This window comes from Callospermophilus lateralis, chromosome 9, assembly GCF_048772815.1.
Source record: "Callospermophilus lateralis isolate mCalLat2 chromosome 9, mCalLat2.hap1, whole genome shotgun sequence".
Classification (NCBI taxonomy): Eukaryota; Metazoa; Chordata; class Mammalia; order Rodentia; family Sciuridae; genus Callospermophilus; species Callospermophilus lateralis.
In genome coordinates this window covers 1,043,739-1,094,278 of record NC_135313.1, presented here as the reverse complement: position 1 = coordinate 1,094,278, position 50,540 = coordinate 1,043,739, and the positions used below count along the sequence as shown (strand labels likewise).

The window sequence follows — 50,540 nt, the reverse complement described above, 5'->3', positions numbered from 1 at the left end:
GGGCCTGAGCTCTCAGGCAGCCAGACGCGGTGCTCCACAGGAGGCCATGATGACCGCCCTTTCTGCAGACGCGAGCCCCCATGTGACCCTGGCCCCACGCAAGGACTCCTCACCCCAGCTTCAGCCTGGACTGGTTTGGTCACATAACCTGACTCTAAGGCACACTGCATTCAGCTAGGGACTTGTTTTAGGAACATGTGCAGCCACCTTTAGAGACTGGCTAGACAGTGGGAGGCAGTCTTGGCACCCCATAAGAAGATGGAAGATCGAGGGCCTGCCTGATCGGATGATGAGCTCCTGGATCCAGCCCAGCCTGAGGCTGCTTTACCCTTGAACCTTTGTAACAAGAACTAAGAAAGACCCTTTTCAATTCCACTGGATCAGATTTGGGTTCCATTAGTGACAGAGTTGGGCCCATGAAGGACATTCAGTGAGCAGGGAGGCAGTCAGGGTGCAGTCACCGTTCTGCCAATGCTCACTTGATTTGTAGGATGTTGGAGCAGATTATCTGAGTCCACCTATTCCCCAACAAAAACCAAGTGCAAATCATTTAAAAGAAATTGTCAGGGGAACTCTCGGCTCTCGGGCCTCACACTTCCACACTGGAGAGACCGCTACGTCCTCCTCAGAACATGGGTCATCTCTCGGCCCCTCCTTGGTCCTCAGAATGGACCTGCTACACACGTGTCTCCAAAGACAGTCAATATGCTCAAGGGTGCTCTTGTCTCTCCTTCTCTGGTTTAGGAGCTGCTGCAGCTGGACGCATCTGTGCCCTGCACCCAATGGCCCAGGCTGACCCCCACCTAACACACGGGCCATGTTCTCCCATCCCTGGGGGAAACCGTGGACTGTGGACAAGGAACCAGGCCTGGCAGGTCTGAGGACGGCTGCGCCGGGGCTCGGCACCCACCAGGGCCCTGAGGGGGCTGGGGTCTCCCTGAGCTGGGGGCACACTCCAGGTAGACAGGCACTGGTCTCGGGAGCTCCATGCACAGTCCCGCTCTGTGGTCTTGGAGGACTTCTGGCCCTACACCTTGCCATTCTTCAGACTCTGTTGTGAGATGGCTGATCTTTTCCCCGTTGCTCTCCTCTGGACAAGTGTGTCCCTCCCATGGCTTGACCACCCTCCGTGTGACACCCATACTCTGAACCGCCCTTGTTGAAAAGTACAGGTGGCCACAGCTGTGTCTGCTGTGGTCCCATGCCAGACCACACTGCCAGGAGGAGTATAGTCACCAGACTGAAGCTGGCCAGCAGGGTCCCAGGACTTTGGAACTGGGCTGAGAGGGTCCTGTCTCACCTACTGTGTCTTTAGCTGGGGAGCCAGGGCGAACGTTAAGGGCTGGCCCAGGTGTCCCCAGCCTTGGGCCAGAAAGTCAGAGAAACCAGGCATCCAGAGGCAGACTCACACAAGGAACAGATGGGTGGAGCCGTGAATCAGTGATCCCCCATGAGGCCGCACCCGCCAGCACCTTCCCAGAGGGCTCCAGCACTCGGGACCACCCTGCACCCTTTCACAACCCACCCAACACACACACAGCCCTGCAGCGCCTCCTGGTGAGGTCTCAGCTGAACTGCACCATGGCTGGGCACCGCCAGGGCAGAATCCTCCACCTGGACATCTTCAAGACCCTCCATCCCACAGGGAGATGGTCTGAGCCCCCAGAACTCAGCACATGCCCCAGAATTGCTGCCCACTTAGCTACTGTTCCCAGCCAGGGGCACCAGGAGACACAAATGGTTCTGGGCTCCTGGTCTCAGCCCTGAGTCCTGGGCATGGCCTAGCTCAGAGTGCAAGACTGTGTCTCATTCTGTCTCTAAGAATGTGCTCCCCATCTGTTTCATCTCAAACACAGGTGATTTCACCAGTAAAAGCCTACAAGTTGCTGCAGTAATTCACAATTCTAAAACATCTGCCCAGAATAAGAATTTGTCTTCTTAAATCAGTTTCCCAGACTTCTTCCCACGCACCCCAGGAAACCATGTGGGGAGTGGAGGGACTTCCCTCTGGGCTTCCTCACCAGGAAGGTGTCCAAAGACTCCCACCACCTGGTTCCTGGGAGAGAGGCCCAGCCCCTGGCCCCTGTGGGAGGTGGTAGGAGCACAGCTTAGGCACTTACTTCACCCGTGGGCCAAGAGAATTCACCACATCCAAGCTTCATGTGGAGCCCCAACTCCCCTCGGTAGACACAGCCATCCTGCCACTCCTGCACTCCTTGGACAAGCTGGATGTAGGTCCCCTTCAGGCTCTGCTCCCTCAGGGGGCCCTCAGACTCCTCACCTTCGTCTCTGGGGGGCACTGTCCCATCCCTAGGAAGAGAGCAAAGGGAGGCAGTGACAACAGGCTGAAACACCTGCACAGCGCCTGCGGGGGCGGGCAACCTCAACAGCAGGTACTCCACCTCCAGATGCACCACTGAGGGCAGAGTGTCTGCACGGGGCTCTGAGGTGCACAGGGTGTGCACAAGGTGCATTTATTCTTTCCTGCTCTTGCTATCTAAAGGTACACATCCTAATTTAGACATGGACACCCAACACACACACTCTGCCACCCTCCCAACACCCTGGGGAATGCTGTCAGCTGGTATCTGGGCGACAGACCTGTCCCAATGTCTGGCTTATACCTCTGGCCTGGGAACCTTCAGGTCCTGACCCCTCCACCAACCAGCCCTGTAATGCCAATTGTGGCCCACAGAGGCCAAGAATATTATCTGCCGACAAGAGATTCTGCTGCTGAGAAGACGAGTTCTACGTTTGGTGTATTGTTAACTATAGAGGACAGACACCCAAGACGGGGTAGTGGCTGGGGCACGGATGGGGTTTGTTTTCTCTCTTGCTTACCTGCTATTTCAGGTTGAGTTGTGTCCACCCTCAAAATGTTAATGTTGGAGTCCTAAACCCAGCACCTCAGATGTGACCTTATTTGGAGATATGGTCTTCACAGAGTTAACCCTTTAAAGTGAGGTCATTAGGTGAGCCCTACTCCATGAGAGGGGAAGCCTGGACATGGTAAAGATGATGGGACTGGGTAGAGGGAGGAGAGGATCATCTACCAGCCAGTGATAGAGAAGGAGCAATCCTGCTGCTCCTTGACCTTGGCCTTCCCCCTCCAAAGCTGCTCTGTGTGGTGCTTGTTACAGCAGCCCTGGCAAACTAATACACCTGTTTTTTCTCATTCTTCTACACGGGATAGGTACTGCTTGTTTAATAAAAGTTAACAATAATGGGGAAAGATAAACTATGGTAGGAATAGGAGAAATAGAAATTTTACTCTATTTTTTCCTGAGAAAAATGGAAATGATTTTGAGTTCAATCAAGACAATTGTAACACAAGCAGTCAGCTGTAAACCCACCATAGGGTCATTGGAAATGGCCACCTGTGTCTGGCACCTCCCACTGGTTGGCCGATAGGGGCTCCTCACCCTTCCTGATTGTCTGTCTCCTCCTCTGTAGTCCTGCTGAGGTAGCTATAACAGACCACCACAGACTGGGGACAGATGAGGTAAGGTCTTAAACAATGACAGTGTTTCTCACAGGTTTAAAGCGTGGAAGTCTGAGGTCATGAAGCCAGTGGACTTGGTTCCTGGTGAGCGCTCTCCTCCTGGCTTACAGATGACACCTTCTCAAAGTGACTTCAGCGGCAGAGAGAGGGTGAGTAGCGGGTGCTCTGGCTGTTTTCCTCTTGTTATAAGGCACAGATCCCATCATAGCGCCCCACCCTCCTGAGCTCACCTCAACCCACTCATCTCCCAAGGTCCACCCCTGAATACCATCACACTGGGGTTGGAGCTTCAACTTAGGATGCTGGGGTCCAGAGGCCTTGGATCCACACAAAGACGGCAATGATAGGGTCAGTTGCAGGTGGATTTCATGAGATGCTACAGATAAGGCTCTGGGGCAGCCCTTGACCCAAAGTAGCCCTTACTGTTAACAACACAGCAGTAAGGGAGCTGTGTCAACCTGGGGAACAGTTCCTTCCATGTACTAGGAAGGGAAATGGACCGGCAGGCAGTGTTGCAGGCTAAAAGGAACCCAGCGAGTTGGGGCATAGGATTCCAGTCACCCATAACATATGACATTTCCCTCAGTGCTTGTTAATACAATTCTGAGGCTTTTCTCTCTCTACAGAGACCAGTTTTTGTAAATCAGTGATTTTTAAGTCTGGCCCCAACTGTGAAACCTGGTTGCTTCTGGCCCCTGGGTCGTGGTCTGACCTCCCTGCCCGAGGGTCCCTGCACCTTTCCGTGAAGAAGGCGTGACTGTCCAGTCCCTTGGCAGCAGGGGACTGGCCGCCCTGCTCCTCCAGCGCGCCTCTGGAGCTGTCAGCCTTTGAGGCTGCGTAGTCCAGGGGTCCTAGAAGCCACCACCTTCCGTGTCTGTTCTCCGAACCTGGAAGCAGACCCAGGGACCACAATCCGCCCTCAGGATGCTGCGGATACCGGAGGCGCCCACAGCGCCCACAGCCCCCGCCTGGGTGGAGCCATCACGCTCCTCCCGGAGCCGCGCCTCGCTGGCCGATCAGTGGTCCCTGCAGCTGGCCCTCAAAGGTCGGAGCTACGGGGAAGTCTGCCCGCGCCCCGGGACGCCACCGTCCCTTCCAACACCAGCCCCGCGCACCGCCCTGGCCCTTGGAGCCGCACCCGAGCTCGGAGAACCAGCCCCAGCGGGCACCCAGGCCACCAGCAGGACGCCCACGCAGTGGAGTCCGGGCTAGCGGAAAGCGTCGGGTTCCCCTGGAGACGGCCCCGCCCCGTGCCACGCCACTCTCCACCTCCACCAATCCCCGCAAGGTGCTGCGCTCCCTCCTCTCCAGGTCCGCCCTCCAGCCCCGCCCACCAATCCCCGCTGGGGGCGGCACCCTCGGTCCCGCCTCTACCAGCAGTGCGGTAGCTGCCCCAGCCTGCTGGCTTTCAAGTGTCCCCAGGAACACCGCGGTTCAGAGTGTGCGCCAGGTACTGCCAATACCTGCGAGGGGGAGAACGCGGAAGGGAGACCGGCGGAAGCCGAGAACCAAGGTACTCTAGGACTCGACCAAGGCTTGATCAAGCCCCGCCTGATTGCAAAGCGGGGCTTTGGGGAATAGGTGTGCAGCGGGCACAGCGGGAGCTGCGACCTGGTGCAGGGCAAGGCCTGGGGAAGATCTTAGGGACCCGGGACTCTGGAGCAGGGCTTCAGAGGGTGCGCAGGAGTGTACGTCCACAGGCGCGTTACAGGAGCTGGATTGGGTCGTGGAGAGGCGCCGGCGGTGGGAAGCCGTCCTGCAACCAGGAGCGGCCCTCTGAGGCAAGGGTCGGGTGGTTGCCAGAACCAGAGGGAAGGGCACGAGAAGCCCACGCCCCCAGGCCTCCCCAAAGGCAAGCTTTCTGGGCTCCAAAGCAGCGGAGCCAGGACTCTGTCGTCTTAGGGTCCCCTCCTACACGCTCTAGTCTCCCAGTTCCTGTCTATTCCCTGGACCTCTTTAGCCCTTAGATACCCACCTTGGTTCCTGGGTCCTCTACTTTTGACCCTTCAACCCCTGGCATCTCCCGGTGCCCCCCTCCCTCCAGCTGCATCGTGGGAGCTGAGCAGAGGCAAACTGGGTTGTTTAAGATCCATTTGTTATTAAGAGACATAAAACAGTCAAGGGCCGAGGATAGCTCAGTGATAGTGTGCTTGCCAAGCTTGCTCAAGGCTCTGGGTCCAAATTCCAGCACAGAAAGGAAGGAAGGAAAACAGTCAACTAAAACTTCAAATCACCCTACAAATCTGTGAAGCCAAACCATCTGTTGTGGATTGAATAGATAAGGTGAAATCCTACCCCCTCCATTCCTGGGAATGCAGCCTTTTCTTGGAGGTAGTTTTTGGAGACGTGATCAAATAAGGATGAGGCTATTTAGGTGGGTCTTAAACCAATGTCCAGTGTCCCTTTGAGATGCAGAGACACAGACACAATGGGAGGACATTTCTGTTGTGAGACAACCTTCTGGTGTGGCCACAGCAGCTCTAGGAACTGAATACACTACTCAATAGGAGGAAAAAAGTGTGGAGGAAAAAAAACTTTGTGGCAAACTTTCTAGCCTGACAATTTGGTCAGATTAGAAAGAATTTGACAATTTGGTCAGATTAGAAAGGATTCTGAAAACTACAATGTGGCAAAAAAAGAAAAGGTGTTCTGGAAACTTCTACACAATGGGGATAATTCAAGATGAAATGCTGAGATTTTGCTTATATTCATAAAGTATATGCACCAATGCCTTTTAAAACTAGGCATATCAAGATTGAAGAGCTCTATTTCCACAAATTGATACAAATATCACTACAAATATGTTCAAAAGGAATGTTTTCATAATATTAATATACTGAAAATATTTAGGAATATTAAAGTTTGTGGTAAATTGGCAAGCCTGGCAAATTTAGCAGACTACTAACTTAGGAAATGAATCCTGTGAATCACCGTGACTTGCTAAGTAGGAACAAATCTCCAGGAATGTCACCACAGAAGGCATGTTCCAGCTATACCTCAGCAGCTGGGAGGGGGCTCCAGAGCCAGATCTCCGAGTGACTTAGACTACAGCATGGCAATGGAGGTGGTGGCACTTGGGACAATTTGGGAACCAGTCTGTTAGTTCAATGGGGTATAGGAATGAAGTCTGACGTAGGAGACTTTAGAACAGAAGACCCACCTCAAACACCCTCCAGTAAGGAGCTGAGGGGCTTTCAAGTTTGGTTGGATGCTGTGATCCAATTTTCCCCATTTCCTTTGCTTTCACCTAAAGCTGGCTTCCCCTTTGGGCCTTAAGGAGGTGCCTTCCCAATTCCTCCCTCCTATTGGCCATATCAGAGACCAGACCTAATCCTGCAGCAGTGAAGAGAGTATGGCCTTCATTGATTTGCAGGAGCAATTAGAACCTCTCCTGGAGCTGCTAGACAGGGAATCTCCGTCTCATTGGATGAATCCCATGAACTCTAGGGGGATACCATTCCCTCCTCAACCCAGGAAAGCAGGTCCCTTCCTTGGGATGGAGAAGAGGGAAACGGATGCTGGTAAGGCCTCCAGGGAATGAGACTGCAGCCAGTGAAGATTGGCTTCAAGATATTTGAGTATTGAGCTCAAAAGGGACCCAGGTTGCCATAACGATCTGACAAGTTATCAACAATTGGTACCTGCAGGAGAGAATGCAGACCACCAGAAGACTGTACAGACACATTTTGTGTGATATATGTAAGACTAGGTTGGGGGAAGGATGAAGAATGACTTCTTGCAGAATTATTTCAAATCTTAAGCAAAGCACAGAGAGGAAGAGGAACTGTTTTTACTATTATTACAATAAAACTGAAACTACAATCAACTAAATGTCTGTGAGGCTATGAGTTGCTCTTCACTGTAACTGTTCCCTGAGAAATACTAAATATCAGAAAAATCGACTGAAGAGATCTTCTCTTTCTTGTTTTTTCCATACTGAGGATTAAACCCAGCAGGAGTGCTTAACCACTGAGCAACATCCACAGTTCTTTTTGAGACAGTGTTTCACTAAGTTGCTGAGGTTGGCTTTGAATTTGCAATGCTCCTGTCTGGCCTCCCGAATTTCTGGGATTACAATCATGTGCCACAGCGCTGGGATGAAGAAATCCTAAAAGACTCTAAATAAGTTTAAAAAGTCAGAGGACTAACGCCGAAAGTTATTAAGAAAAACAGAAATAATCCCATCCTATGAAGAAATGACAAAAAGCTAATAGTAGTTTTACTTTATATGAACCATGTTTTGAAATAAAAAGGGAAATAAACTCAAAGATGACAAAGGACAATTTATTAGGAAATAGATAAAGGTATAACACTGCAACAATAACAAAAACCCACAGGAGGACATCATTACCGTAGAAACATGTATGATTGCATGAAGGTGTAACCTTACTTCGTGTACAACCAGTGAAGTGAAAAAATGTGCTCCATTTGTATACAATGAATCAAAGAGCATTCTTCTGTCATGTATACCTGATTAGAATTTTTTAAAAAACCCACAGGAAACCAAGTGGCCTTCTGTCAATAGGACAACCACAAGGTCCTTATGAAAGCCAGAAGGACGCTGGTCAGTGTTGGATTAGCTACTCCTCGATCCAGTCCATGTCCACGTCTACCAACCACCCTTCCAGCACAGGGCCGCATGGCTCAAGCTGGTAGGGAACCCAGTGGGGTCCTGAGACGCCCGCTTTCCGCCAATCAGAAAGCAGGCGCAAGGCCCCACCCACACCACGGCCAATCGGAGTCAATGCCAGGCCACGCCCAAGCCACGGCCAATCAGAGAGCCAAAGCTAGGTCCCGCCCTAGCCACCCGCTGCTGACCCTAACCTTAACCCCGCCCGGCGGGCCCAGGCGCGGGCGGGACATCGGCCCTAAGTAGACCCTCCGGGCGGTCCCCGCGATGGGCCCGGAAAGAGCTGCCCACAGCAGGTCCCCCGAGGTCGCGCCGCCGACGTTCACGCTCGTCGCCCCCGCGCTCTTCCTCGGAAACGCGCGCGCCGCGGGCGCCACGGAACTTCTGCAGCGCTCGGGTATCACGTTATGTGTCAACGTCTCCCGCCTGCAGCCCGGCCCAAGCGCGCCCGGAGTGGCCGAGCTGCGGGTGCCCGTTTTCGACGACCCGCACGAGGACCTGCTGGTGCATCTGGAGCCCACTTGTGCCGCCATGGAGGCCGCGGTGCGCGCCGGTGGCGCCTGCCTGGTCTACTGCAAGAACGGTCGCAGCCGCTCAGCCGCTGTCTGCACCGCCTACCTCATGCGATACCGCGGCCTCTCCCTGGAGAGGGCCTTTCAGGTTGGGGCTTCCGGGGCGGGGCCCGCTTTCGAGGGTGCGTCTTCCGGTAGGGGGCGGGGCCGTCTCAGAGACGGCCCTCTGGCTTGACTGGGCGTGGCCTCTCCGGCCGGGGCGGGGTCTGCTCTCAGGGGCGGGCCTTCCGCGCGGCTGGTCTCGCCTGGCGTGGCCCGAGTTCTTCGAAACCTGCGCGGGCTGACGTTGGGTTCCTCTTTTGTTCACAGACTGTCAAGATCGCCCGCCCGGTAGCCGAACCCAATCCGGGTTTCTGGTGTCAGCTCGAGAAGTACGAGCAGATCATCCAGGCCCAGGCCCAGGCCCGGCAGGCCCGGCAGGCCCCCCAGGCCCACCAGGCACGCCAGGCCCCCCAGGCCCCCCAGGCACGCCAGGCCCCCCAGGCCCACCAGGCCCCCCAGGCACGCCAGGCCCCCCAGGCCCCCCAGGCACGCCAGGCCCGGGAGCCCGCTGACCCCGGAAGCGCGCGACATGGACCCCAGCCAGCCGCGCGGTAGCCTTCCGAAGCCGGGCGGGAAGGGCGTTTGCTAACGAGAGGCGGGACGGCGGGACGTGCCCTGGTCACCGCCGCGGCTGGGCTCCACTTCCCCCAAGCCGCGTCTTCCTGAAGTGCAGTTCAAAGGAGGGGACTGGGAAGCCGCTGCCCAAGACCGACCATCTCTTCCTCTCACCCTTGGTCAGCTTCGTTTGTTCGTAGGTTTTGGTCAAATCTAAACCAGAGGTGGGGACGGGGACGGGGACGGGGACGGATCCCAGCTGCCAGTGCCTGGGGAACCTCCGCCTGCCAGAACTCCTCCTGCAGCTGAGGGCATGCGCTGCTCAGGCCTGCTGGAGCCTCAGTGCTTAGGGAGGCTGGACTTGCTGGAGCCTCAGTGCTTAGGGAGGCTGGACTTGCTGGAGCCTCAGTGCTTAGGGAGGCTGGACTTGCTGGAGCCTCAGTGCTTAGGGAGGCTGGACTTGCTGGAGTCTCAGTGCTTAGGGAGGCTGGATACGCCTCCTCCGCCTGTCAACTTGGCGCCTGACCCAGCAGCAGGCAGCCCTCTGTGGCCTCCTCGTGGAGGGTGGACTCCTAGTTCAGATAGGCCATCTGATGTTCTTTGGCCTTTAAACTCCTAGGAAATTAGTCACAGTTCACACTCCTTAAATAAGATAGTGGGGAAGGAGAACAGCACTCGGTGATTCCATGAATTACAGATACTGCAGTCTTTGGCTAATATGTATAAAGCAACGAGTAAAGTGCTGTAGTTGGTGTTTGTGTACCTCTCCATTCCTTTACTGTTCTACCCTCGTCCAGAGCCTCAGCGCCTCCTGGCTCTGCTCTTCACTTGGGGCGCAGTGGCCTCCACACCTGCATCACACAGCCTGGGCACTGGAGATCTTCCTCCTGCCTCATGATCAGCACAAAGCTGCACCACTCCCTGAAGGTCAGAATCAGTCCCCACCCTGCCAAGCAGCCCTGGGTTTGCCTCGGAGGAGTCCAAATAGTTGGGTGGTGTCAACCTCCTGCAAAGAGGACACTTGTCTACAGCTTTCCACCCGCGGAATGAAGCTAAAGGATAGGAAGCAGTTTCACGATAATTTGTGAAAATTATTGTGGTAATAGTGAGAGACCCACCCCTCCCTGCCCCTGTACACCTGGACCTAGATTTCTGGCTGTGTGGGGTACCACCCAACCCTGCTCATTGTTACTTGTCAGCAATGTCCATCCCTGTGTCCAGGCTTGCGTCCCCTGGCCTCTCATAGCCATTCCACCCTCCCATCAACCCTGTGGTTGCTACTGACCTGCCTCCATTTGGCTGGCTCAGCTGCAGTGCTTGCTGGGAAGGGGACCTGGCCCGGGTTTTACCCAGTGTGCCTGGATGATCCTTGCACATGACACCTGCAGTGAGGCCTCCAGCACCCTCTCCTCAGGGCTAGACACACCCCCTGACCTGCTCTAGGTGACAAGGGTAGAAGAGCCACAGGCTCAGGCAAGGCTGAATATCTATAGGTCACTCCAGACACTATCCCAACAGTTCCATTTGCAGAGCTATCCAGCTGCTCCTCCTCTCAGACTCCCAGCACCTGTCCCAAGGAGAGTAAGGCTCTTCTGAATGAATACAGCTTCCCTCTGGAGGCCTTTGCTGTCCTGCCAGCGAGCTGGAGCCCTGCCCATCTTGGTTCCCACCTCCTAGTGAGACCAGGGACCCACTTGGTCCCCTGGGTGCCCGCCCAGGTTAAGAGGGGGCAGAACATCTGTGCCTTAGAATGCCTGGGTGCATGCAGCACGTCAGAGCTGCTTCACTGACCCCATCACCAAAGGGCTGGAGTTCCTCTGGGAGAAACCAGGGGCAGTCCTGATTCCAGGTTTCTCTTGAGTCAGGATGAAGCCGCAGGGGACCTAGGGCGCAATGCTGAGTCCAGCAGCCGGGGGCAATCCAGGCAGTCGCCCTGGTGGGGGTGGGGTTTCAGGTTGGGAGGGGCGTTGCTGGAGGCACCTATGGGCTTGCCTCTGCAGCCTACTGGTTTCCCAAGTCACATAGAGCTTCCAGCACCTGCAAGGTGTCCTGGTGGGCTGACTTCAGTAATCACCGTGTTTTGTCTCAGAAGACTTCCTGTGTTAGCACCTTATAAATGTGGTGTGGAGGCACGGCCCTGCCCAGCTAGGGAAGAGGCAGAACAGCTCCTTTGGATGGGCAGGGTTGCCCCACTCCACCCTCCCAATGTGCAGAACCAGTTGTGGGGAGGTGACCAGGGCTCTCCAGAAGGAAAGGGATGAGTCCCCAACCCCTGCCCCCCACCAGTCCAACTGGGGAGACTAGGGTGGCAGCATCCCATGCTCCATTGATGGCAAGAAGGGCAACAAGGGCCTGAAGACTTCCAGACCCAGGCCAACTAGCCAGGGTGGGGTCTGGAAGATGAGCCGAACTGACAGTGCCATCTAAAACAGTCTAATCCAGGGCTGTCACCTGGGCAGGGTGTTGGGACCCCAGGTAACTGGTCCCTGAAAGGCAGCAAAGAGTGATCCCACCTCAGTTCTCTTCCCTCTTGGATCAGGACTGACCTCTGTGTCTCACTGACAGAGCCTTGGGGTTCCTGGAGTTTGGAGTGCTCCCCAGCTAAGAGGTCACATGGAGACCTGAGGAGCCACAGGAAATGTGAAGGGATGCCTCAGCGCTCACACCCCACATCTGGGAAGGGGTCTTTCCACCAGAGCAGCAGGGAGGGCCACGTTGGTCACAGGTTGGAAGACTGGGTCCAAACAGCTTGAGCACTACCTAGGAATGAACAGACACACCTTGATCCAGCAGGAGAGAAAAGACACCCCAAGAACCTGCGTTCCCACACCCTTGTCCACAGCCAGTGCTGGGCACCAGGCAGACCCCACCAGGTGAGAAGGTCTCCGAGTCCAGGCCTAGTACAAGCGGGCCCTGGGTAAAGTGCCTGAGCAGCACAGAATGCAGTTTCAAAACAGTCTGCCCTCCAGCCAGGCCAGTTTTTAAGGCAGCCCGGCTTAAGAGAACTTTCCCTGACCATGGGAGCATTTCCCGTCTGCTGTCCACTCCCTGACTGCAACACACAGGTAGACTCCAAATATGGCTGTGTAAGTGACAGCTATACTTCATTTAAATATAAACAGCCACTCACGCAAGGGCTGTGGTACTTGCTAGCTCATCCTTGAAGCTCCTGGGCTCTATTAACACCGCGTGCCAGACACAGGCCAACTGTCTGACTCGCCAGTAGGTGGGTCGGGGACCACTCCCAGGGCCTGCACCCAGAATAGACGGTTAGCGCCCAGTTCCCGACATTGCACTCCCCGGACACAGACCACACAAGCTACAACCCTCCTGGTGCCCCAGGTGTTGCCCGGCTCAGCAGCCGCCTCTGCAGTAGCTGGCCGGCTACAAACTGAAAGAGCGGTGACCCCGCCTCCGGAGTCTCCCCTGCGCGGCCAGGTGGAAAGTGAAGAGAGCAGGGCTGGGGAGCGCGCACAGGTACCCCACGCGCCGGGGCCCCTAGCTCCCAATACAGTGCCCAGGATCACAGCGTCCTGGTTCCTGCGCCCTCTCCACTCAGCGCTCGGCGCCCCGTGCCCGGCCCGCCCCGCTGGCGCACAGGCCCGGGCCCCGCGCACAGCGCCCCCGGCGGCGGCCGAGCGGAGCCCGAGCGGGGCGGCGCACGGCGCGGGGCCGGGCCGGGCGGCTCCCGGCGCGACTTCCTGTTGTGCCCGCGCCCCGCCGCCGCCGCCGCCGCCGCCGCAGCCCGGCGCCCCTTGCCCGCCGCCCGCGGCCCGGCGTGGCCGCAGCCCATGGATTTCACTTAGCGCCAGCGGCCATGGCGGCACAGTGCTGCTGCCGAAAGGCGCCAGGCGCGGAGGCCGCACCCGCCCGCCCGCCGCCCGAGCCGCCGCCCGCCCTGGACGTGGCCTCGGCCTCCAGCGCGCAGCTCTTCCGCCTCCGCCACCTGCAGCTGGGCCTGGAGCTGCGGCCCGAGGCGCGCGAGCTGGCCGGCTGCCTGGTGCTCGAGCTGTGCGCGCTGCGGCCCGCGCCCCGCGCGCTCGTGCTCGACGCGCACCCGGCCCTGCGCCTGCACTCGGCAGCCTTCCGCCGCGCCCCCGCCGCCGCCGAGACGCCCTGCGCCTTCGCCTTCCCCGCCCCGGGGCCGGGGCCCCCGCCGCCCCCGCTGCCCGCCTTCCCCGAGGGTCCGGGCACCGAGCCCGCCTCCTGCCCTCTGGCCTTCAGGCTGGACCCGTTCACCGACTATGGCTCCTCGCTCACGGTCACTCTGCCGCCTGAACTGCAGGCGCACCATCCCTTCCAGGTCATCCTGCGCTACACCTCGACCGACGCCCCCGCCGTGAGTCCCTCCCGGTGCGCGCAGGGGCTACGAGGCAGGGTGGTGGTGGTGGTCCGCAGGGCTCTCCAGGTGGCTTCTTGCCGCGCTGCCAGGCCAGGAGACCTTAATCTGCACCGTGCACATGGGGCACCTGCAGAGAACGTGGGGGAAGCTTGGCTCTGGAGTCCTGCCCTAGTGCCTTCTGCAATTCCCAGCTGCTTCCTGTGAACACTTAGGAACTTTGGATAGAGCTCCAGGTCCAGGCCCGGTGGCAGTGGGGACCATGACAGCATGTCACCCAGCGAGGTCCCTGTTCAGATGTTCTGTCCATGTCTGGGCTCAAGAGCAGCTTCTGATGGGCACCTGCCAAGCCATACTGGAGCCTGGCATTGAGGGGCTGGGGATGTAAGATGCAGAAGGGCCTCCTAGTGACCTTGCCTTCAGAGGGCTCAAACACCCAATCTGTTCTTGGGAGGTGGGCTGAGGGAAGGCCAGTCCCAGTGGGAGGCAGAGGAGAGGCTGGTGGACCATGGGGCTTGGCTCTGGGCTCCAGCGCTGGGCTGGCAGTGTGCTGAGGTGGGTGGGCCTCATGCTCCCAACACAGATGCACTAGGCTCTGCAGGGCTTTTGGCACAAGACACCCCCACCACTCCAGAGGACCTGCCAGAAAAGCCATGTGATCCAAGTCAGGCATTGTGACTGCATGGCCAATGGTGGGGCTTGCAGGATGGAGCAGAGCTTTCAGTTCCAAAGCATGGTAGTTCATGCCAGGTCCCCAGGAAGCACATAAAGCACACATATGACATCCAGTGTGCATGCACAGCATGTTCACAGCTCTGGAAGTCTTGGAGGGTCTGTTTTTTCACTGCCTGGGACACCCAAATGGACAGGTCAGAAATCAGGATGGGCCAAGGTGACAACTGGGCAGGAAAAGCCCAGATTGGAGGTACACCTGTGGGCCTCCTGTACTTTCCCAGGAGCTGAGCAGAGCCTGCCACTTCATTGTCCTCCCAGAGCCCTGTGGTCTGCCAGCTGCTGGCCCGCAGGGGTCGACCTGCATGTGCAGTCCAGGGCTCTCTGGTGTCAGGTGTGCCTCTCTGCATGACAAGTGGGAACTGAGGAACAACTTCCTTCCCTGGACCTCATCTTGAACTTGGACCCCATGTGTCTGTTCTACCAGTGCCAGCCAAGTGGAGGGCCAGGGCTTTTGCCAGGCTGTGCAGACAGGGCCAGTGCGTAAAGTGTGGCCATTGTTTCTGGGCTTCCCTTGCCCTGCAGGGTGTCCCTTGATTGTTTCAGACAGGGAATGTGATGTAGTCCCTTCAGACTGAGTGGATCCAGGATTGGTGGGCTGGGGACCAGGCTTGATGTGTGAGCTAGTCTATTTGCAGAAGCAGAGTGGCCTCTAGCTTTGGGCATTCACCGTTGCATGTGAGCACTGCAGAGCTCAGGGTCATGCCCTAAGCCTGTCCTTCTGCCAAGCAGGGGCACAGCTGGGTTGTACCCCTGCTAGTAGGCCCTCCAGAGGGGCTGCCTACTCTGGTCCACGCCCTCACACCCCAGCAGAACAGCTTTTTCCCTGACCCGCAGTGTCTGTTCCTTCCCTACCAGATAGATGTTCAGCGGCTGAACAGGTTGCCCTGCTGGGGCCCAGTGACCCACCTCTGGGCTAGGGGCCAGCCTCAGTGGAGAGCATACAGCTGAGGTTAAGGGGTGAGAGCTGGGGAGAGCCTGAGGGGCCCCTGGGGAGGGAGGGAGGGCACTGCAGGAGTGGAGACAATGCAGAGGAGGAAGGGGGCTAAAGGCACGTGAGCACGGCCAGGGCCTGTCCTCCAGCATGGTCAGGGAACACCTGCAGGGGGCTTCACACACAGCAGGGACACTCCGCCACCTAGGTCCCTAGGTTCTGGGCCTGCAGATCCCAGAGCTCTGGGGCAGGACCAGGAGGCTGCACAAGGTCCCAAGACAGGTCTCTAGGGCAGCCCTGGGCTGCCAGAAACAGAACCTCCGTAGGCTTGCTATGGTGAGGAGGCAGGGACAGGACAGACAGAAGGAAGAAATCTGCCAACAGACAGGAGTCAGATCTGTGTGGAAGGCAGCACTTCCGGACCTGGGACCCGCCTGAGTGTGGGGTCTGCAGGGCAGGCAGCCAGCCCCCTGGTCTGGGGGTGGCTGCTCCCAGGTCTGGCCTCTACTACCCTCTATGATAGTGGCCACTTTCAATTGCAGATCCGCCCACTCTTAGAGGAGAGTTGGAGATGTCTTCCAGTTGTGGCCTGTTTGTTTGACTTTGTTTCGGCAATCAAACTGCCCCAGTTGCTGGCAGGGTGGGTGCAGGACCAGGCAGCATAGTGGCAGCTCTCAGGGTGGGCCTGGCCTCCCCCTCTGGGTACAGAAAGTCTCAGCAGCAGTGGGGTGGGAGGGAGGCTTGGCCCTGAGGGTGGGCAAGAAGAGCAAACCAAGCCACCTGCTCCAGCCCTGCCTCCAGGCACAGCCAAGCCCTCCACGGCCACTCCTGTCCTCTTGGCACTTGGTGTCTGGCCTTCATTTACTGGCAGGCTGCCCTGGCCTGAATGCTGGCCCTGGGCACAGGCTGACTCCTTGGCAGTGTGGGTCACAGGAGGCTCTGGTTTTCCCGCTTTCTGTGATCCTGGCTGAGACCATGTGGCTGCCAGCTGTGGGGGTTTGGACCAGGTTCTGCTGTGCCTTGGTTTCCCTTTGAAGCTCAGGTAATGCCATGAAGGGCTTTCTTCTCTCCTCCCTGTTAGGACTGGGCTGGACCCAGACACATGGCCTCCTTCCTGGGCAAGGCCTGGCTATGGGGACTAGGGCAGGCCACAGGCCATGCTCTAGCTAATGACTCTTGCTGTTCCCCCCACCCGGGGAGAGGTGAGGACACCAGGTGGGCAGTGCAGGCTATGGACAGGAGCTGTGGTCTGTGACAAGCCCAGCAGTGGTCCCCTTCCAGACCCCTACTGCCTTCCTCTTCTGCCACTGCCCCTTCCTTGGCCCCAAGGCTCTGGCCTACAGCCTCAGACCAGGTGACTGCTGACACTCAACCCCACCTGCAGATCTGGTGGCTGGACCCAGAGCTGACCTACGGCAATGCCAAGCCCTTCGTCTTCACCCAGGGCCACTCCGTGTGCAACCGCTCCTTCTTCCCGTGCTTCGACACACCTGCCGTCAAGTGCACCTACTCAGCTGTGGTCAAGGTCGGGGCCCACCCGTGCCTCCTTTAGAGGCTGCATGAAGGGCTGAGGCCACTGGCCTGGCTAGTCACAAGGGAGCTTGCCTACCTCCTCTTCTCTGTTGCCTGTTTGGGCTGTGGCCCCAGATGCCACTAGGCCACTGTCCGAGGGAAATACACCTCCCCACTGTGCAGAAGGACAGCTCTGCAGGGAGGGTGGCCAGGTTGCATTCCTGATGAGGGCCCTTCCTAGACCACAGTGAGGCCCTGACTGGACAAGAAGCCTTCTGTCCGGAGCATGGCTTGTAGGGCTGTCTGATGGGATGTTGGGTTCCCTCTCGTGGATGGGGAGCTCCTTGACTGAGATTGTGGGACCCCCACCCAGGGGAGAGGTGGGGACACCAGGTGGGCAGTGCAGGACCCCCCACTGGAAGGTATAGGGCTCCCTGGTGAAGACCTGGGTCCCTATCACAGATGTGGGTCTCCTGCCCTGGGGGTGAGTGCCCTGCCTGGTAGACTGCCTATCCTCGGCTGGCCCCCTTGCAGGCCCCATCAGGGGTACAGGTGCTAATGAGTGCCACCCAGAGCGTGTACCTGGAAGAGGAAGGTGTCTACCGCTTCCATATGGAGCACCCTGTGCCCGCCTACCTCGTGGCCCTTGTGGCTGGAGACCTCAAGCCAGCAGACATCGGACCCAGGTAGGCCTCCGGTCCTGCTGCTCCCATGCAAGGTGGTCCAGGCCTCAGGCAGAGCCCCCACAGCCTGGGTCTGCACCCTGCACCCATAGCTGCCCTGCCCAGGCCCCTGGGCTGCAGGTATGTGGCCTGCTGCCAGGCCCTGCTCATCCACACATTCTCAGACCAGACAGCCTGACCTGTCCAGTGCTCTATCAGCCTGAACTTCCAAGGCCACATGCAGCCACATGCTCTCGCAGGTTCCTTTATCCAGAGACAGAGCAGATCAAATGGTCGCAGAGTGCGGGGCCACCCCTGCACTCCGGAGGGAAGGGCCACTGTAGCCCCTGTCCAGGGTGGTGGGCTAAGGCAGTCAGCCCGGCCAGAGGAGGCAGAAGGAAGGCCTCAGCCCACCCTCTGCACCCTCTGCAGGAGCCGTGTGTGGGCAGAACCATGTCTCCTCCCCACGGCCACCAGCAAGCTGTCAGGGGTGGTGGAGCAGTGGCTGAGTGCGGCAGAGCGGCTCTACGGGCCGTACATGTGGGGCAGGTACGTCCAGTCCCCTGGCGGCCTGCCACCACGTGAGGGAGGCCACGTCCCTGCCCTCTGGAGGAAGAAGGTGCATGCCCTCGGCCCTGTCCCCCATCTCCTGGGAAGAAGGGAACTCCCTGCAGGGCTGGAGCGCTGCCCCTGATGGAGATGCCCTCCGTCACCTGCACTCACGGCACAGGTACGACATCGTCTTCCTGCCACCCTCCTTCCCCATCGTGGCCATGGAGAACCCCTGCCTGACCTTCATCATCTCCTCCATCCTCGAGAGTGACGAGTTTCTGGTCATTGATGTCATCCATGAGGTGGCCCACAGCTGGTTTGGCAATGCCGTCACCAACGCCACGTGGGAGGAGATGTGGCTCAGCGAGGGCCTGGCCACCTACGCACAGCGCCGCATCACCACAGAGACCTATGGTACCACCTGGGGAGGAGTCTGGAGCAGCCTCGGGCAGATGGGGCACTGCCCTCTGCCAGGGGCTAGAGCTGGCCCAGCCTCCTGTGTTCTGTGTCCTGCTCTCCTCTGGGGTCTGGCCCACAGGCTCAGGGCAGGGAGCTAAAGGGCCAGCGTGGCTCCACTGTGGCAGCTCTCCCGACTCCACCACCTCCTCTCGCCTGCCTGGCCCTCCCCACCCAGGTGCCGCCTTCACCTGCCTGGAGACAGCCTTCCGCCTGGACGCCCTACACAGGCAGATGAGGCTCCTTGGAGAGGACAGTCCAGTCAGCAAGCTGCAGGTCAAGCTGGAGCCAGGTGCCTGCTCCCACCAGGCCTGTGCCTGGGACCCTGTGGATGCCACCCACCCCTCAGGCCTCCTTCCCTGCCTCTGGCTTGCTCAGGCCAGGCTGACCCCCACCAAGGTCAGGATGGGTGTTCCCAGCCCAGGAACACCTTCTGGGCTACCCTGGCCTGCCACTGTCTCATGCCTTCAAGTGCCCATCACTGAGATGTAGATCCTCAGGTGCCCGAGCCCCCAGGCAGGGAAGGGCCAGGCCCGTCCCTGCACACCCAGGGTGCTAGTAGGACCCTGCCCTTATGAGGGACAGTGGTCCTCTGCCCATCCTGCTCCTCAGGGCAGGCCACAGCCCTCCCCTCCCCTGCCAGCCCAGACAAGGTATTCCCTGCAGGCGTGAACCCCAGCCACCTGATGAACCTGTTCACCTATGAGAAGGGCTACTGCTTCGTGTATTACCTGTCCCAGCTCTGTGGAGACCCCCAGCGCTTCGACGACTTTCTCCGAGTGAGCAGACTGGACCTGCGCCTCCTGCCTCAGCCCCGCCCCCAGCACACAGGGCTGCCTGTCTTGGGTGGAGGGTGGAGTCGGTAGGGACACCCAGAGCTCTACCAGGACCTGGCCTGCTTAGACACCACGTCCTTCCTCTCCTGTCCACCCCAGTGGGCCGCTCTACGGCCCTGGGCTGCTCACGTCCACGGCACACACCCTGAGTTGCTATGAAGGCCCCAGCTCTGCCGGGCCGGGCACGCCCAGCCCTCCAGGCCTGCTCAGTCGCCACCCCTCCCCACACAGGCCTACGTGGAGAAGTACAAGTTCACCAGCGTGGTGGCCCAGGACCTGCTGGACTCCTTCCTCAGCTTCTTCCCAGAGCTGAAGGAGCAGAGTGTGGACTGCCGGGCAGGTGAGAGCGGGGACCTGTCTGCCCAGGCTGCTGGCCCGACTGGAGAAAAGCCCATCTGTCACCTCTTTCCTTTAGCCGGCCCTCACTGACCCCCGTGGGCCCCAGGCCTGGACCATGAGGACAAAGGAGGCTGTGCCTCCCAGCCTGGGGGGCCGGGTTGGCCCTGCTGGCTCCACTACACCACACCCCCGAGGACTTCCCAGGGGTCTGAGGGTATGGGGAGTCGAGGAAGCAACTGGAGGGTCCTGAAATCCAGGGAGGGGCCAGGATTTGCTGGAAGGCAGTTAGGCACAGCTGGGAGCTCTGGGCATGGTGACCCTGGATTCTGGAAGGTCCCTAAGTGCATCAAGTGTTTTGGGGGTAGGGGAGTGGCCAGCCTGGTACCACTGCTTTAGAGCATGTGTCATCACCTCACAGTGAGGTCACCTTTAAAGGACTCAGTTGTTCTTGTGCCCAGGCTGGGCCTGGAGAGGGTGGTGGTCACATGGCCACTGATCCGAGTCCTTCTGGCTTCCCTGTGACCTTCACAGGAGTCTCTCTGGGGGCTTAAAGAGGCAGGCACTGGCTGGAGATGACCCTTCCCAATTACCCATGTCCCTGGGAGCCTCAGTTCCTAGAACCAGCCACTTCAGAGCTGGGTCTTCTGGGCAGGCTGGGTGGACCACAGGACCGCTGTTCCTTGCAGGGCTGGAGTTTGAGCGCTGGCTCAATGCCACGGGCCCACCGCTGGCCGAGCCGGACCTATCTCAGGGGTCCAGCCTGACCCGGCCTGTGGAGGCCCTGTTCCAGCTGTGGACGGCGGAGCCCCTCGATCAGGCGGCAGCGTCAGCCAGTGCCGTCGACATCTCCAAGTGGAGGACCTTCCAGACGGCACTCTTCCTGGACCGGCTCCTGGATGGGTCCCCGCTGCCTCAGGGTGGGTCCCTCAGCCAGCAGGTGGCCCTGGGGGGAGTGGCACTGGCCTGGCCTGACTTGCTGCTGCCCCACAGAGGTGGTGATGAGCCTGTCCAAGTGCTACTCCTCCCTGCTGGACTCCATGAATGCTGAGATCCGCATTCGCTGGCTGCAGATCGTCGTGCGCAACGACTACTACCCAGACCTCCACCGGGTGCGGCGCTTCCTGGAGAGCCAGGTGCAGACACCTGCCTGGGGTCGTGGCTGGGGGTGGCCTCACCTCAGGGGCCCAACCACCCTCTCTCTCTCCAGCCTGACTGCTCAGGCAGGCAGGCACACCAGAGAGCTGGGTGGGAAGGTCTGGGGGTCTGGGCTGGGAACCGGCCTGAGTCGGGGGAGACAGGTATAAGTCAAAGCTCAGAGGCAGCCTGGACTGTACCAGTCCTTGGAGAGACCATGGAGGCCCAAGATGGGAGTTGGTGTCCAAGGGTCTCCGCTCACAGCCTGGACCTGGCTGGGCCTCCAGCCTGTGGTGTTCAGCTCCCAGGTGGGCACAGGGACGTCCGAGTTCCGCCAACAGTGGCAGGCTCCAGCCTGTGGTGTTCAGCTCCCAGGTGGGCACAGGGACGTCCGAGTTCCGCCAACAGTGGCAGGTTCCAGCCTGTGGGACCTGACTTCCCTGGGGCACCCCTCCAGCCCAATCAGCATGGAATATGAGGTCAGGGTGACCGACTGTGGGGGTCTTGGGCTGTGTGAGTCCAGACCAAGGCCTGGTGAAGTAGCTGGAGCAGGTCCAGGGATTGGAAGGCCTCTAGCCAGGCGGGGTTGGTGGGCGAGGCCCGGGGAGCCCACTAGGTGACCTGGTGTCCCCACAGATGTCGCGCATGTACACCATCCCGCTGTATGAGGACCTCTGCACGGGTGCCCTCAAGTCCTTTGCGCTGGAGGTCTTCTATCAGACGCAGGGCCGGCTGCACCCCAATCTGCGCAGAACCATCCAGCAGATCCTGTCCCAGGGCCTGGGCCCCAGTGCCGAGGCCAGCACTGAGCCCAACGCCGAGCTGGCCAGAGCTGGGGCAGAGGCAGGGTCAGACTCGGCAGCCCTGCTGCTGGGCGACGAGGCCCCCAGTAGCACCATCTCTCTCAGGGACGTCAACGTGTCTGCCTAGCCCTGACATTGGGCCAACCTTCAACCTCCCAGACACCAAGATTGTGCCTTCTGTGGCCCGGGCCGCCATGACTGCGCCTTGGCTCTGGCCACGAGCTCAGCCCGGGCCCATGAGCCTCTCCCATGGGCTCTCCCAGGCTGGGGGCTTGGGGAGAGGGATTCTGTCTAGTGGCAGCCCTGGGGGCCTGAGCTCATCCTGTCCCAGTTCTCCTGCACTGTGGGCCTCAGGACTAGCCTTATACACCACGCCTCCCATCTCAACACTGACAGCCATGCGTGGCCCTGGACACCCACACCTGCTGGACACCATCCTGGGACCGCAGCTCCAGCAGCTCATGGCAACCACCACACTGTGCCTTACGTCTGCAGACAGGCTACACTGCCCCCGAAGCACAGCTTCCCTAGAACCCTGCACTGTTATCCCCTGGCAGAGGGACAAGGACGCGATGCACCCTCACCGTGGGGGCTGGGGACAGGAGAGAAGGGGCATCACATGGGGAGCCTTGGCCCCTCGGCACATGGAGTCCAGGCCCCAGAGGCCTGTTCTCCCAGCTGCCTGGGGCAGCGGCACAGCCATCCGGCTCACCCCAGGAAGGGGGTGGTGCTGATGCTCTTGGGGCACACCTGCTGGAGGCACGAGGTAGGAAGGCTCCAGCTTGGGACTGTGCAGTGGGCACCACGTGACTGTCCCATTAAACCTCCACTCTGCAGACTGACCTCCCTTTCTGTCTGTCCCCATGCCTGTCCTCTGCCCTGTATGGGGCTGGGGTTTGGGGCAAGCACGCCCCAGAGCCCACAGCAGCAGGCCTCCCCTTGTCCTCTGCCAGGCCTCCTGGGCATGAGCATAGCCTCCCCAGGACCTGCAAAGTGGCAGGCTGTCACACCCTGACTGTGGACCGTCACCGAGTCTGGCCTTGGTGGCAGGTCCCTTCCACAGTGGACTGCAGGCAGAGGCATTTGTGGCAGGGAGAGTCTTGGAGGTTATGGGTGTCGGAACTGTAGGAAGTCCCCCAATGCAGGGCCACCACCATTATGGCAGGCCATGGGGTTTGATGTCCCCACTGTGACAAAGGCAGCTCTGCTCACAAGGTGGTGGCTAGCACAACTCCACATAGCCACTCAAGGACTCAGGCTGGCAGCAGGGCCACCATCTGGACCACACAGAACTTTGCTTCTTCCACCTGGGCAACATGCTGTGGCCTGGAGATAACACATCTCTTGTCCCAGCTGGCTGGCCACCCTCCAGACTCTGTCACCAGTTGTCTCATGCACCCTCTTTCCTGTTCAGGATGTACCCTCCCACCTCCCAGGGGAGACAGTCCAAGTACCCTCCAAAAGTTTGGGACCAGGGTTTGGGTCACCTCTCCATAAGATGGCTCATGTGCACAGTCCACCTCAGCACTGGGACATCCAGGGACAGGAACCCAGAGGCCACCTTATCCTCATACCGAGCACTGAACAGGGAGGGGTGGATGCAGTGGTGCCCTACACAGGAGAAGGATGGGGTCACCTGAGCTCAGCCCTGCCGGGTGGTCACAACCAAAGCCAACACACAGCTGCGTTCTCTGGACCTAGGCACCATCCTCATAAGGACCCACCCTTTTGCTGGTTCCTTGCCCTCGCCCCAATATGGGGCCCACAGAAAGGCTGTCCCTGGCAGCCTCTTCCCTGTGAAAGCTGTCTCCAGGTCTCCAGTCAAACTAATCCCAGGCTCGTGGTTTCTTTGGCAATTATTCAAGGCAACACCTTTGTGGTCTCTGGCTTTCTGACCCCAGTGCCAGGCGCCACAGCCGCACCCACAGAGCTGCCTCCAGACACTCCTTGGATCTGTCAGAAGAGACACCTAGCAGTGATAGCCACAGTGGGGGCACGCCCAGGATGCCATCCTTGATGCCACTCTGTCCTGGCTCTGCACACTCCCATCAGGGGGCAGAGGCATGCCCTTTGAGAAAAGCCCTGCCCTCCTGGCCTGCCTCACTGCCTTTCCCCAGCTCCCAAACCTGGAAGGTGCCATCGGTTCCCTTCCTGCAGGTCCTTGTCAAGGCAGCCTGTGACCAATCTTCACTGCCAACCCCCTCCCCACCTCCTCCGCTCCCACTCCTGTCAGTGCATGCCACCTGCTTCGCGAGGCCCACAGGTCAGCCAACATTCCAGCTGTGTTTGCTGACAGCCACAGCCCAGTCTGGTCAGTGCATACCCGTGTTCTGTCAGGCTGGACTGCTGGAGCCACCAGCAATGCGACAGCATTGCTGTCTGCAGCAAGGAAGTTCACATCTCAGGCTGCAGTCCACCTCGGCTGGCAGGGTGGCTGGGCTTTCTCCTTAGGGTGCTGATGGAGGAGACACTGGGGTTCCAGGCACTGTGCCAGGATAACAAGAGCTGTGGAGGGCCCTACACCACTTCTGTTCCTGCAGGCCCACCCACCCCAGCCTGAGCACGGCAGTCAGGGTATTTGGCAGACAGCACCCATCACCATCAGAAGAGCTGAGAATGTTGGGAAATGCCTGCCTTTAAGAACAGGGTAGGGCTTACCAGCAGGTAGGAAGAGAGTGGTTAAAGGACCCAGGATGTCACTGAAAGGGGACGGGGCCTTAGTGCAAGAGACTGGCCTCCAGAGGCAGCTGGAGGGCTGAAGCTGAGGCAACAGTGTGAGGAGGTGGGTGGATTTGCCTGTTCAGTCCCTATTGCTGCAGGCGCTCCAGTCCTTAGAGTCCAGATGGAGTCTTCCGAGTCTCAGTTAATGTCTTATGAAGTTAGACTTGTCCTTAGTGCTTCTCTTCCTTTCCCTACTCTTACTAAAATTTACTGGTGGTATTTGCTTCTTAAGTCCAGAGGTTTTAGACAGAATAGTGGGAACTTCTAGCACAAAGATCAGGCACAACTGAGAATAACTCGCTTGGGTTAGTAAACATGTGGAAAAGGACAACATGCTCAGCCAACCAAATTTAGACCAAACAGAGTTGAAGAATGATCAGAAGAGGGCTTTAGGACACATTAAAGAATCGGACAAATGGTGCGTGTATCTGTGTGTCTGCATGCATGTAAAATAAACTATACAACAGGACTAGGTCTTTGTGAAACAAGAACAAGTAGTAAATGAAAAAACAGCCAAATACCTTAGAATTTTTAAAAAGTTAATTATTAAGAGAAATAAAATGAAAATTCTGTAGAATAGTCACAATGAAGAGGAAATTCATAGCCTGGAATATCAAGACAGAGTGAAGTGATTTTTTTTAAGAAAAAAGTAGTAGAAACTACTTAAGATTTAGGGGTCAAGAAGTAAAAAATAAAACTACACAAAAAAGTTAAATTTGATCAAGGCATCCTAATCCTCAACCATTTGTTCCCCTTGTCACACTAGGGGCCTTACCAAGAGTCCTTCCTCCCACCAAGTCTTTAGCCTCCCTTTTCTGTAGCTGCTTTCTCCTCCTTCCTCCTCTGATTCTCACCTCTCTGCTTTCCCCATCAGCCCATCCCACTCATCCAGGCGGAGCCATGCCCTCAGAAGCCTACCTACCCAAGTACCCATGGAGGTTTCCCTAACAAAGACTGTTTGTACTAAGAGGAATATGATGTCAGCTGCGAAGACTACCTCCCACCCTCTTTCCCCGTGAATGATCACTTGGTCAGACCCAAGCGAAGGGGAATCATAACCAAGTGTGGGGCTGGGCAGGGACATCCTCAGCTATGTGTGGAGCATGGTAAGGGTGTGGCCAGAGCCGCCAGGCTCAGCACAGGACCTGAGAGAGCTCTTGCTGGCCAAGGCAGAGTGTTCAGACCACTGCCACCTAGAGAGCACTCTTTGTTCAAAATGAACAAACAAAAACCTCAGTCTCTCAAGTGGATTCAACAACCGTGATACTGGCAACAGCCCACATCTAAAATCTGCTCACCTCTAAGGTCGGAAGCCAACTTTGGAGACTATCTACATAATACTCTAATAAGGTTTAAGAACACACCTTGGGATAATAGGTTAAAAAAATCCTATAAGAACCATGTATTGTTTTTGTAATGGGAAAAAGCCAAGGCTTAATCTAAAATATCACCAAAAAAGAGCCCCTGCCCTGCTGTGGTGAGCAGAGTGAACTAGGCCAGCAGGTGTGAAGCACAGCTGGCCCCTCCAGAGATGCGGTCTTTCCTCCTGTATGGTCCTCGGCCATGGCCTGCCGCCTCTGAAGCTTGAGTTCTTCACTCATAAAACAGGACAGGAATGCCGACCTCTGGGATGCGCAATGATCACACAAACAGCACTCAACATTCCAACATTGCAACATTCAAGTCTTTGGCATTTGTATTCGCCCAGGTAAACCCTCTTCACTATCCTTAGAAAGCCAACTATGGGCCAGGAAAGACCAAGCGGGTTCCTGTTCTAGTCCTGCCTGGAAGGATTCCTCTAACTGGAACCTTTAGTGCTTGGTTTAAAGGTAAATTGTGTGTGTGTGGGAAAGGGGAGAAACCCAGGCTTCTAGGGTCCCACCCCCCCTGTATCAATCTGAGGAATTTCCCAGGAGATCCATGCTTGGGTCACTGGCAACCCCCTCCAAGCCCAGGACCATAACTGTTGCTAACTGTCCTTCAAGGACCAGGACTGTGAAGGCCACTGACCACTCCTGGAGGCCCAAGAACAGTACCTTTGCTGACCACGCCCTATGGCCCAGGACTGGCTGCCTGATTTGATCCTCAAGACCGTCGAGCAGGCACTACCAGGGACTACAGGTGAGGAAGCGAGGCTCCAGGAAGGACCAGGACCCGAGCTGGGCAGGTCCAGGGGATCTTTGCTTCACAACACTGGAGATTCTGGAGCCTGGGCTGCTGCCTGGGGCCCCTTTTAGGCCCACTGGGGCAGGTGCCAGGCTCCTGTCACTTTTCAGGCTTGAAGGGGCAGGATGTGCATAGTGAAAACTGGCCCTGCAGGGACATGACAGCAGGCCTGTTCCCCAGCAGGTGGCCAACACGGGCTGCAGGTCTGCACTGGTCACGGGCCTGAACTACCCTGTTTCAGACCTGAAAACAGAGCTGTGTGCATGCTCCACTGTTCTTTGTCCCACTGGCTTACTGATCTGATGGGGTCCAGTTGATCTCTCTTCCAATCCTGCAATCCCACCTTGTGATGATTAGTCACTACGTGCCTTTTGTTCTTCTTGGATACTTCTGATTGAACCCAGGGGAGCTTCACCACTGAGCTACATCCCTAGACCTTTTTATTTTTTGAGACAAGCTCTCACTAAATTGCTCAGGCTGACCTCAAACTTGCTATCCTTCTGTCTCAGCTTCCAAGTCACTGGGTGTGGGAGGCCAATCTAGCACCTGACTCCCCTGCTGAAAGGTGTGGTATCCCACACACTGCTGGATAGCTCCTTCTTCAAGGGTGCAAGCAACTGTGTCTTCTTGCAGAACTCCACATCCCCCGGGATCCAATCACCTCACCTGTCCTTGTAACCCCACCCCCCTTGACCTTCATTGGATGGGATTTCCTAAGAATTGATTCCCCCAAGAAAAGCTCACTCCAAAGCCTGCGCTGTGGCTCACACTCTCTCTCTCTCTCCCTCTCCCCAGCCTCGGTGTAGTTCCTCACTCTCCAGTTTGGAGAGCTTGAGGCCACGGGCAGAGGAGCCGTCCCAGTGCTTGGTTTAAAGGTAAATTGTGTGTTTGTATTTTATTTCTAACGCCTGGAGAATTTCCCGAGTGACCTTAAATTAGCCATCTGTGCTGGACGCAGACGGCAACTGGGATTACAGTCATGTGCCACCACATCTATCTTACCTTCCCTGCTGCCCTAGACTGGGGCTGCTTTGAGCACACAGCAGTGAGAGAGCTTTTTAAATGCAAACATGCAGTCTCCCTTCATCCTCAAGTCCCATTTCTCACCTCTGGACCACAAAAGAGCCCTGGGCCTAGTAGACAGGCCCTCCCTGGAGGATGCAGCTGCAGTGGTCCTCTACACATGCCACCCCCCTCATCTCATTCCTTGGGCAAGCAGGGGTCTTAAAACACTGCCACCAATAGCAATGCTCCTCTCCTAGCGTGGGCTGGACTTGGTAACTTGCTTCCAATGATGCCATGTGGGAAGGATGGAATATGCCACCTGGGATGGACCATTCAACACACTTCAGACTCCACTTTCCCTTTCTATTGGATTTTCTGCTCTGGAAGAACTGGAGGCCATGTTGTAAGGACGCTCCAGAAGCCTCCTGGGCATCCAGATGGTGGGAAGCAGGGCTTCAGGTGACTCTGGAATGGACCCTCCAGCTGTAGCCATGCCCTCCCTCAGAGGAGGTCAGCTCTGGCCTGACATTTGATTTTCTTCCTGAGAGATCCTGAGCCAGAACTATTTATATTACCAAATTCCTGACAGAAGCTGTGATAATGTTGGCAGTTCTAAGCCACTAAGTACTGGGGTAACTTGTTAGGCAGTTGTATGTAGTTAATACAGAAGGCCTGCAAGTCTGTTTTGCTACAATGAAAGCTGCAACTCAAAATTACTCCAACAGTAAGACTGAATCAATGGTACCACATGCCCAGGAGCCCAGGTGAGATAACTCTGGCCCTGATCAGCCTAGGGCTCAGCAGAACTGCCAGCGGCCAGCTCGTCCTTTCTGCTCCAGGTCTTCAGCAGCATGCTCTTTGCCCTCCGGCTCAGCTCTGTGTGGTTGCTAGCTACTGTGACAGTTCCTGGCACTCCATCCACATGAGCTGGCATCTGTGGGCAGGAGAGGATGTATGCCTTGTGTCTTCTGTGGACCGGGCAGAGACCTCCCTGGCAGCCCCCAGACTACTTGTGCCTTACTGCCAACCTGGGGCACATGGTACTTTCTGAACTTCTGACCTTGGAGCTGGGAAGAGGTCAAACTCCCCAGGCGACTTAGCTGCCAGAAACCAAACAACTGAAACCAGTGTTCTTGTGGGCAGAGGTGACAGAAGCTGTGCCATTTATGACAAAAAGGGTTGTACCTTCAGTGCAGTACTAAATAAATATCTCAGTCCAGAGCCCATAGATTTGGGAACAAGAACCAGCTGCCTCCATACTCCTTCTTAACATCACTCCACGCTGCTTCCAACCCCTCCTGTTACCCCAGGAGCCAGAGTCAGGGATGGGGGTGACCCAGGAAGGAGAGGAGGAAGCTCTCCAAATCAGCTGAGGGCACACCTCTGCACTCTGGGACAGTGGACAGGACCATGGGGCATAAATTGTAAAATGCAAGCAGACCGGAATTGTCCTGATGCCCCCTCTAGCTAAAAGAGAAGCAATGCTGGTCACTCACTCTTCCTGCAGGCCTGGGTTGCTACCTATCCAGCACCAGCTGTCTCCTGGCCCCTTCCAGATCTTGGGGATCTGGCTCTGGGCATAGGCCCAACCCTGGAAAGGTGTGGCCACAGGAAGCTGCTTGCTTTCCAGACGTTGTCAACATGGGTGAGTGGCACAGGAAGCCTCAGATGAGTCTGGATCCAGGCTGGTCCCAGTTCTGCTAGTCATGCAGGGTAAACCAGTTGCTCAGCACTTAGGACAGGGAAGAGATCTGTCTTCTACTCCTACAGGATCCCCAGGTGAAGCACAGCCCAGGTCCTTCCTGACTCCTTTTAGGTCTGGTGCAGCCACCAGCCAGCCAAAGAGTCACAACTGTCTTCTGTGCTGAATGAGCAAAAAGCATCCCAGACAGGGGTTGGGCTATGTGGTCACTTCCTTTTCTAGAATGTTCACAAGGAGATGAGTATCCTGGGCCTCAAACTATGGGGCTGGGGGCTGGCAAGGTCAAGGCAGCACAGCCTCCTGGCATACGAAGCACTAAGACAGGCCCTGTCCAGCCTCTCACTGGGAAGAGTCGCAGCTTTCACTGGCATCTGGGACTCCAAGGCAGACAGAAGCTAAGGGCAGGGGTCCTGGGCCAGGTTGTTTTCTCTTCCAGCACTAGGGACTTTTCTCACCTAACTGCAGAAAAAGAGCTTTGTTCTGACTACCTTTCAGATTCCAAGGCTGCGAAGACAAAATCTGAGCTGCACTATCACGAGTCTGACGGCTGCCACTAGAAGGATGGGCCGCTCCTCTTCTCCCCGACCGGACCCTACACTTGGGCTTCCGTCCTGGCAGTGGACACACAGGTCCTGCAGCACGGTCGTGAGCCCTGCCCTCACTTCCCCGCGGCAGTGAGCGGCCACGAGCGGTACCCGCGCGTCCAGGAGACCCGACGCCCGGCCGTCTGCGACCCACGGAGCACCGCGGCCGCTCCCGCGCCCCGGAACCCGGCGGCCCGCCCCAACCGCCTAGCCCGACGCCAAGCCCGGGCGGCGCCGGCGCCTCGGAGCGTACCCTCGGGCGCCGGCACCACCGGAGCCGGGCGCGGCCCGCCCAGGTAACGCCTCTCCGGCGCAGCGCCGGAAGGAGGGCGCCTGCTGGGAGCCGCGCGGGGCGCTGGGAGCTGCAGTCCGCGGCGCCGACTCGCCCCGGCCGCCCTCTCAGGTCCGCGGCGCTCCCGCCCCGTCCGGAGGGTGAAGGGGCCTCGGTCGGCGCGGTCCCAGCGCCCGCCGGCTCCGGGAGAAGGACGGCAGGGGCGACGGCGCAGCCTCGCGAGAGCCGGGCCCGGAAGCCCCGCGCGCTCAGAGTCCGCTCGCGCTCGCCAACGCTCGCGCGCGATTGGACCGCTGCGTCACCTGACCCGAGCGACGCGCCTGGTTGGCTGCGGCCGAGTTACCTGGCGACGGAGTGGAGGGCTTCGCGGCGGGGGCAGCGTCCGTAGGTCCCGCGGGCGAGGCAGGCGCGGAGCAGCGGCGGCAGCGGCGGCGGCCGGGTCCACAGGCTGCAGATGGGCGCTCAGGGCGCCGAAGATGCTGGCGGGCCGGGGCGAGGCGCCGGAGCCGGCGCGGGAGCTCTTCCGGGACGCGGCGTTCCCCGCCTCCGACTCGTCGCTCTTTTTCAACTTGTCCACACCGCTGGCCCAGTTTCGGGAGGACATCACGTGGAGGCGGCCCCAGGTGGGGCCCGGCCTGGGCGGGTCTCGGGCGGGTGCGGCGGGAGGCCGGCGCGCGCCTCGCAGCCCCTCAGGTGGGCTGGGAAGGAGCTGGGAGCGCCAGGACCCGGCGGGGCGCTGCCCCACCTGCGGAGCTGACCCACGGCGTGCTGCTCAGATGCACTCGGTGGAGAGTTTGCCCCGGGATGTTTGTACCACGACCAAATGAGACCCAGAGGCGAGACGTTAGCTGAATGAAATTGTTCCCATGTGCAGAAGGGAAAGGAAAGCATTGTTTGCAATTCTATTCCACCACATACTTATGGCCAAACGTAAGTCCCGCGTATGGCCACTCAGATCTCTCGCCCTCTTGGTTTGTTTCCACAGGCCCCGGCGTTTTGCACATGCATGCCAAGAGCCGATGCACATGAGAAGTTGGGATCGTTATAGACAACCACAGCATGTTGGAACAACCTAGGGAAGGGTGGCTGCTGTTCCACACATCCCAGGACTCTAGTGAATGTAGAACCAGGCTGCACTACACACTGCAGAGTGTGCAGACAAGTTTGGATCTCCTAGAATTTCCAAGTCTGTTGAACAGTTTGTCTGAGTTCAGCTGGAGAACTTGACCCTCAGGAGCAGGTTGTTGCTCGAGGCACAACAACAGATGAAATACCCAGCCCCTGTTTTTTTTTTCTCTGAAGAATCTATACCTGGCTTCCACTCCACATGCCTCTTCTGGCCACAAGCCTTCCTGTTCCATTGCTTGTGACTGCCGTTCTTAGGCTCTGAGGTCCCTTTGTGCCCTTGTGGAACGGCCAGATTAAGCCCATAAAGCAAAACCGTTGTAGAAGTTCAGTTTTGGATTTTGCCAACACTCCCACGCGATTGGGCTGCTGTAAGCGTCCCATAATCCCAGTGGCTTGGAGTCTGAGGCAGGAGGATCCCAAGTACAAAGCCAGCCTCAGCAACTTAGTGAGGACCTAAGCAATTCAGTGAGATCCTGTCTCTAAATAAAAATATTAAAAAAGGGCTGGGGATATGGCTCAGTGGTTGAGTGCCCCTGAGTTCAATCTCCAGTAACCCCCTCCCCCCCAAAAAAAGTGGGATTTAGGTGTGATGAGCCCCAGTAGAAAGTTTTTGATAAAGGAATGATTCTATGGAATTCTCTTTTAAGAAGTTCACTTGTAGGGGACTAGAGCAGAGGATGACAGGGTGGCATTAAAATGTATCTAATAGCTTTTTATTCTTTCATGGCAATTTTTAAAATATTGTAACTATCGAGTTCACATCTATTCATAATAATAACAGTATTCAACAAGAAAGAAGCAACACTGTGGGAAAAGAAGGAAGCTTACTGATACTCCTGGGCAGGAAGTGGACTGTTGAGGCGAGAGTGCCTGTGGCCCTTGCAGGACGCTCTGGTACACGGGCAGCAGAGGGCAAGGCTTGGGAATAGATGGACTTGAGGTTACTTTGGAGGGAGCTGGACAGGCCATAGTGACTGGTAAAGTTGAGGGTAACGGAGGAATCAAGAATGATTTCTCAACGTTTGGCCTGAGAAACTGGATTGGTGGTGGTCCAGGTGAGAGTCTGGGGTGCTCTGGAGTTGGGTTTACCCCCCATGTTCAGGTGGAGCTGTTAGGAAGAGCTGGGCTAGAGGCCTCCTTATGGGTATGGAGCAAAATTTGCAGCTGGTCCAGGGCATGGAAGAGCATGTGATGTGGGAGGATGGGTATCCGAGGGGAAAGGCTGAGCCCAAGGAGCGTGAAGGTGTTATGCATGGTGAAACAAGTGCCTGACCCAAGGCTGTGAGGGCAGTTGGACTGGAGGAGCGTGTGGACTGTGGGAGCCCAGAGGGCTTGCTGGCATGCCTTCAGGGGTTGGTGGTGTTACAAGTGACACTGTGGGGGTGACTTGGCGGAGGTGTTGGGAATATGACTGACAGTCTAGCAGGGCCTGTGTTGAGCATGAGGGAGGAACAACATAGTAGTGCTCCTGAGGGGGTCATTGGGAAGCAGCTGTGACGCCAAGGGACATGTTTTAAAGATGGTCTTCTCCCCGCCCACACCTGGGGTCGAAAAACTGAGCACATGGCAGGAGAGGTCAGGCCAGTGGCTTCTGGTGAAGCAGGAGGGAGGCCAACAGCTCAGGAGCATGGGCAGGGGCAGCATGGACATTGTGAGATACGAGGGGGGAGGGAGAATGTGGGATATGGAGCCTTGTGGGAAAGTGGTAAGTTTTCCAGCGTTTAGAGAACCCCATGCCATTATTAATTTATGAGGTGAAATTATTTTCTAAACCAGTATTTAGTTGTTTTGAGAAGGGGCATGGTTGAATTCAGCTAGAGTTGAAGATTTTGCCAAGAGGGTAGGTGGATAGAGATGGACACACCTGAGTTTGAACTGGACCCCTGAATCTGGATCTGAAGCCAGGAGGATTTGAAGGATAATGGCTAGGAGGAGCCAGCTCCCCCCACAATCCTCGTTTTGGGTGGGGAAACTCCAATGATCAGAAATGATCAGGCAGCATCTTTGTGTCCTTCCTAAAGACTGGCCATCAGGCATACACTAAGATTGGGTGATTTTCTTTATTTTAGGAAATTTGTGCCACGCCCCGGCTATTCCCAGATAACCCTTGGGAAGGACAGGTGAAGCAGGGGCTGTTGGGCGATTGCTGGTTCCTGTGTGCCTGCGCCGCCCTGCAGAAGAGTCGGCATCTCCTGGACCAGGTATGGGGCTCCCAGCCCAGGGTTGTGACCAAGCAGGCCCCTCTCTGCACAGGGAGCCCCTTCAGACACACAGCCCTGCGCAGTGCTTTCGTGGCTGTGCAGGAGGGTCAGTGGGAAGCTTGAGGGCTCCAAGCCTGCGACTATTGACCAGCATATCCCTCTCATGCAGGAGTGGGCCAGATCGGGGGTCTCTGCCCCGCTCTGAGATCTGAGCCCTGGTTCTCCATGTGGCCAGAGCCACGCTCTTGGGGTAAAAAGACATGGGCTAGCTCTTTTCATCACCTGGTAAAAAACATCTTTCCTTAGAGAGAGAAAGGTTTATTTTGGTCCCAGCTGCAGAGGTTCCAGCCCATGGTCAGCTGGCTCCATTGCTCTGGGCTGAGGCAAGGTAGAGCATCATGGTCGAAGGGTGTGGCAGATCCGAACTTCCTCAGTGCAGTCAGGAAGTGGACTGGGGAGGCCACCAAATACAGATCTCAGCAGGCAGACCCTCTGAGGAAGTCAGAGCCCTCCTGATGCAGTCACCTCTGCACACTGCTGTACTGGGGACCAGGCTCAACACGAGCCTTTGGGGAACCCTTCATACCCAAACCACAAAACCACACCAACCTGGCATGGGATAGGGTCAGCAGAAGGCATCTCTTTCCTGAACTCGTTGCTCTCTACCCCAACTCCTGTACTTGGGATAGAACCCCAGAATGTTCTGCCACTGAGCTATACCCCCTGCTCTTTTTATTTTTTATCCTGAGACAAGGCCTCACTAAGTTGACCAGGCTGGCCTCAACCTTACCACCCTCCTGCCTTGGCTTCCTGAGTCATTTGGGTTATAGGCCTGCACTACAATGCCCAGCTGATTTTCTTTTTTTAAAAAAACAGGTTTTAAATGTAAAAATGTGAAAGGTAATCAAAACTGTTCTGGCAGATACCACAGCGCAGAAGCCTGTGCAGATTTTCTTCTGTGTTCGCTATTTTAGGCGTGGCTCTTTGCTCAGGTTCTCAAATAGGGCAGGTGCACCCATGTGGAGCCCTGTCTGCCCTGGGCCAAAGCACATGGCTCTCATACCTCCTCTCCAGGAGGCCCTACTGGCTTTGACCTTTCTGTCAGAAGAGAGTGCTGACCCCATGGTCATCCTCTTCCCAGCCCCTGCGTGGTGGGGCCAGCACGTACAGGTCTGCCTGGTGCGGCCCTATGCTCCTATACCCCTGGGTGGGAATGGAGATCCCAGGGAACCAGGAGTGGGCGTGATGGGGCTGCTGGGCCCAGGGGACCTGCTGTGTGCAGCCAGTTCTGTCGATAGCTGAGTCGCTTGTACCTGCCAGAGTCAGTTGTTTTGGATTCAGGTTTTATACTTATTTGGGACTAAAATGTAATGGTTGACTTTTTTTAAAAAGTTTTGGAGGATATTGTGTTCCTGAATGCAATTCAAAAGTATTCAGATGGAAAGACTGTGCATGTTGTTTCTGGCGGTTGAGTTTGCTGTGAGCAGGGATGGACACTGGTGCAGGTCCACCAAGCCCTTGTGCTCTGCAGGCACCTGTGCTTGCTGGGCACCCTGTGGTCAAGATGCTGGGGGCTCCTAGTGCTGCTTGTCTCTCATGTTCTGCTTTTCCTCTCCCTGTGCACGCTAGGTCTTCCCTCCAGGACAGCCGAGCTGGTCCGACCAGACATACTGTGGCCTCTTCACCTGTCGAATTTGGCAGTTTGGACGATGGGAGGAGGTGACCATAGATGACCGTCTGCCTTGTCTTGCAGGGAGACTCTGCTTCTCCCGCTGCCAGAGAGAGGATGTGTTCTGGCTTCCCTTACTGGAAAAGGTCTATGCCAAGTAGGTGTGCTGTACTGAGCAGCAGGACCAGGCTGGACGTCCTGGCTTGTGACATCCATGCGTGGCTCTTTGCTCAGGGCCGCAGAGTGCCTGGCAACCTCAGGGTCTGGTAGCCAGGCCTGTGGGTCCAGAGGCAGGTGTTCTGCTCTGGGACCTGTGGCTGGCCCTTATCCTGCCCACTCTCTGCCTCCCCATCTCTCAGTCCAGGTGGGGTCGTCGCTCCGCAAGAAGGACAGACATGTCCTCCTTTTCATTTTCTCAGACCCAACAAGAAAGTATTTTTGCGTACTTGTCCTTGAACGTTCAGGAGCGGTGGCGTCTGCACAGTTGTTGGAGAGGAGCAAGCCACTTGGGTGGCAATACTCGCTTGTCACAGTCCTCTTTGCGAGTTTTGATTGCACAGCTTTCCCTCTTAGATCGTGGATAGCAACTTGCTGAAGGAGCTGACCCATAGGCAGGCATTTGAAAGGGCTGGCCAGGGACCTCACTGACCTTTGCGTATGGGGTGTGAGCTCCAGGGACGAGGCGTTGGCGTCTCTGCACCATTCTCGTTTGACACTTCGCCCACACTAGAGGCCCGAAGGTGTCTGAGCATGGCAGAAGCTGCTGGGACACAGTTGATGGGCATTTGCAGGAGAGACCAAGCCCAGACTTGGTGACGGCTACAGTGAGAGGCTTGATGGGAGTGGAGACTGGAAGAGGAGAGGCCTGCTGAGGCTCACTCCACGACACTGTCATCCCCTAGGGTCCACGGGTCCTATGAACACCTGTGGGCAGGGCAGGTGGCAGATGCCCTGGTGGACTTAACTGGTGGCCTGGCAGAGAGGTGGAGCCTGAAGGACTTAGCAGGAACCAGTGGCCAGCAAGACAGACCCTGTGGCTGGGAGCACAGGACGTGTCGGCAGCTGCTCCGCTTGAAGGACCAGTGTCTGATCAGCTGCTCCGTTCTCAGTCCCCGAGCTGGTAAGGCTGTGGCCGCAGGCGCTCCCTGCCTACCTGATGCCTGTTGGTGCTCTGCCCCTTCTCCAGAGAGAGGTCCCCTCTTCCCTCGACCAGTCCTTTCAGTAGAGCATGGCAGGACCCACGTGGCTGTGTCCTGCAGAGAGTCTAGGAAGCAGGTGGCAGGCAGTCGAGGCTGGTCACATTCTTCATCCACCCAACTGGCGACCCTGCAAAATCCAGACCCCGTTTCTGTTTTAGTGAAATGTATCAAGGCTCATTAGGGAAGTTGGTACAGAAGAGGTCAGCGACGTGTAGTCACCTGTGATTAGGGAAGTTGGTATAGAAGAGGTCAGCGACATGTAGTCACCTGTGATTAGGGAAGTTGGTATAGAAGAGGTCAGCGACATGTAGTCACCTGTGATTAGGGAAGTTGGTATAGAAGAGGTCAGCGACATGTAGTCACCTGTGATTAGGGAAGTTGGTATAGAAGATGTCAGCGACGTGTAGTCACCTGTGACTTTTTCGGGTACTTTGTTTTTTCATAAATGTCTTCATGTTTTGTCTTCTAGTTGGTTTGGGTTTTTTTTTTTTTTTTTTTTTTTTGGTATCAAGGATTGAACTCTGGCACTCAGCTTCTGGGATCGCTGGCTTGTGCCGCCCCAGCCCCTGCTCTGCTGTTTTGTGTGCCTTTCTAAGCTGTTATGTGAATGTTGCAGGGTTTTGTTTTGTTAATGGATTTGCCAAGATTTTCTTTATACTTCTTCTAATGTGGGATGTTTGAGTCCTTTTGTTTGTCATAAATGATACTCCAGTGAACATCTCTATAATTTCTACTTACATGTAAGGTTTTGGTTTTTTTTTTAATATTTATTTTTTAGTTGTAGTTGGACACATACCTTTATTTTATTTATTTATTTTTATGTGATGCTGAGCATCAAACCCAGGGCCTTGCATGTGCTCTGAGGGCTGAGCCCCCGCCCCACGTGTAGAATTAGTTTTGATAATGATTTTGGTTAAAAACATGAACATGAGTGTGGACTGAAGCATGCAGGCAGCCTCGCGGACCCTGCCAGGCAGTGTCTGGGGTTGGTCAGGTGCTGGTCTGGGTCCCAGGACTCCCTCGGAGCCAGCAGCTCCCTGGAGTTGTTGACTTGGGCCCGCCCCAGTGTGGTCAGGCTAATTCCTAGCACTTATGGCTTTGCCCCCTGCCCCCAGCTCCCATAGAGAATGGCTGGAGCCCACTGAAGTGTCAAGGGCTGGGGACAAGAGGGACACCAGAGTGGCAACTGTGGTGCCCTAGGTGAAGCCCTGAGGTAGTTCCAGGAGCTCACTTTGCTCTTTCTGGCCCACTGCCCTGCCTCCTGCATGTCAGCGTCCATGTGTCCCGAGGTATCACCAGGTGAGCCCTCGCCTGGCAGCCAGTCCTCCCTGTTACCTCTGGTCTGAATGACCCTGCCTCCAGCTGACTTTGCCCCAACGGGTCTCTTGGTTCTGGGCGGTTGCCGGCTGGTCAGTGGCAGTGAAAGCAGCTAGGTCCTTCCCTGACATGTGGTGGCTGCCGAGGTCTGGGACAGGAATGGCTTGCACAAGAAGCCAGGGCCCACCTTGGCTCTTTGCATGGCACAGTGTGCTGCTGGAGACTCCTGAGCTAACTGACCTGCAGTCAAGAATGACGCTCTGTGGTCCTGGGCCCTGGGGCCTCCTGGTAGCCAGGCTGGAACATCCTGGCAGGGTGACGGAGACCCATGTGTTCTCCCCCGTGGGGACTCTGTTCTGTACCTGGGCTCTGCCTCACACAGGTGCCAGGGACCTGGGGGCATTCCATGCCTTCATCGTCTCAGATCTGCGGGAACTCCGGGGACGAGCTGGCCAGGGCATCCTGCTGCTGCGGATCCTGAACCCCTGGGGCCGGCACTGCTGGCAGGGACTCTGGAGAGAGGGGTGAGTGCCAGGAGCAGGGCCCTGAGACCCTGTGGTCCCCGGCCTTCTGACCTGTGCCTTAGTGAGTCCAGCTGTCAGGTCAGTGTTCGTGTCTGCAGGGCCACTTGGCGGCACCTCGTGCACTGCTATGTTCAGGGCCTCGGGCAGTTCTTGGGAGGTGTGGGACCACCGTGACCCTAGGTCTTGGGGGAACCTGCAGACCCCGGAACAGGAACTTGGTTTGAAGACCCAGCTAAGCCAGGATCCCCTGGAAGCCTGGAGCTGCAGGTGGTGGTGGACTCCCAGCCAGAGTGCATGCAGCAGCTCCACCTGAGACCACAGGGCAGGTGCCGTTCTGGGTGTGGTGACCGGGAAGCCAGTCCAGAGGCAAGAAGCACCTCTGGGGAAGGAGAGAGGCTCCCGCGAGTGCTGCCATGGGGAGGCCCCTCATCTCAGGATGCCTCTCGACACGGGAGGAGGCCCAGCAGCAGGACCACGGGTGCTGGAAGGGGGGACTCTCGGGCCCCCAGCTGCTGCTGCCAGCTCTTGGGAGCAGCTTTCCTGAGGGAGGCTCCTTACAGGGGTGAAGGGTGGAGCCAGGTGGAGCCAGCTGAGGGGGCCGAGCTGCTGTCCCAGCTCCAGGACGGGGAGTTCTGGGTGGAGGAAGAGGAGTTCCTCAGGGAATTTGAGGAGGTCACCATTGGCTACCCAGTCACAGAGGCCGGCCACCTGCAGAGTCTCTACACAGGTAGGGCAGCAGGAGAGTGGGTCCCACATGGGCACCCTGGGCAGAGCTCGTGCCCAGGCCCCACCCGTGCATCCTGGGAACTGGAGGAGGTTGAGGCCTGCCCGCATGGCCCGGGGTACAGCAGGGCTGTCCCAGAGCTGATGTGGATGCTCTCCTGCTAGAGAAGACGCTGTGCCACACGCAGGCGCTGCCTGGTGCCTGGGTCGTGGGGCAGTCAGCTGGAGGTTGCCGGAACAACAGCTGCTTTCCCTGCAACCCCAAGTACTGGCTGAGGCTCTCGGAACCCAGCGAGCTGTGTGTGGCTGTTCTGCAGAAACCCAGGAAGCACCCAGCAGGCAGGGCCCGGGCTCTGGTGGGCCGTGGCCCTGCCCCATCAAGCCTCCTGGGCAAGGACCACCAGGTCAAGGACTACCAGGCCGTGGGCCTGCACATCTGGAAGGTAACTGTCACCCCGCCCACCCCCCGCAGTGGCCATGGGGACCAGGCCTGCTTTTGGCACTCTGCCAGGGGCCCTGTCTCTCTCCTCCTTGGGCTGCCATGCCATGGGCCCAGCTGAACGGAGGCCCTCCAGCTCTGCCCTGTGCCTCACTGGCCAGAGAAGGACAGGGCAACAGCCAGAGGTGGGGGCCACAGGAGCTGCCCACCGGCCCTGCTCTCGGCCCTGCTCTCGGCACAGTGAGCGGACCACTGGGAGAGCAGCTGCTTCCGTCCTCCAGACGTCCCTCTGACTCCTACTCGGTCCTTCCCCTGCTTTGTGGGGATTGTGGGGATCTTTGACCTCTTGGGACTGTTCTGAGGCTTTTGTCACACTCAGTCACGAGATCATAAACTGGCTATTTCCTGGAAGACTGGCTGGGCTGGGAGCTGCTGCCCGTCTGCCTGCCCAGTGGCTGTGTCCTCATGGGCTGGGAGCTGACGCTGCCCTTTGTGGGCAGGCCTGCATTATGGTTCCCTCCTCTTAGGAAGGAGGGCCTGAGCCCTTTCCCGTGGTCCCCCAGCTATGCTGGCCAGAGGCCTTGGGGGCACAGCCCTGTGTAGATTTGTTTTCTTCTTGACCCTGGTGACAGGGCTCTGGGAAGCCTTGGGTCTGGCTTTTCCAGTTGGCCCTTGAGAGGATGAGGGTGCTGGTGGACTTTCACCTGCTAGCTTGAGAGGCCTTCCTGCTGAGCAGGGGCGGAGAGCTGGGTGCTGGCGCTCTCCCGCTGCCCTCTGCCTGCCCTCTGCAGGTGGAGAAACGGCGGGTCAGCCTGCCCAGAATCCTGTCCACACCCCCTGTGGCTGGCACTGTGTGTCACGCATATGACCGAGAGGTCCATCTACACTGTGAGCTCTCCCCTGGCTACTACCTGGCTGTCCCCAGCACCTTCCTGAAGGACATGCCAGGGCAGTTCCTGCTCCGAGTTTTCTCCACAGGCAAAGTCTCCCTCAGGTGAGGAGCCAGTGGCAGCTGTGAGCAAGGGCTCATCCGGGGATGGGACTCTGGTGGCTGCCCTGGGTGGGCACATTCCTCAGACAGGCTGCCAGCACCCTCCTCCGCTCGTCCCTCCACAGTGCTGTCAGGCCAGCAGCCAAGGGCGCCTCCCCTGGGGCAGCCCTGCCCTCCGGCGAGTGGGAGACCCTGCAGCTGCGGGGCTGCTGGAGAGCAGGCCGGACAGCAGGGGGCAGCAGGAACTTCGCCTCCTACCTCTGCAACCCCTGCCTCCCTTTCTCGGTCCCTGAGGGCTCCGGTCCCCGCTGCATCCGAATCACCCTGCACCAGCACTGCCCGCTCAGTGACAGCCAGCTGCATCCCATTGGCTTTCATGTCTTCCAGGTGGGCTCCTCAGCAAGGGACAGGTACGGGGAGGCCCAGGCAACCCATATCTGTCCCATGTTGGCCAGTAATCAGCTGCCTGGGAGGCAGAGCCTGGCCTCAGTTGGGCACATCAGCCCAGCTGGCTGGTCTCATGGGAGGCTGGTCTCTAGGTTTCTAAGGCTGTATTTGCTGGAGTCAGCTCAGATGGCCCATGGCCACTCACCCTGGCTCGGAACATCTGTGTCCTGAGGTCATTTCTCCCCAGAGCATGCCCACTACCCCAGGATCCTGGACCTGGAGGCTGCTCAGGGGATTCTGGGCAGATGCCCAGCCTCACCATGGATTTGGCCCCAGCAAGCAATTTCAGAGAAGCCCTACCCACTGGTGCAACAGGGAGTGAACACACCCAGGAGCCACCCAGGTCATACCACCTGCCCCTCCCATGTCACTGAGCACCCTGGGTGGGACTGCAAGAGCTGCTCCCCAGTGGGGGGCAGTGGAAGTCAGAGCAGCCATGGCCTGGTCTGGAAGAAGGGCTGTGTGGGGCCAGAGGAGCAGACAGTGGGGTGAGCTGCTCCCGCAGCCAGCAGGCAGAGGAGAGGTGGGGTGCCCTCAGGGAGGCCAGCAGCCTGAGGGTGCCCCTGGGGCTACCGGAGCCTGCAGCTGGGGTCAGCCCTGCACAGGTGAGACAGGAAGGAGGCAGTCGGGCAAAGTGGTAGTCGCCCCAGTCATTCCAGAGGGCAGCGTAATCAGTCCAGGTCAGCCATGGGAGGGGTAGGGTCAGGAAGCAGAGGTCATGTCAAGGGACCTCGCCATGGGCCATTCTGGTGACACTGTGCTCATGCTTAGCCACTCCTGCAGGTGGAGGTGGCTCAGGCTCCTGCCAGGGAAGGGCTGATCAGACCTCACCCGGTGCCTTCCTCAGCCCGCTCTGTCCTGCCCCTTCTGTAGCCAGCCAGGGGAGGCACACTTAGCAGGTCTGGAGGGGGAGGGGGAGGGGGAGTTCAGGTCTCAGGGTCACAGGCCCTGAGTTCTGTGGGGACAGTTCTGGGGCTCCCAGCCCACATGGGGCTGTGCTTGTTCTGGGAGGACAATGGCTGAGGATGTCCTGGGCTATAGCTTGTGGGAACACATGGCCTGGCATGCAGTGACCAAGAGAAGAGAGAGGGATTTATGGTAAGAGGGTCGGTGCCTCCCTCAGAGGAGCCACTGAGCCCAGAGAGCTGAGGAAGACACTAGACCTTGCCCGGTGCTGCATGCTGTGTGGGCCACCAGGAAGGAGCTCAGACCAAAGTGCCAGTGCCCAGGGGCTGCTGGCCAGAGCACTCTGGGTTGGGGTCTGGGCGGTGGTACATGCCTAGCGCAGAGCTGATCTGAGGTTCCTGGGCTTGGTGCCACTGCCAGGGCCTTCTGGCAAGGGTGGTCCAACCTCAGTGGGAGGGAGGTTCAGTGGGTGGGCCTGGCACTTGCTCCCCAGAAAAGGGGTGCATGTGAATCAGGAGGGCCAGGCATCGGCATCTTGGGATCCAGCAGACTCCAGCTGCTGCTGCCTGGGCAGTGCCCCCATCCATACAGCCGCCTCAGGCTGAGCCCTGCACCCTCCAGGTCCCTGCAGGTGGCGAGAGGCAGGGCACAGGCCCCCTGCTGCTCCAGGAGCCATTGCTGAGCTGTGTGCCACATCGCTATGCCCAGGAGGTGAGCCGGCTCTGCCTGCTGTCTGCGGGCACCTACAGGGTCGTGCCCTCCACCTACTGGCCTGACACCGAGGGCTCCTTCACGGTGACCATAGCAACCAGAGTGGACAGGTGTGGCTCTGGGCCTTGGGATGACCAGCAGGTGGTCTTGGCCCTGAGCACTCAGCAGCCTTCCCTGTCTGGTTCTCTGTTGACCCAAGGCAGGAATGGGCCTGCTTGCCTGGCTGAGCTGGGAGGAGGGTCTGGTGAGGGGCCAGCCAGGAGCAGGTGGCCCCCGGTGAGCTGCCCTCTCTCCACAGGCGGTCCATTCACAGCCAGGAGATGCTGGGCCAGGTCCTCCAGGAGGTGCGTGCAGCCCCTGCCTGCAGCCCCCAGCAGCCTTGCATCCCAGTGCCTTGGCCCCTCCCAGCTGCCTCGCTCAGTGGCCTCTGCTACCCTAAGAGTCACAGGGCAGAGCTTGCAGGGACTTGGTGGCTGGGCTGTCACAGTCCCTAGGGGCATGGGGGGGGGGGCTGGAGCAGCTCTGAGCCCACCTTTCCTCCCTCTTGCAGGTGTCCCTCACTGCAGTGATGAAGGCCTAGTCGGGCTCCCACGTGGCAGATCTGGGGCTGCAGCTGGGCCGAGCCTTGACCTGCCTCAGCTCTGCAGGGCGGCCACGGCTTGGGTCCCAAGTGAGGTGCTCTGTCCTGGAGAGAGGAAGTCTTGGGGTGGCACAGGTGCTCAGGAGGGTCAGGGACTCCTGTGGTGTCTGTCCCGTGCCCAAGACCCCAGGGTCCCTCCCACGTGGTCCTGCCGACTCCAGGCGGGCACGTGTTGTAACAGGTGTTGCTGAGAGCTACTTATTACTTGAAGTATTTTTTAGGACATGACTTTATAAATAAACATGAGCAGTTTGTGGGTTGGTCTTGTTTCATGAGGCTCAAGCCTGAAGAGGCTGCAGGAAGGAGTGTGGATGGGTGCTGAGATGGGGTGAGGGCCACATGGACTCTGGGGATGGGCAAGGCTGACCTGGAGGTGGTGTCCGGGAGGAAAGGAGTGTGGAGGGGCAGGCGCGGGTGGGCCCCAGGACAGGAGGCAGAGGGCTCCTTTGGAGGAGACGGAGGCTCAGGGTGGAGCCTTCTGAGGGAACAGAAGCTCCAGAGGAGAGGGACAGGTGCAGGTGCAGCCTGAGGCTGATGGCCACCAAAGACCCTGGGGACAGACGTGGGCTCCTCTGTGCGGAGCCACGGCTGGATGTCTGTCCCCAGTGTCTTGCTGGCTGTCAGCCTCGGGCAGCGCCTGCACCTGGCCCTGACGTGGCTCTGCTGTCAGCCAGAACCCATCTTCGAGGTATCTGGGTTCCTCGCTGGGTCTCAGCCCCCCGTCTTCCCCCCGCTGCACACCCCACATGTCAGGGAGGGCTGGGGGTATTGCTGTTCGGGTGCTGGAAGGGGTCAGCTGTCCCCAGTTCTTCTACCTGTGTCCCTCTGACTGGGAGGCCCTGAGAGTCTGCTGTCCTAGCAGTTCTCAGTAGAGGCTGCCCAGGGATGGGCCTGTGGCCCTTGTCCTGGCCGCCTCTGTCACTCCCACGCCAACCTCTGTCACCCCATCCCGTCCTTACCCTCCAGCAGCAGGGGAGGGTTCTGTGTCTTGGGGCACCATCCCCGTTGGCAGGATCTGGCCCAGGGTCTGCGTCCCTTGGCACTCCATCCCAGCTCCCCCTGCTGCAGCAGCGTGAACTGGCTCAGGCCTTTTCTTCTTCAAACCCAGCTCTCCTGAGTCCACCAGCTTCTGTGCTGACCTTGAGGAACTGGGCCACCCGGGGAGCAGGTTCTCGGGGGCAGGAGTGAGGGACTGACCACCAGAGCATCCCTCAGGGTGCTGTGCTGGTTCGGCTGGAGAGCAGCCTGTGCTGTGATGGCAGCCTGCGCCCTGAGCCTGCGGGTCTCCCACAGAGACAGGGAGGCCCTGGGCTCTTCAGCTCCGAGGCAGCATTGCCCACCTAGGAACCTGATTCCAGCAGGTGTAAGGTGACGGGAAGGCAGCCATCAGAGGGGCCAGCAGGGACAGGGGAGGTGGCTGGCACTGTCACCTGCCTTCCTAGGTGTCCTCTCAGGGATGACCAGGACCTCAGGAGGCAGGCCCTGTCCTAGGTCTCAGCTCTGCTGCCCACTCTCTTAGCTGGTGTGCACAGGAGAGGGGTGGCTTCCTGCATCCCCCAGGCCAGACCTGCCCCTGTACAGCCAGCTGCACGGGTCCAGTGGGGTGGAGACCATCCATGGACAGTCCCCAGCTGGCTACCTGGGTGACCACAGCAGAGCCAGTCCCCTCTGCCCAGGAGACTGCAGAGCCTGGTTCTGACCTGTCCTCCATGTTGTGGCAGGTGGCTGGTTCTGACCTGTCCTCCACGTGGTTTCTCCTGGTGGCAGCAGACAGTACCTGAGAGGATCAGGTCCCCCTGGCTGGGAGTCCAGTTGTCCATGATGTCTCCAGGAACCCGTGTTCCAGCAGGGGCCATGCTGCGTCTTGGATGTGATGGCCTCCCCTGTGTCTTAGGAGCCTCAGGGTCCCTAACCTCCAGCCTCCCCTGAGACCCAGGTTCAGCTGCTGACGTGGTGGGGTAGTTCCAGACTCCCACTCGTCCTTCCTGACTGCCGTCTGACCAGGAGACAAGGTGCTGGTCACTCCCACTAGCCCCGGTAGATGTTAGTGACAGGTGGAGAGCCTGGTGGGCTCATGCAGGCTCGTCCTGGCAGGACTGTGTAAGCTGCCCCTTGGGGCTGTATGTGTCCACCGGGCAGGACCAATGTGCCCTGTGGTTCTCCAGATGTCTGGATGTCCCCCTTCCCAGTCTGCAGGCATTGGGAGCACCATAGTCCTAGGTGGTCCTGCTCACAGCTGCTGTGGGGACAGTCCTTTCTCTTGGAACACTGCTTCCATCCATGGATGTTGGGTCTGGAAGCTGGCTGAGGTGCCTGTGGGCCAGCACGGGGCTTTGCATGGCTGCCCTCACGGTCCTTGACTGGCTTGGCCAAGTGGGACCTGAGAGTCCCAGCCAACATCCCATGACTCCCCGCGGTGTCCCTGGCACCTCAGCCCTGCCACTCAACATGACCTGGTGTTCAGAGTCTTCTTGTCCTTAGGTGTCTGGACCCACCACTCTGGGAGCCAAACCCTGTAGTGCCCACCTGCAGGACAGCCAGCTGGCATCACCAACATGGGCGCCAGCCTGGGGGCTTCCTGCGCGTGGAAGTGACCCTGGATGGCTCCTATGGCACAACTCACGGTGCCAGCTGCCCACTTCCCTGCCCCTGCCCAGAGGCCTTGTCCCAGGCCTGCAGTGGCCTGACCCCGCTGGCCAAGGCAGTTCTCTCTATCCTGGGGGCTCCTCGGTCTGTGCCTCTGAGCACATCCCTCTCCCTGGGCCCCTTCCGGTGGACCCCAGAGCAAATCTGCCAGTTGGGCCGGACAGGACTGCCACCAGGGCCAGGGCCAGTCTCCCTGCCACCAGTGGTGGGTCTTCATTGCCAGTGAGCGGTGGGTGACCCAGCTCCAAAGCCCATTATCGCTCTTCCTGGACCCGGGGACAGTTTGGGTCAGGTGTCTGGCCAGGAAGGAGAGGAAGTGGGACAAGTGAGCAGAGCCCCCTGAGGCCTGAGCAGCCTAGCCAGCCTGTTGGGAGGTCGGCCTCCTTGGTGCTGAAACACTTGGGCCCCACCTGACTTAGTGTCGCACACGGCCAGAGAGGCCCGTCCCTGAAGGTCCCCACTGCCCTGCTCCCCGTCCAGCATGCTCTTGCTAGCTGTTACTTTTCCTCTCGGCACAATGTGTTGGACGATAATGCTGAGGCCATCCACAGGGCACCCAGTGAGGGACAGCTTTCAGAAGGAACCTCTGGGGTCACCCTCTGGCTTCCAGTGAGGCCAGTAGGAGTTGGCACCAGGCTGCCCCCAGTGACATTTCTAAGTTGCCACTGGGGTGGGCCCTTTGAAGCTGCTGCTGGTAGCCCTGATGACCTCATGGCTGGAGGCCATCTGGATCCCCACACTCTCGCCCAGCCTGAGAGCTCTGCTGTGGGAAGTGTCCCCCTGGGGACCAGCCAGGGGACCAGGGGCTGTGCTTGAGCTGCAGCCTGGCAGTAGAGGCGGTCAGAGCATTTCCCACCCAGCGAGTTCCCGCTTTTGCGTGCGGGGCAGGTGCCTCGGGTGTTTGCTCCAGTGGACAGCCTGTACACTGCAGAAATGTGCCTCCCGCAGTTCCGGAGGGCCTGGGAGGCTGCGTCCTGGCCCACACCTGGCGCTCTTCTGGTGGCGTCCTCCAGCACTGAGGGTAAGGGAGCTCTCTGTATGGACACTCATCTCCCCCTTGAGGGTGCTGCTGTGTGACCCAATCACCTTCCTAAGCCCGTCTCCCACACCGCCTCCTGGGGTGCAGCTTTCAAGGCAGCCATCGAGGGGACACAGGCACGCAGACCCTAGCAGCGTCCCTGCAGCCTGAGAGCCCCACCTCCTACATGCCCCTTGACAAGGCCTCAGTGTCCCCAGGGCCTGTGCCTACCCTTCCAGACAGGGCTTCCCTGAGAAAGCCAAAGCTGGGGACTCTTCCCCACCGCTGCCCTGGGCAACACACCCAGAACTCTCCAGAACACTGGACGGCAGGGCCCGGCCTTCCCCTGGTATCAGGGCTGCCGCCACGTGGTGGGTACAACTGTCCCTGTGGAGGGGAGGGAGGCAGGTCCGACTGGCAGGCTGGGTGTGGGCGAGAACCTCCTCCCAACCTCCGGCAGACTTTGGTCCACACCAGCGGCCCGACTCCTTCCCTGTGCCACTTCCTGCTCTGGGGCTGGTGAGCCATGTCCTGCCCTGGGCTGACTCTGGCACCTTCTCTGTCCTCGCTCTCCCCTCCCTCCCCTAGCCCAGGGTAGCCTGGGGACTCAGAGCTTCTGAGGTGAGTACAGGGGGCCTGGTGCCCCAAGAGCAGGTGATGGTGGAACAGTCTGGCCTGAGCAGGGCTCCACGGGCAGGAGGCACCACGGGTGGGATCGCTGGTCAGAGCACCGATGGGCAGCACCAGCCGGCCAGGGCTCAGCCATGCCCTGACCCTGTCTCCACTCGTGACCACGCCTTGCTGGTGTCCTGTGTGTGCTTCCCTTGGCTTTATTGTGGGAGTTTCTCCCTGAATGTTTACTAGATTTAAGCCACATTTGCTCCCAATTGAAATGAACAGGAGAGTCCTTTTATTCCCAGGATACCTTAAAGTCTTTAGGCTCTGACCTGGAGCCCTGGATGTAGCCCCTTCATCTGCAAAAGTTCTTTCCTGGTTTGGAGGAAAGGCCTTGGTGGGGAGGCCTGGCCTTGGCACTTGGCAGCCTCGGTTCTCTGCAGGGTCTGCAGGGCTCAGCCACAGCCTGTGGGCCATCTGGTTGATGCCAGGACCCCCTGGTCATTCCTCTGATCCCTGGCAAGTGCAGGCAGTGTCCACCTGGATAGCACCACCACATCTGGGCTGGGACTGCAAGGTGTCCTATCGCAGGGTCCAGGACACACGTGCAGTGTCCCCTAGTCAGACCAGGGCTCAGGTTGGGTCCCCTGCAGCTGCCTGGACATGCTGTCCCTTTGCAGGAGGCCAGGGCCTGCTGCCAGGGAAGGAACAGCCTAGCCCCGGCTTAGGCTGGGTGGGGGCCTGGCACCTGGGTGGTGGGGTCGCTCCTCATGTGCCAGGAGTGCTCGTCCATCATGAGTGTCGAATTTTGTCCAGTATTTTCCTGCATCTATTGAGAGGATTATATGAATTTTCTTTCTTTTTTCTGTAATTGTAGTAAATTACACTGATGTTCTAGTGTTAAGATGAATCTTGCATTTCTGGGATACTTGATGATGTAGTGTTGATCTTATATATTGATATAATCTGCTAATGTTTGGCCCACACATCTGTGTTCCTGTGTGATGCTGGTCTGCTTTTCTTGTGGTCTGTGCTGTTTTGGTGTAAGGCAGAGTTTGCCACAGAGGGGAGCTGGACCATCTTCTTCCTAAGAGGAGTCAAGATGGAGGTTGTCTTACCCTTGAATGTTCAGTGGAACTCCCCCGGGGAACTGGGAAGGCAGTCTTCTTAGAAAGGTGTAGATTTAAGATCCTGTATCAATCTTGGCGAATTGAGATTTTTAAGAAATGTGTCCATTTTGTCTAAGTTGCCAAGTGTGTTTGCATAAAGTCATGAAAACATTCCTTTGTCATTCTTCCCAGGTCTGCAGGCTGTGGGGTCTTAGCATTCATTCCTCACGTTAGTAATCCGTGCGTTTTCCTTGACTGGTCTAGCCGGAGGGTCTTCAGTTGTATTGATCTTTTTAAGGAACCAATGTATATTTTATTAATTTTCTATATCATTTTTCTAAATCATGTCTTTCTTCCATTTACTTGGGTTCAGTCTGTTGTTGGGATCGTGGCGTTCTAGCTTCCTGAAGTGGGATCTTGATGACTATAGCTCTTTCTTCTTCACTGAGAACTGGCGCCCTCCTCAGTTTTCTTCTTACAAGTTTTGTTTTATCATCATTTGGTTCAAAGTATTCTTTTTTAAATTTGCAAGCTCATTTACTTTTTTTAGTTTACAATATTTTCTAATGTCCTTTTGATTACTTATCTGATCTTTGAATCATTTATAGGTGAGTTGTCTAACTTGCAGATAGATACTCAGGCCTTCTCTGCCCTAGGCCTTTAGTACTGGTCTCTTCTTGAGGGCTGTGGTCCTGGAGAGCTCCCGGTGATGCTGTAGTGGTATGGAACTTGTCCTGGGGCCCAGCCCGTCGCCTGCTCTGGAGAAGCTTCATGTGCACTTGGAAAGAATACGTGTTCTGCTGTGGCTAGGCGTCTGTCCTGCATCCATCCATGGACACGTCGCCGTCATCCACATTCAGCACGTGCTGAGTCGCCGTGAGAGGAGGGTGTCGTGAAGCGCTGACATGATGGAGCCTCATTCTTCCTAGGCCTATAAGTCTCTTCACTTACACACCTTTATAAGTAGACACACTCGCTTTTGGAATTGTTTGACATTATTAATGAATAGACCTTTTATCTTGTAAAACACTCCTTCTGTCTCTCGGAGTGCCCCTTTGCTGGCGTCTGCCTGGTGCTGCTGTCCCGGCTCCCTGTGGTCAGGGTTCGACACACGACCTCCTTCCTACACGGCTTCTCTTTTGCTTTTAACTTTTCTTTGTACCTGAGGTGTGTATAAGGTGACAGCACATTGTCACATCTTGCTTTTTAATCCAGCTTGATGACCGTTGATCATCTTTGCCTTTGAATTGGATTGCCGTACGAGCTGTGTTTGATTGATTATTGAATGATCGGGTTTGAATCTGCCATCTTGCTGTTTGTTTTCTGTTCATCTTATTTGTTCTTTGTACCCATTTCCCTCCGCTTTCTTGCCTTTCTTTACATTTGATGGTCTGTTCTGCGTATTTATCATACCTCTTTGCCTTGCCTCTTCAGAGGTTGCTGTAGGGTTTACAATGTGTTCCTTCATCTTAGTGTCTAACTGGGGGCAGGAAGCGGGGTGGGAGGACGCGTCGGGACTGGCACAGATATCTGCCTGGGCCACGCAGGAGTTGCTCTGAGTTGGAGGCTTTGAAGGAAGATTGACGCAGGGTGACAGGCTGGGTGACATGGTTGGTTTGGGACACGGTACATTTAAAGTGCTTCTGAGGCACCCACAAGAGGATGCCTGACAGGCAGCCCTACACAGGTCCAGAGCTCAGACCAGAGGTCTGTGGAGCTGACCATTGGGGTCAATCTGGGGCTGACTGGGGAATGGTCAGTCAGTGGGCAGGGAGATCCGCTCATGACGAGTGTGTGATGGGACGGGGAAGAGTCTGGCACCCCCTTGTGACAAGTCCCAACATTTAGGGACCCATAGGAGTGTGCACAGAGAGGCCAGGGAAGGAGCCGACCGAGGGCATGTGTGTCGCGCTGCTGTGGAAGGAAGCGGCTCAGCAGCTGCTCTGAAGTGCGGGCCTGAGGCCGGTTCAGGGCAGGACAGAGTGCGAGGGAACCCGGGGCAGGTAAAGGGGTATCATCCACAGCTCATCCACGTATCTTTAAACCACTCACAAGAATGGTAGGTGGGGTAGGCCGGGTTGGCCAGGTGTGCACTGGGACTGTCATGTGAGTCCACCTCAGGAGATGTCTGTGGGTTGAGCGTGATGGGGTCAAATTTCAGTGGAGTGTGTGCTGACGGGGCGTGAG

The 50,540-nt window shown here is 57.7% G+C and overlaps 3 protein-coding genes across 8 annotated transcripts; all 3 read left to right on the top strand.

The window, feature by feature from the left end:
- The first annotated feature begins 8,022 nt into the window (after positions 1 to 8,022).
- Dusp28 (dual specificity phosphatase 28) lies at positions 8,023 to 10,053 on the top strand. The gene is made up of 2 exons (XM_076866493.2): positions 8,023 to 8,792; positions 9,014 to 10,053. Exons 1-2 carry the CDS (start codon positions 8,400 to 8,402, stop codon positions 9,299 to 9,301), a joined length of 681 nt encoding a protein of 226 aa, XP_076722608.2. The 5' UTR covers positions 8,023 to 8,399; the 3' UTR covers positions 9,302 to 10,053.
- Positions 10,054 to 13,026: 2,973 nt separating this feature from the next.
- On the top strand, positions 13,027 to 22,442 carry Rnpepl1 (arginyl aminopeptidase like 1). Its single transcript, XM_076866485.2, has 11 exons — positions 13,027 to 13,640; positions 16,691 to 16,831; positions 17,353 to 17,504; positions 17,913 to 18,029; positions 18,211 to 18,446; positions 18,667 to 18,780; positions 19,155 to 19,267; positions 19,556 to 19,664; positions 20,350 to 20,580; positions 20,654 to 20,796; positions 21,434 to 22,442. Exons 1-11 carry the CDS (start codon positions 13,119 to 13,121, stop codon positions 21,725 to 21,727), a joined length of 2,172 nt encoding a protein of 723 aa, XP_076722600.1. The 5' UTR covers positions 13,027 to 13,118; the 3' UTR covers positions 21,728 to 22,442.
- A 7,952-nt stretch (positions 22,443 to 30,394) lies between these two features.
- On the top strand, positions 30,395 to 43,219 carry Capn10 (calpain 10). Of its 6 annotated transcripts, none has more exons than XM_076866486.2 (12): positions 30,395 to 30,693; positions 33,268 to 33,399; positions 35,029 to 35,225; positions 35,971 to 36,188; positions 37,967 to 38,108; positions 38,669 to 38,835; positions 38,997 to 39,274; positions 40,062 to 40,264; positions 40,387 to 40,648; positions 42,236 to 42,325; positions 42,624 to 42,669; positions 42,876 to 43,219. In XM_076866486.2, exons 1-12 carry the CDS (start codon positions 30,547 to 30,549, stop codon positions 43,154 to 43,156), a joined length of 2,163 nt encoding a protein of 720 aa, XP_076722601.2. In that variant the 5' UTR covers positions 30,395 to 30,546; the 3' UTR covers positions 43,157 to 43,219. The 6 variants fall into 6 exon arrangements, with proteins under 6 accessions (XP_076722601.2, XP_076722602.1, XP_076722604.2 ...); XM_076866487.2 differs by having other exon boundaries at positions 42,236 to 42,435; positions 42,876 to 42,984; XM_076866489.2 differs by lacking the exon at positions 42,876 to 43,219 and adding an exon at positions 40,915 to 41,051 and having other exon boundaries at positions 42,624 to 42,672.
- Positions 43,220 to 50,540: the final 7,321 nt, after the last annotated feature.

What these genes read in the sequence shown, in the direction of transcription:
- Dusp28 (XM_076866493.2), top strand. Translation starts at nt 8,400, where the DNA reads ATGGGCCCGGAAAGAGCTGCCCACAGCAGGTCCCCCGAGGTCGCGCCG. An exon ending in CCCTGGAGAGGGCCTTTCAG is followed by an intron (nt 8,793 to 9,013) that starts GTTGGGGCTTCC and finishes TTTTGTTCACAG; the next exon opens with ACTGTCAAGATCGCCCGCCC.
- Rnpepl1 (XM_076866485.2), top strand. Translation starts at nt 13,119, where the DNA reads ATGGCGGCACAGTGCTGCTGCCGAAAGGCGCCAGGCGCGGAGGCCGCA. An exon ending in CCTACTCAGCTGTGGTCAAG is followed by an intron (nt 16,832 to 17,352) that starts GTCGGGGCCCAC and finishes GCCCCCTTGCAG; the next exon opens with GCCCCATCAGGGGTACAGGT. An exon ending in GCAGGTCAAGCTGGAGCCAG is followed by an intron (nt 18,781 to 19,154) that starts GTGCCTGCTCCC and finishes TATTCCCTGCAG; the next exon opens with GCGTGAACCCCAGCCACCTG.
- Capn10 (XM_076866486.2), top strand. Translation starts at nt 30,547, where the DNA reads ATGCTGGCGGGCCGGGGCGAGGCGCCGGAGCCGGCGCGGGAGCTCTTC. An exon ending in CACATCGCTATGCCCAGGAG is followed by an intron (nt 42,326 to 42,623) that starts GTGAGCCGGCTC and finishes CTCTCTCCACAG; the next exon opens with GCGGTCCATTCACAGCCAGG. An exon ending in TGGGCCAGGTCCTCCAGGAG is followed by an intron (nt 42,670 to 42,875) that starts GTGCGTGCAGCC and finishes TCCCTCTTGCAG; the next exon opens with GTGTCCCTCACTGCAGTGAT.